Below are 72,089 nucleotides of genomic sequence, written 5' to 3'. Positions count from 1 at the left end.
ACTTCTTTGCTCTTAAGCCACTACCAAAAAGTAAAACCTATCCATTTTATATGGTTGGATATTAGACAATGGGTAGCTTGCAGAATATTGTAGGAGCTTGTCATGTTTACAGTGAGATTGGTCATTAGACATGAGAGTATGCCTAGATGTGATTTGGTTACTCAGAAAAAGTTAGCATGTGTTACCCTTTAGCCTAGAGCTTCTAAGATGTGTTATAATTGGAAAGAGAATGATTATTTAAGTAGGGAGTTCCCTCAATCAGTTGGCCAGCTAGTTAGGGTCATCTCATGTTTCTTGCCAAGTTAGGGCTTCAAGGGTTTGTTACAACTATTTATAGACTGATTACAGGTCTTTAGAGTCCCTAGTGTCAGATCATTAGTCATTCAGCCAATCCAAATTAATCTAATAGTGTTGTCGCACCTTTAGTTAGGGGTAGTGAACTTAGTACCTCAGTTGCTTATTCAGGCATTATGAGTTTGGACTGGTTTAGATTTTAGATTCATTTTTCTTCATGCATATTAATCATATGACCTTGGATTCCACCATGATAGGGGCACTTTTATTTCCTACCTTTACCCCTTTTATTTATGTGTATTAGGGTTTTTGTGCCCATCGATAATTGTATGCACGGGTAGGTTTATAGTTATTTTTGTATTCCTTGATATATAGTTCCTGATTATAGGACTACACTTCTAGTTTATTTGTTTTTATACTATATGGAGCAGATTGGTGTTAATATTTCCCTAGTTATATGGCATTTGTGTTCGAGTCCCATTTACCCTGGCATATTGGCCTTCTTGTGTCCCTATAGTGGTGCTTTTTGTTTCTTTTAATTTTGTACCATCTTCTTTTTATATTGATGTTTATACTACTATTATTATTATTTTCATCCTTGATGTTAATCTATCCTTTCTAGTTGATCGCTAGGCTAGTATTATCTAGCTAAAATTTCTTTCTCATGGTTCTTATTCATTGGCTTGGGCGACTAGATTTGTTGGATGATTTATTTTTCTTTACAACGTGAGGTTGGTCACTTTTCTTTTCTGTTGGTTATGCTAGATTGACTGTGGCTTAGATTATGGCAATGAAGGTATATTGACCTTTTATGTTTCTGATCTGGTTCTACAGATGGTGATTGGGTTGTGAAGCCCATTTCTAAGGTTGACAAGTATGGGTTTCATTTTTCTGATTTGGCTAGTTCATTACCTGATAATGGCCTTGATATTGATGTGGAGTGGTTTTGAGTTCTCCTTTCAAGTTATTTGGTTTATCACCTGGTGATAACTTTAATCTTAGTATTTATGTGGAGTTAGGAATTCTATTATTTCCACGATATAGTTCTTGTTCTAATAAAGTTAAGGAGGTTGGAAATAAGTGTTCTTTCCTGTGATTGCTTCTGGTGTTAGTGATTTTGGTAATAGTTTCCTAAATGGTGTATTAAATTGACTAGTTTCTTACTAAAGTTCCATTTCTTAGTGTTGAAAGAGTTTTGGCTATTAATTGTATTATTTGAAGCCTAGGAGAGTGCTTGAGCGTGCTTTATTGGTTCATTTCTTCATTAAGATATGGAGTTGATTACTTGTGTTTTCAGCCTGTGATTTGTCCACCGTGGTGATATATCCATCATCTATGTTTTGATTTAGGTCCTGACATGATTTAGTAAAGATATATTTGATTTAGAGACTCAGGTCTATTAGGTACTCTGCCATAGATCAAGCTCAGTAGCTCAGTTTTTGATTTGACACCTTAAATGGAGATTTGGAGTGTGGATGCTAACCCATCTTTAAGTTTTGTTTGGATAGTTGAGAATGAGTGTTTCATCCTTAGTGTCAAGGTTGTAGCTTGGAGTTTTAGAGCGTGGGGACAGCCTTCATTTTTAGACATGTCTTTATCAGGATCTCATCTGTAGGCAGGTCAATCCAACTCTTTTCCCACTTGCTCGTTTTTCTAGTTCAGATGGATTATGGTTGATAGGTGTTCAAATGATACTCCATTGACACGGTATTGGTTCCTTCAGCCTTGATCATAGTTTTCAGTTATTTCTGGTATTTTAGATGGTCTACTATGCATTAGTGGTATTCTTGAGTTAGATTTAAACATGGATTCATCCTTAGTTGATAGGACATCCTGGAGCAGAACATTCAGTGGTGAATTTTGTGATTTTGACTCCCAACTGTCAGTTTTGAGAGTCACTAAGAAAAGTTCTAGCTTTGGCACAGATTGCAGACTCTAGTCATATCCTTTTATGTGCATAGGTAGAGACTTATGAGCTTATTCTTATGTTTTCTATTATTGATTCTTAGTAAATCAACTTTAGTTCTTCAAGGTTAGTGTTATGGACGTGCATGGTTAGGGGTGACTTTCTTCTTGTTTTGGAGTAAAAAGAATGTTTTGAAATAGAAAACAAGGTTATATTTTATTTTGGAGTTGGTTGCATGGATCATGCCTTAGATCGCCTAGGGCTTGTATGACTTTGTGATTGGTGGTGCCAGTATTGATTTAGTATTAGCGAGTCCTGGCTCAATTTTGCATGCATCATCTTTCCTCGGTACTATTGGAGGCTAGTTGGTGGTTAAGGTTTAGTCTTGGATTTTTGTGAAGTAAAGTGCGGAAGTTGATCAAAAAGGGATACTGATGGCAAAATCCTTTGGAAGTGTTGTCTCCTCTTAGACGTTATTTGGAGAGTCATGCTCAAAGCATATTGGCCCAGTATCTCAACCCTTTATGTTTTTGTGCTTCTTTCATCCATTGACTTTTGTGGGCGAAAGTCCTTTTATTAGTGGATATTATAATGACTCTCCAGGTTGTTTCTTCAATTTACGTTCATTTTTTGTATTTCAAACCTTCCTTCGATGGATATAGATTATTTATGACTTTCCAATATTGTTTGTTCAATTATCAAAAAGTTTGTTTGGGTTTCCTTTTCGTATTTTGAAGCTTTCGCAATTTAGTATTTGTTCTTGGACAAAAACTCCTAGTAGATGATATCGGATGGGAATTCTTACAAAGTCATCAGCTCCAAAATGTTGATTTTAGGTTAAGGAGACCCTTGGTTTAGGTCCCGAGTCTTACAAACTCATTTTGGGCTATTGCACAAATTATGTAAAAAAAAAAAAAGAACTATAGGTGTGGTCTCCATATTTAGAGAAAAAAATGTCGGATGAAAGTTTCAATTGTTCCATTGTCTTTGAACATTGATTTTTATGTGGTGGCATAGTTTGTTTGCATTCATAGGGATTCATTCGGATCCCGAGCACCAACTCGGATACCATTTCTGTCATATAAAGTCTAATGCATCTGATTGCTGATGCAACCGCTTAAGCAATTATTTAACCTCTTGAGCAGTCTTTTCTTACTCAACAAAGGGTTTCTTAAGCAGCCTAGACGTGGCTTAAGCGATACATATTCCCACTGTACTAGATTGATTAAGCAATCGGGGAATGGCTTAAGGGACTGGGTAACTGCTTAAGCGACACCTGATGGCTTTTTATTCCAATTTTCTCCATCTTATTTCCACTATTTTCACACCAAGATTAAAGCTCAAATCGAGGAAAAAGTTGGAAATCCTCAACTGAAGCTAAGGTAAACTAGCCTACACTCCTCGATCATTTCCCATTAGTTTTTCCTTCAAGTCCCATTCTAATTCGTGAATTCTTATATTTACAGATCAGAATTCCTAAACTTTAAAGGTTTGTTTGAGATCCGATTTGTTCTCTATTTGTTCTCATCTTATGAGCACACATTCCTTCTCCTTTTGAGGGACCTCATGAATGATTCAATTTGAAATCCATTTGGCCCCTATACGCCTGTTTTGACCCAAATTTTGACTCCACCGTTATTGTAGAAATATGGTTCTCGTTTCACTATTGATGATGTGTAGATTACTATTTTGATAGCTTGGTGATGTATGAGATCTTGGAGCAAAGACAGATAATTTATAGGCAATTAAAGGATTTATAGATCAGCATCGAGAAAGGCTTCTGTCGATTTTTTTTGTGAGATAGTGTATTATATATGCTGCATGTTAGATTAGGATGTTAGGATGTGATACTAGTTTGAACTCCATTACTTAGCCTAAATTGCGAGTTGAGGGATTAGAAGGGGTAAATTGAACCTTAAGGTGAACTACATACTATGCTTCTACTATTCTATTACTCTAAGTTTCTAGCCTGTTTGATAGAGTTGAGACAAATTGATAACCTATAGCATAAGCTTTACTACTTTATATAGTGGATTATGATTGTTACTCGGATTAGGATATGATTATGCCGGTTACGTATTATTGGGCCTAAGGCAATGATTATGATATTAGTTGAATTTTAGGCAAGTGATTTACCCTTATAAAGGGTCGTGGCTGTAGTTTATTAACCTTTATATGTTTATAATTGTATTGTTTAGTTACTGGGGATGGTATACATAGATTCAATACATTCCTGCTCACTAAAACAATAAATGGGATGATTCAAACTAAAAGCATGGTTTAACTAATATTTTCCTCAAAAGGGATTTATTCCCACTTTTCTCTTTTGACATGGATTATTTCATAACCAGAATCAAATCGCCTTAATGTCACAACCTGATTTCTCAGGTCATGATGGCGTCTACTATTACTTAAACAACCCAGATTTTTACCTTTGAAAATTTCTTGAGCGTTGGACTCACTATCTTGGGTATGACCAGAATCCATCAGTCATAGGGAGTTTTGATAGTTCGGGTTACCCTAGTCATATGGTGTCCAGTGAATGGTGTTTGAGTATCTATCCTAAGGACGACTTAGGTACACGAGTGGTAAATACTCGTGATGAGTCATTATAAAGAGTCGTAACCAAATCATGTTAGTTTTTGGTATGATTCTGATCTTAATATAAGTGGCTCACTACGAGACGTAAGGACTTATTGTGAGTCGTGGGATGAAATCATAGAATTCTAGTGTTTAATCCATTTGAGTGTTGTGTTGACTACGACTAGACCCTATAAGTTGTAGGATATCATTACTAGTTGGTTGGTTGAGTCGTAAGGATAGCCATTTGTGTTCTTAGTGAGACTGTCGTAGTTACGACACATGATGATGAATCATAAGGAGTGGTTATGAGTCAATGGTTGACATATAATCAAAGTCGACCTTTTTCTAGTTTTTAAGCTAAGGGAATTTTGGACATTTCCCCTTTTTCCCAACTTGAAACCCGCATCTTATAAACTCCTTACGATGTCATTATCCCATAGAAACAAATCAAATAACTTCTTAAAATACTCTTAAATCCATATGGTCACGAACACTTAGGGTCTTCAAGAGGTTAAGTAATTTGGGCTTTGAAGAGTGATTTCTCTCCTTACATCTTTATATTTCAGGCATGTTTCTCTTCCCTTATTATCTATTTTGTAAAAACATGTGATTTAAAGTGTTATTCATGAACTATTCTTGGTGGGTTTTGAACTATAGGTTGAGGGTTTTTAATATGAATTGTTTAAATGTTTTTCCATGATATTTGGGACACTATTGTGCTTAAATTGATAATTGGTAAATGCATTGGGGTGCATGGGAATGGTGTATGGAAATAGGGGTATAATGGAATCTACAGATTGATTGTATTGGCATGGAAATTGGTAATAAACTCAACCCATTTGCATAATGATTTTGGTTTATGCATTATTACTTGTTTGAGGAGCCCACTTCTAATCCCCAAAATCCATTTTAGACAAGTTTCTATCCCGGGCTAAGCTAAGGTATTTAAATTCACTTCAAGATGTTGAATAATCCATAAATAGCCCAAAGATTGTAGTTCTTCCTAATAATAAGCAACTAAGGTAGTTTACCCTAACTTATGCAAATAAGACCAATTCCACCCAAAATAAGTGATTAAGGCAATTCACCTAGGCAAAGAAACTAAAGCATTTCCATTCCAAACATGAGGCACCAAGCCAAATTCATCTAAGACATGAGTAACTAAGCTAATTACTCCTAGTTTATGATTTCACGATAACCCAAATAGTATAAATAGGACCAATCATACTAGTAATGCTCCCAATACCTAGATCCCATCCCATATCTAGAATAATATCATAATCATACTATGAATTATCTCTATCTGTAAAGAAGGTAGTAGGTTTATAGAAGTAAAATAAGTATTTCAACTTAAGGGTAAATTACCCTTCTAGCTCCAACGCTTACAATTTATGCTAAGTCATGGTGTTCTACCCATAATCACATACTAACATCCGTATCTAACATGTAACATATCAAAACACCATCTCAAGAAGAAGAGTAGACAAAATCCTACCTTGAAGCCAAACTGTAACGATTGAACCATCCATATTTCTTCCATCTTCACTCCATAATCTTGAAATATTGCCACTCTATCAAAATAGTAATCTGCATATTGTTGGATTTAAAAGAGACTCACATTACTATAGAAAGGATTTGGTTAAATTTTTGGTGAAGAACAGGCTTGCGGGGCAAGCAAATGGAATCCAAAATTTAACCCATCAAAAAACGTCCCTTGAAGGATAAGGAGGTTGTGCTCAAAAGTTGAGCACAAACAGAGCACAATTCATGTCTCAAATCAACCCTTATAGTTTCGAAATCCAATCCCTAATATCTAACAATTTAACAAAGAATTGAGACAAAAATTGAAGGGCAACCAGGAAGAATAAGGTTAGCTTACCTTAACTTATGTTTATGGTTTCCCACTTTTTCCCCTCTTTGAGCTCCCAATTTGGTGTAAAAAATGGTGGAAGAAGTGATAGAAAATAGGTTGAAGAAAGAGGGTTAAATAATGCTAGGAGTTGCTTAAGCAAAAGTCGCTAAGACGACACTAATATTGCTTACATGATCTGTCTTTGGTGTCAGGTATCGTTTAAGTAATCTCTAAGCCGCTCAGGCGATACCCGCTTATGAGAGATCAGTGATCTCTTAAGTGGATATTGATCAAGGGGTCAGTGTCTTTTAAGAGACAAAATGTTTTGTACACGGAGTCCGCCAAAGCTACCCTATGTTCGCTTAAGAAGTTGCATCAGTAACCTAATGCACCAAATTTTGCTAAGTCCAGAATGGTCTTGACTGGGTGCTCGACATTCGTTCGGTATTCCATGTGTGCAAAAAAAATATGTTACCACTAAATTATATGTTCTAGACTATATGGAACCATTAGAACATTCATTCGAGGTTTTTTCAACTAAATGTGGACCCCACACATATAGTTTTTACTTTTCACATAATTTTCCCAATAGCCCATAATGAGTCAAGAAGCCTCGCGACCTAAACTAAGGGTTCCTAGCCTAAAATCAACATTACAAAGCTAAGGACACTGTCAAAATTGTCATCCAAGGTCATCTACTAGGAGTTTTGGTCTGAGACTAAATCCTAAACAATAAAACTTTAAAAATAAGGAAATAGGTATAAAATCAAATGGACTCTCAGATAACCAAATCAATAGTTTCGACAATTCATAAATGACCTATAACATCAGTGGGAAGGCTCAAAATGTGGAAAACACATGTAAATAAAGGGAATGGCCTAGAGAATTATCATAATATCCACTACTAAAAGGACTTTTGTTTGTTAAAGTCAATGGATAGAAAGATTACCAAAACTCGAAGACATGATGTACTGGCCCACAAGCTCCAAACACAACACCCAAGATAACCACCACAAAGAGACAACACTTCCTAGGGATTTTACCATAGGTATCCCTTTTTCAACCAACAGATGACTCCTCAAACTGCGCTGGCTACGCAGTTTTGGACTGCAGGGATTTTATTAATGACACTGCCTAAAATAATGGGGAAGCCTTCATCCCTGCCCTCACTCGGTGCTGAATCCTACTCCCAATTAAATAGACACTGAACTGATTCTTAGATCGTACTAGACTGAGTTGAATCTGTTACTAATTATCTTAGTTGACTGATCTGGCTGAGTTCACTTAGTTTCATTGACTGACCAAATACTACTAAGGTCTAAACTGAATACTGAACTTGATTAGACCGAATAATGAGATTGCTAAGTTTTCTTAACTTCTGTCACTAACTGAGATATACTGATCATAGCATGACTGAGATTATCTTGATAATAATTTGGCTGTAGACAAGCAGCTAAGTTTTCGTTTATTAAATACCCCCAAAACTCGATAGTATAAATAAATAAGACATGACAATAGACTATTATTCGCAACATAATCAATGAAGAATTATTTAAAGCACTTGGGAATCTTAAACATGTTATTGTAAAGGGAAGCATGCTATTGTCTCATAACTCATCCAACAAGGAATTCACATGAGTATGAATACATGCAACATATCAAAATTCATTCATTTAGGCCTTTTAATAAGCACTTAGCATGCACTATTTGACATAAGCTTGGGAATAACATACTTCATGTTACAATGACACTATTTTCTTCACATAAGCAATTTATCAAACATGTGGGAGACACCCTTTGGCCATACAACATTCAATATACCAAATTAACATAATTACACAATTCAACATGTTTCTTGAAGGGACTTTATCAAGAACATCAAATAACCATCATATACTAAGGTCAATACTTTCATTTTTATGATCACACCATGAATTAAAAGTTAATATTATCATCACCTTCAACTTCAAACCACATAAATCATGAAAAACTCATAAACAAAAAATCTTGAATTTTAAAAGGGATTCTTGGACTTTTTGGGTGGATGGAACCCAAGAATCAGCATCCAACATAACTTGTTATATGATTCTTGAAAGATTGACAGAGGAATTTCCTTGATTTTGAACCTTCAATAGAAACCCTTTTTATTGTTCTTGAGGAAAATTGAGAGAAAATCTTATATTTTGGGTGAAAATATGTTGAATCCCCTGTTAAGGAATCTTATATAGGGGTGGGATTTGACAAAATTTCCCTTCGAAACATGGAAGTGAAATGTTGAAAAATTGGGCACAAGGGCTATGGAAAGGTAACACCTTTCCCACAGCCTTTTGTAGGCTAGGCTGTGCCTTGCTACTGAGGGAGGGGGCCAAGGCTAGATGGGTGGTGCCCCTCTGTATCCTTTAACTACTATTTTGCCAACCCAAACACGACCTTAGGCTCATCTAATAATTCTGAAACCCACTCGATATGTACTCTTGACCTGCCCCATCGCAACGCAACAAGAAAATTAAGAATTGGAGGTCGAGAAGATCATGAAATAATTCATCAAAGTTTCAACGGCTTATGAAATGGAAAAGTTTCAACACTTAGTCAAATTTTCTAAGTGTTGAGCCTTTCTTGGCATGCTTTAGAAGATCTAAGGACTCAGGAATTTTATGGGGTGTTACACTATCTCCCCCTTGGGAACATTCATCCTCGAATGAGGCTGACTAAGCTGAGATTTCTAATGGACTAAACTCACTTTGGGAATGAGAACATCTTAAACATATCTATACAATTGAACTACTAATATATTGAATCTTCTACTGGATATGTATATCTGATGCATAGAGTACCCGGCTGAAACTATTGATAAGATGAATTCTCCTAATGAACATGCATATCTGATGCATGGGTTCGTGACTGAGGCTACTCATAAGCCTAATTCTCATGAATTCATGGCTGAATACACTAAAAAGCTGAAATTTTCTACTTAACATGCATATGTAATGCATGACTACTTGACTGAACTGACTTATGAATGTTTGACTGATTATGCAAGGATAACTGATGCTAACTTGTAATGAAAATCTAAGCGTGAAACTAAATGGGTTTAAGGACTTGAAAACGTTGGGGAGTCATAGGGTATCTCCCCCCTTGGGACACTATGTCCCTCTTAGAACTCTTACTTCACTGAAGAACTTGAGAAAACTGAGGCAATGCACAAAGCACCTATGAACTGGTTCATAACTAAATGTTTGGGATCCGAATCTAATGCATAATGCATAAACTGAGTTATACTTGCAACTACTAGAATACTATATCGTGGGATAGTTAAATGTCTAAGGTTTCTGATAGCATGCATAAATGATAAGATAAGAAAACAAACTATATGAATCTGACTATATGACTGCTAAACTGACTTGCTGGCTTTACTGACTAACTTATGCTGAAAACTTAAGATTAACTAAAGTTTTCTCTGACATTCTTTCTATAAGGTTCTAATCACCTTACGGAGTAAGGAACCTTGGTATTATCTGAATAGGAAACCATAACATGGCTAGAGTTCTATAGCATGGGCACTGGTAACTCTGCCGGTTGAGGTCTAAGCTGAAATAACTTATCCTTATAACTTCAAGCCTACTCAAATCTCCAAATATATCTAGCCACTTACACATCAACATAACACTAAAGCCTATCTTCGTGACTAAAGCCTTGTGTAAAACAAGTATGCTACAATCTTTCCTTAATAAGAAACACTTACTCTCTCTCATCTAAGCAACTGCCAACACTAAGGATGATTCACTTAAAGTTTAAAAGAAGCCTTGGGATCTAACTGAGCATAAACATAAAGATGAGAAACTCATACGTACCCGTAACTATATCCGGAGAACTTTTCTCATCATGGTCAGTCGCAAGTGTACAAACCCAGATTAGGTGCTTCACACAGGTGGTACTGGAGGTGGTGCCCTGCTGGTGCAAATCTTTTCCCCTCTGAGCTATTATTCTACACTCCCATAGTCTGTGGCCTGGCTTACTCTATCCAAAGCATAAATTGCTACCCTCTCTACACACCCTCTTATGGTTCTTACCATATTCTTCGCAAAGTGGATAGGTCAGAACACTCTTCTCACGACCTAGTAAATTAGAGCCTGGTGCTCCATCTCGACTGACATTCTTAAACTTAGACACTGGTGCTTGGACTGATAGTGAAGCTGGTGCTGAGAATCTTTAATGGACTGGGAGAGGTTACTACCCCTTGATCTTGGCGCAGAGGTATTTGTTCTAGCCCTTTGATTCATCATACGCTCACTTCCCTTATTATACTGAGTGCGAGTCAAAAACCTAGATAGGACAACATTTTGCAAATTTTTCTGAGCAATTACTGCATAAGCTAAGGTGGTGAAAGAAGCTTTTAACATCTGCATAAGAGACATGCCTATCCGAGGGATTTGATGGGCTGAGGGGCTGGCTAATTTTCATTACTTTTTTCGCTAGCTTCTTTGGAAGTCATATTTTATAAATGAAGGAAGGAATGGATTAGGCTGAGAATTATCTGGAGCTTATACTTACTCGCATGACATGAATACTGAAAGGAGGGAAACAGTTCCTAAACCATCTTATAGCCTCCTTTACATAAGTGTGGTGTCCAACACATCCATGTATAAGACTCTACTAGATGAGGATTTTCAGACTCCTAGGACACTATTGAACCTTAAGCTTTGATACCAAGTTTGTAATGCCCCGATTTTCTATAATCGGAATGCCACACGGTGATTATGATCCCGAAGGACCACAAGCTAACCTCTACTGATATTTGTACCTGAGCACTGCATAATATAATATAACAAATACAAAAAACTAGCAAAAATTTGCCATAATGCTCAAAACATCTAAAATACTCAAAACTGGAAACTGAATACTGATACATCTATCTGAAAAGCCTCTAACAGTCTGATCTATGGAATTGATGGGGCATGTTCCTTACAAATTCCGTCTACTAAAAATAAACTGAACCTAATATAAAACTAAAATAGGTGGCATCCTTGAATGAATAGGACTCACTACTACGTCTACTGCTGCTGACTGAGTCAGTACTGTTATGGGTGCTCTAGATCTCGCGCTTCAGAACCTATGGTATAAGACACCATAGCGAAAGAGAAAAGGTTATGTCAGTACTTTGAGTGTACTAGTATGCTAGATGAGGTAAGGCTGAATGCAATGGCTTATGCATGAACATTACTTAACTGAATAACATGAGAATACTAAATGAGGATGTATGCATGAATGCACAAACTAAAAACAGAGATCGCAGTAATGCTAATGCTAGATTCTGAAATACGGTTTCTGAATACTAACTTACTGATGACTGAATTTAGTAGTACTGATATCTGAGTTCACTATCTTAGGGATACTGAGTAACTAAGTCTACTGAGATTGATGTATAAGCTTACTGATACTGATACTGAGTTACCATATCTTAGATCAAGCCTATATAATAGGTGACCCCTAAGTTTACTACTAATAGTGTTTGATACTTGGTTAACTAAATTTGAGATCAAGCCAAAATAACGGGTTATCTCTGAATTTACCGATGATAATATCTGATGCTTGATTAACTAAATATGAGATCAAGCCTAAATAACGGGTGATCTATAAGTTTACTAATAATGATAATGATTGTCTAAATTTGACATCAAGCCCATATAACGGGTCACCTCTGAGAGGTAGTAAAGCCTAGTATAATGGGTGACTCCTCAACTGAGTTCTATTACTGAGACTGAAGCTGAAACCCAAATTGTGGGAGGTAGTCATCTGACTAATATACCCCTTCTATCCAGTTAGAGACAATCTGTAACCCTAGTTGGAAGGGTGTCAATACCGTACAACAGGTAAATAAACTTCTATCTGAACCCAAGATGCCAAGACTAATATAACAGGTGACACCTGGTTAGAGGCAAGCCTAATATAACGGGTGACTCCAAGGAGCCATCCAAGCCTAATATGAAGGGTGACTCCTCATCCTGTGCTAGCTATGCAGTTCTAGAGTGCAGGTAATGTTATTAGTGACTCTGCCTAAAATAACGGGGAAGTCATCATCCCTATCCTCGCTCGATGCTGAATCCTACTCCCAACTGTATAGACACTGAACTGATTCTTAGATCGTACTAGACTAAGCTAAATTTGTTACTGATTATCTTACTTGACTGATCTGACTGAGTTCACTTGGTTCCGTTGACTGACAGAATACTACTAGAGTTTTAAATGAATATTGAACTTCATTAGACTGAATACTGAGATTGCTGATTTTTCTTAACTTCTATCACTAACTAAGATATACTGATCATAGCATGACTGAGATTATATTGAGACTGACTCCATTCTAGAAAAGCAGCTAAGTTTTTGGGTATTAAATACCCCCAGGACTCGATAGCATAAATAAATAGGACATGACAATAGACTATCATTCATAACATAATCAATGAAGCATCATTTAGAGCACTTAGGAATCTTAAACATGTAATTTTAAAGGGAAGCATGCTATTGTCTCATAACTCATCCAACAAGAAATTCACATGAATAGGAATACATGCAACATATCAAAATTAATTCATTTAGGCCTTTTAACAAGCACTTAGCATGCAATAGTTGACATATGCTTTGGAATAACATAATTCATGTTGCAGCGATTCTATTTTATTCACATAAGCAATTTATCACACATGTGGGAGGTACTCTTTGGCAATACAACATTCAATACACCAAATTAACATAATTACATAATTCAACATGTTTCTTGAAGGGACTTTATCATGAACATCAGATAACCAACATATACAAAGGTCAATACCTGCATCTTTATGATCACAACATAAATCAAAACTTAATAATAACACGGGCTTCAACTTCAAACTACATAAATCATGAAAAACTCATAAATATAAAATCTTGAAATTAAAAAGGGATTCTTGGACTTCTTGGGTGGAAGGAATCCAAGAATCAACATCCAACATACCTTGCTATATGATTCTTGAAAGATTCACGGAGGAATTTCCTTGATTTTGAACCTTCAATAGAAACCCTTATTCTTGTTCTTGACAAAAATTGAGAGAAAACCATATATTTTCCATGAAAATATGTTGAATCACCCGTTAAGAAAGCTTATATAGGGGTGAGATTTGACCTAATTCCCCTTGGAAACACGAAAGTGAAACACTGAAAAATTGGGCACAAGGGCTATGGAAATGCGGTGCCTTTCCCTGATCCTTTTGTTGTCTGGGCGACGCCTTGCTACTGAGGGAGGGGAAGAAGGCTCTAAGTTGGGCGGCTCCCCTCTATAGCATTTAGCTACTGTTTTGCCAACCCAAAACAACCTTTGGCTCATCTAAAAATTCCAAAACTCACCCAGGAAGTACTTTTGACTTGCCCCACCGTAACACAACAATAAAATTAAGAATTGGAGGTCGGGAATGTCACGAAATAATTCATCAAAGTTTCAAAGGCTTATGGAATGGAAAAGTTTCAACACTTAGCTAAAATTTTTTAAGTGCTAATCCTTTCTTGGCATGCTTTAGAAGCTCTAAGGACTTAAGAATTTTATGGGGTGTTACAAAAATACAAGCATGACATGCTTGTTGAGGAGCAAGACATCTTGAGAAAGGCCTAGAAATGCAAGAAGAAGTATGCCGCCAAGCATAGACATGCAGTAGAGTTCAGTGTAGGAGACAAAGTGATTTTAAAACTCACTCCACAAATCTTGAAACAGATTAAGAGCAAGAAAAGGCATAGGGGATTAATCCTAAGGTATGATGGCCTATTCGAAGCTGTTGAAAAGATTGGCTAAGTTTTTTACAAGTTGAATTTCCTCGAAAGGTTGAAGATTCATCCTACTTTTCATATCAATTTTCTGAAAAAGTATCATGAGGATGCAGAAGACCCGAACAGGAACAAGTCTAAGAGGGCTCCTCTTTTGTTTCGAAAGTAGTATAAGACCGAGATGATGAAAATGCTTGATTATCGGATTATGGGGAACAACAACAAGAATACCAAGACAAAATTTCAGATACAATGGAAGGCAAGAGAAAAGAAGACGCGGTCTGGGAGATGGCTAAAAAATTATGGTCGTTCGACTAGCAGATTGAGGACTACCTCAAAATAACCTTGACGAGGGCGTCAAGTTCATCTGGAGGGGGTGCATTGTTAGACCCTCAGTCTAAGACATAATGGCTGGCAGGCAATGTCAATGTGCACATTAGCCTTGACATGTGCTTAGATAAATAATGTCTTGCTGTGGTGGCTATGAGTTAGCAGGAAGATGGTGATGAACAAGGTGCTAGAGTAATGGAAAGGCAGCCTTGGGCACAATAGGTTACTATAGGTGTATGGCATCTATGCGGGCAAGCATACAGACAGTGACTGAGACTTGGCAAGGCGCTGGTATAACTTCAGCTTAAGCAATGACATAGCACATATATTGGCATTTCAATGACATGGTCTAGGCAGTGGCGTGGTCAAGGATATGGAAAGATCAAGGTGATGGCATGGACAAGTCGGTGTCATGGCATAGGCATTGGTGTGGCCTAGGTAGTGACATGGCCGAGGAAACAGCATGGCGCATGCGTAAAAAGTGACATGACACAGGCAAGGCTTGGTTTTGTCAAGGAAATGATGTAGCTGGAAGACATGACAAGTCAAGGATGAAATATTCTAAGTATTGGAAGATGGAAATTGGCTAAGTGTGGAACATGGCAAAATAGGCTTAGGGGCAAGGCTGTCATGCGCTTGTAGCTTGGGGCAGTTGCAATTTTGAATTTTTAATGTTTTATACTTGTGGAAATTTTCAAAATGTAATTTGTACACTTAGATAAGTCTATTGAGTCATGTGATAGGCATGCAGGCCATGTCTAATGACATGCGGCCAGGTGTTACAGTTGTAACTGCCCATGTGCAAGCTATAATTTGTGATGCTGAAACTGTTCAAGGCAATGAGTGTTGTAATGCCTTAGACCAATTCGTATATCATTGTCCTTGATTATTTTTAGACAATAATAAAGGTTGGGAACATTTTTCCAATACATTGTTGAGTACTTTACGTTTCTGTAAGCATACTCTATTTTACTTAGACTATGCAGTGTGGGGGGGCTGAAGTTGTGCAGTGTGGTACGACTACCAAGCAGTGGCATTGTGAAAAAGAAATCGCCTCCACTTCACTATGCTACCTTATAAAACATGATATTTCAAACTCAATGACAACATCAGATTATCAAAAATAGGTTATTTTCAAAGAAATGACCCCTAGACCCAATTTCACAATCTTTCAAAAATCGAGGGTTGCAATAAGGTACAAAAGCCATAAAATTACACCAACCATGGTATTAATCTAAAATAGATGTTCCAAATCTTTTGGCACGGTCTGTTATGCAATCTAATGCACAAAATAATAAATATTGACCAAAGCCTAGTAGAAAGCCTTTTATAACCTCTAAAACCACAAATTTGCTCCACAATGCATTGGGAATTTTGCTGACATCCCTACACCCTAGAAATATCAAAAAGCAACAATGATGAAGGCGTAAAATGGCCAAAACACATGAAATTAAAGTTTCACAAAATCAATCCTTTACAATATCTACCACTAAGAATATAGTTCGTCCTTAAACTAAAGGCAAGGGAAAATACGTGAATCAACAAAAACATGGGGATAACTACCACACATATCAGGCTCGACCTCCCAAATAGCTTCCTCTATAGGTCGATTTCTCCACTAGACCTTAACAACTAGAATATATCTAGAATGCATCTGTCTAACATCTCTTTCTAGGATAGAGACTAGCTCTTCAACAAGAGGACAATCTCTTATCTAACTGCACTAAATCCCAATGAATGACATGAGACTCATCTAGAATATAACGTCAAAGCATGGAAGCATGAGAAAACTAGATTAACAACTGATAAATCTTGGGGAAATGATAAGTTATTAGACACATCCCCAATAGTCCAAAGATCCTCAAATGGTCTAATATACCCCGGGATAATCTTTCCACTTTTGCCAAAACCTCATCACCCCCTTCATGGGCATACTATAAAGGAAGACTCAATCACTAACACTAAATAACAAGGCACGAAGTCTACTCTCGGCATAGAATTTTGCCTACTCTTAGACGCTCGAAGTCTATTTTAAATAACCCAAACCCTATCCAAATACTCATAAAGAAAATTTGTACCTCGATATATAATCTCCAAAACCAAAAACTAACCAATTGGGAAGTGAAAATACCTACCATGCAAATCCTTAAAGAGAGCCATCTATATATAAGAATGGTAGCTATTACTATATACCAACTCTGCTAATGCTAGATTCTACTATCACTAACCTTGAAAGACCATAACATAATCATAATGAATATCCTCCCAAACCTGAATAGTTCGCTCTTACTAATCATTATTCTTTGGTGAAAAGTTGTGCTAAGGTCAACCCGGGCACCCAACACTCCTAAAATGCCTTCCGAAAATAAGATATGAATGCTAGACCTTTAAATGAGATGATAGATTCTGGCACACCATGAAGACAAACTATCTCATGAGTATTGATATGGGCCAACCTGTTAAAACTAAAAGAAACCTAAACATGAATTAAATGAGCAAATTAGGTCAATCGATCCATGATGACCCAAACATTGTTAGAACCACAAGAGGTATGAGGCAACCATTCACAAAGTCCATAGTGATTCATTCCTATTTCCACTGGAGAATGGGTAAAGTTTGAAGAAAATGATCATGCCTCAAATGATCGCCCTTCACTTGCTAGCAACATAGACATCAAGCTACAAAATCTTCTACATCCCTCCTCATAATATCCCACCAGTAGTGTTATTCAAATCATGATACATCTTGGTCACTACTGGACAAATAGATTACTTAGAACAATAGGCCTTTTAAAAAATCAATATCACATAATCACCCTCTCTCGGCACACAGGCTCAGCCTCCAATCCTCAAAATACCCTCTAAACCAAGGGAGGCCTCCTTAGAATCTCCCATCTATAACTTATCCTAAATCATTCTCAATCCAATGTCATCAAATTAATAAGCCCAAATCTGCTCCATCAAAGAAGATCTAACCTCCACATATGCCAATACACACCTAAGTGTCAAAATATCAAGCCTAACAATCTGGTTATCTAGTGATTAGACCTCTAGGACCAAAGGCCTTTACTAATTTAGAAGATATGCCAAGTTGCCCATACTAGTCAATTTTTAGCTCAAGACATCCACAATCACATTAATGTTGCCTGGATGAATGAGAATAAAAAGATCATAATCCTTATGAAACTTAAGCCAACGATGCAACCTTATGTTAAGATCTCACTAGGTGAAGAAATACTAAAGGATACAATGATCTAAGAAGATCTCACAATGCACTCCATACAAGTAGTGTCTCCATAACTTAAAAAAAAAAATACAACCATACAAACTCTAAATCATAGGTATGGTAATTCTTCTCATATGGCTTCAAGTAACGAGAAGCATACACAATTAGCTTACCTTCTTATGTGTAAGCAATACCTAACCCAACACCAGAAGAATCATAGAAGACGATAAAACCCATACCGTAGAAAATCAAGACAGTATCTAAGGTCAACAAATCCTTGAACTTTTTAAAGTTTTTCTCACAAGCATCAGGCCACTAAAATGAAATCTTTTTCTGAGTCAATTTAGTTAAAGGAGCAATAATAGATTAAAAACTCTCCAAAAAGTATCGATAGTAGTCTGTTAAATCAATAAAACTCCAAAATTTGATAGGAGAAGAAGGTCTAACCTAATTATGAACTGTTGTAATCTTGCACAGATTGACCATGATACCATCCTTGGTCACCTATGATCCAAAACAGAAATTAACTCCAATCAAAACTTATACTTAGAGAACATAGCATATAATTTATCATCCCTCAACCTCTAAATTACAAACCAAAAATGCTCCATATAGTCAACCTCACTCTTAGAGTAAACCAAGATATCATTTATAAATATAATGACACAAGAGTCGTGATATGATTGATACTCCTAGTTCATCAAATCCATGAAGACGGCTGGGGCATTATTCAATGGAAATCTCCTTACAAGACCACTTAAATCAAGGTAAACTATACCTTGAGAGCACGACCAAAGCGTAAATCTTTCCTTCTCACAATAGTACGGTTTTCTCCTATTTGTCTTTCTCTTCTTGAAGGAAATGACCAAGAACTAATAATGACTATATCGAGTTTCCAAAACTGTCTTTGGAATATTAAAGCTCAAATCCTAAACTAGTGATACTCAAACCTCAAATCACACTTTAAAAACACCAAAACACCTTGAAACTGAAGGAATAAATCATCTGTACAAGGAAAAGAATACTTATTCTTAATTGTTACCTTTTTTAAATATTGATAATCAATACACTTACATATAGATCCATCTTTTTTCTTTAAAAACAAGACAACCACACCCCAAGGTGATACACTATGTTGTGTAAATCCCTTATCTAGCAACTCCTGCAACTGCTTCTTTAATTTCTTCTACTTTGTTGGGGCCATCTTATAAAGTGGAATAGAGATGGGCATGGTGCCTAGCTCAATATCAATTGAAAAGTCAATATCATAATTTGAGGCATCCCAAAAAATTCTTAGGAAAGACATCCATGAAATCGCAGACAATATGAATTAAATCCAAAAATGCACTAAAGCAACCCTTATATCATAAATTTAGCACTAATACGATAAGCATCCCCTCTCAACCAAGTGATGAGCACGGAAAAAGGACATAACTCTCTTAGGACCAGAATTAAGCACCCCCTTCCAGTATATCCTTGACATACCTAGCAGAGCTATAGTCATGATATAAGCATAATAGTCTAGAATAGCATGATAAAGAGCTAACCAATCCATACCCAAAAAGACATCAACATCTACCATATCTAGGACAATCAAATTTAGCCAAGCCTCACGCCAAGCAAAGGTTACAACACATGATAGGTACACTTGTTCCACCACTATTGAGTTTTCAAAAAAGGTAGATAAATGGATAGGAACAACAAAAGTCTCACAAGTAGAATCTAAACCCAAGGAAAACTATGCAAACATATAGGAGAAAGTCGATTCTAGATCAAATAATATAGATACAGATCTGAAGCAAACGAGGGTGATACCCATGATAACATCGCTAAAGCCTCTCCCTCTGGTTTCGCAGGTATAACATAGCACTTTATTTGTCCACAACCTAACTGAGTAGCCCTATGACTACCACCACAGCCACCACTACCTCTATATTATGCACCTCTAGTAATGGCATAATATTTTTGAAGGTCACCTCATACTCTACAATAGTCATGGAGCCCTGCTATATATGATTAAACCCATTTCTCATCTAATCACTCAACCTATATAGAGCCTCAACAAACTGATCCCAAGTCATCTATAGGAAACTTAGAGGTCTGCAACTAAAACGTGACCTCCACAAATTGCTAGTTGAGTCTCTCAACTGGTAGGTAGCATAAGCAATGTCATGTCACTCAAGCATTCCAAGGTTATACAAATTCTCCTAATAATTAATTAAGAACCTATAGGTATCATATCCCATAACACCATTGAATCATAGTGGACCCAAGCAAGTAAATCTCTTAAACCTCTTCTAATACTCAAAAAACATAACTATATTCGTAATAATACAAAACATAGTGAATTTTGCTTATTGATATGTCACCTGAGGGGGTAAGATAAATAACGATTGAACTCCTGATCACGAAATACCATACTCAAATACCAATAAATAAGTAGGAATAACACTCAAAGATTGTACTGTATCATAAGTAGATATCAGTACCACTAGAGGAACCACACTCGGAGTCGGGGGAACACCATAGGAAGACTTTTGCACAAATAAAGGTATAATACTTAGAGCTAGAGGAAAACTAATTACACTTAGAGAAACACCCTCCAGATGATTTAGTAAACAAATTAACAACCCCACTAAGAATGTGGTAGATGAACTTTGTTGAACTTGAGTAGGTCCCATATCTCTACCATGCTCAATCTGAAGCTTTGGGGAGATTTCTTTAGTACAACCTCTGTAAGAGGGAAGATCCACATGCCTATCCCCTACCTCGGGCCCATCCATGACTCATAACTCACCCTCTAGACTTGTCTCTCTCCTCGAATGATGGCTTACTATCCTTAGTCTTACGGTATCTAATCCCCACCTTTTACATAGAAAAAAGTTAAAACACTTTAGAACACAAGGTATGAAAAATTTTCATGATAAGGAACAAAATAAGAAAGTTTCCTAAATATATGTTATAGCCTCTCGAAGATAGATATGGATTTCTATGTACCAATTCAAGAGACTCTTCCAGATACCCTATTCTTACACTAAGAGACCAATGAACTTATAGCTAATACAAATTTTTCACAGCCTAAGAACTAAGGGTCATGATGGAACTTATCACTACTAAGCCTTAACAATTAAGACAATCACAAAAGCTAAAATGAAATAAGAAAACAACACCAAAATCCCATCATGAGACTTCTAGAATGAAGACAACTCACATATATATAATAATAGAAGAAATATGCATAATTATGATACCATAAACCATTCAAAAACTATTATCATAGTGTATGAACAATCCACATGCAACTTAAAGTCTAAAAATACAATTGATAATCCAAAATGAACACGAGTATGTAACCAAATACAAAATAAGATATAAACTAGATAGGATGGGTAGGAGATTAACTCTAGAAGTGTAGAGTGTCTACTACCTTGAAAATATTAAATCACTGCACCAAATCAGCTACCACATGACATGCTTTTACCTAGATTCGTACCAAAAGGGCGTAGTAAGGAAGAATATAGTCTATGTGTACTGAGCATTTATCATAGGTCGACTAAGAAATGTAGAAAATAAGGTATAAAAATACACACTATGTACAAAGAACCTGCAGTCAAAAAATATCCCAAATGGTAGCCCATACCATCTCCGCTAACAGTTCTAAATATAATGTATACACTAGGTAAAAGTACAAAAAATCACAAATAGATATACATCAAATCAAATAGGAAAGTACAACACATAAGATGTATAATGTATGAAAGGTGAGAATGATAATGATGATGTGATATGTCTAAGGTTGTCACATAGCCTTCGTATATATATATTGAGCATTGCTCCTGAGGTAGAACCTATGTGGGGTTTCCCATATACAATCTTAATAACCAATCCAGTCCAACATCTATATCTCTTCTATGGCTTATAAACTTTGGTAGTGGGTTATTTTAAGGTTTCATATCTTTGTTAGAAAAAATAGTATTTCCACGATGATACCAATGTATTATAAATGTATATATCATATGAGAATATAATGATCACACTCAAACAAGAATGAGAATTTCCAATCCAACCTATATGTATGTATGTGAGCCAAAATATCCAGTTAATAGGGCAATCATCTATGATCCAAGATAAACCATGTAACGATACAGTGAAATAGGCAAGTAATACATCATTGATACAACTTAAACCCAACTTAAACATTTCTACTAAGAGGAAACCACAAAATGTATACACAAACTAAACAATACTGAATCATACCCCTACACTGGCCACACATAAAACAATTATTTTTTCAATCCACTAATAACAACACAAAAGTCCTTATGCGGGCACACAATAGTATTAACATATTTTCCATAATTTGTTGTTGTCCCTATAACATGCTTTTATATAAGATATAAACTACATAGCCAAGTTTAAAGAAATTTAATCCATAACCTGCCTCAAACAATGAAATCCCAATCAAAAAAACTTTCAACACCGGAGCCTTCCCTTCTTGAACAACTTTGAAACCAATCCCTCAACAAGGAGCCTTCCTTTCTTGAATAATATTGAAACCAAATAAAACATATAAACATAGAATCTATGTATTAAAATATAGCCAGAGATAATCTTATTGCCTATTTCCAAGTTGGGGTTAAAATGGACCTCCGAAAAGGGTTTTCAAAAAAGTAGGGTAAAAGTTAGAATTTTAGTTCATAAATACATTATCCATGGCTAAAGGAAAAAATAGAAGAAAACCAAGTGAAAATGGGTTTAAAATTATGTTTAAATTGAAGAAAAATCATTTTAGGCCTTTAAGGCCAAAATTCTAAAACTTCACTTTTGAAATCCCAAAATTAAGGGTTATAGATGAGTAGAATCAAAGTAAAATAATACAAATAGAGATTTAGAGATTACCCAAGAATGAAGATTTAAAAAATCACCCAAACTATCTAAAAATCGAAGGTCCAAGTCATAAAAATGGAATAAAATTGAGAAAGATTGATTATTATACCAGCGCTTACCGCTAAAGCGGTCAAATGGATGTTTTAGCAGTTATCGCTTAAGTGGTCCAGTGTTTTTTCTACAGTACCTATATGCATTCCGAGTCTTCCTTACAGAAAAAGGCTCTTCTTTAGAGACCCCTAACATGTGAGCCAGGACGCTAAAGCGATTGGCTTGCCACTTTAGCAGCCATTGCTAAAATGACCAAAGTGGTGCTTTAGCAGTTGCACCAGCTGAGATTTGGAAATTTCCAAGTCTTCACTGACCCTTTGAGATTTATCTGGAATCCTGAAAATGTAAATGAACTATGCTACCCTATTGATTTTGATGTTTCAGACTCAATGGAAATATAAATGTTTTTAAAAGAGGTTGTTTTCATAGAATTAACCCCAAGTGATCCAATTTCACAATCTTCCAAACCGAGGGTCAAAATGAGGTGCATAAACCATAAAATCTCACCAACCATGCTAATAAAACAAAATAGATGTTTTAGATTTGTTGGTACAGTTCATTGTGTAATCCGACACAAAATAATAAATGTTGATTGAAATCAATTACAAGGCCTTTTTAACGTCTAAAACCACAAATTTGAACTAAAATGCATTGGGAACTGTAGTGATCATCCCCAAACCCTATAAATATAATGAAGCATCCATGGGAAGGGTAAAATAGTCAAAAACATAAAATAATGTTTCACAAAATCAAGCCCTTACATTGTCTCCCTATATCTCTATGAAGGGTGTACAAAATTTTCTACAATATGATGACTTTTATCGATGCTTTATCATGGATTTCTAAGAAATCTCCCACCCAGTGTGTATTATCCTTAAAAATCCAAGTTTTAATTTGGTGGAGATTGTGTGATGTTTTTCTCTAAGAATATCTTGTAATGACCCTAATTATTGTGGCCCCAAATTAATCACTTCCTTTTAAGCTTATGTTTGATGGAAACAGATTGACATTGGGTGTAGTTCTAGGCCAAAGAAAAGACAAGATGTTTTATAGAAATATATTATGCTAACAAATCCTTCAATGATTCACAAAGAAAATACACAACTACTAAACAAGAATTACTATCCTTAGTTTATGATTTTGAAAATTTTTGTGCGTACTTGTTGGCACTAATGTTATTGTGCATACCGACCATTTTACTCTTAGTTATTTGACGGATAAGAAGTAGTCTAATCCCTAATTTATATGGTAGATATTATTACTTTAAGAATTAGACTTTGAGGTCAAGGATAGAAAGGGAGCGAGAAGCAAGTGGGGAATCATCTATTTCGACTTAATACTGATAATGAAAAGTTGGGCAAAATCATTGATGATGAAGCTTTTTTGAATGAGGTTGTCATGTCTCTTTCAAGAGGTGTGGAACTACGGTATTTAGATTATGCAAATATTTAATGTCTGGTTTACTCCCCAAGGATTTAAATCATTACCAAAAAAATTGTTTCCTCCATGTTATGAAGAAATATTATTAGGATAAAACCAATTTACTTAGGAAATGCACACATGGACTGATTTAAAGGCGTGTTATGGAAGAAAGAATATAGTCCGTTCTTGAGCATGCCATTCATATCAATTTGGTGGTCACCATTGGTGGTGTAAGGAAGACTACCAATGTTCATCCAAATAGTTATTATTGGACTACACTTTATGTCATATCTCAATTTCACAAGTCATGATGGCGCCTACTATAACCCACCAGTAGGTAATCCAAACTCGTCCGAAATGACTAGTGATGAACTACCTAAATAAATTAAGGAAATAATGCGGAATAATAAAAGTAAAAGATTAGTACTTAATATAATCCCAAAACTAGGTGGTGTTAGTACAAGAGTGTCTAACAAAAGAAAATACAATGAGGCACTTAAATAAATATACAGATACAACCATCTCTAAATACAACATAGAGAACAACCTAGTATATAAGAGGGAGGAAAGTGGCACTCTGAATGTCAGGATCTTATTCTATGACTCCAAACCATGGATGGTATGCACGACATACACAACATCAGCGATAACCCATACTATAATCTGCAGGCTGCAGAAGTGTAGTATAAGTACCAACTATATAGTACTCAGCAGGCAACTACTAACTAAGCTCCAAAGATAATGAAGATATCTATAACATATAAATAGAATGAAAATTATATCCAAATGTCCAACAATCAATTAAAGCTAGTGAGGTAATAAGGAGAGACTATCATATTCAAACCATAATTAAAGATCTCAACACTATATTGTATATCACCAGCCAATGTACAAAAGAAAGGAAAAAGAAGGATACATAATAGTATACAAGGTCAAAGAACTGAATCTATGATATGAATAAATAAAGGAATGGATAAACTATAATATTATCGCTACATATAACTAAATATACCTATATATATACAATATCAAGGTCAACTTAAAGTACAACCTAAATCATTATATCCTCACTATACGACATCATAATCCTAGCAGGATTTAGTACTAATATACTCTTAGTTTCTAATCCATCTATCTAATTATTAGATAATCATACATAAAGATGTGTTCATAAAGTGAAGGGGCCAGAATCATACCTCAAATCTCAATATCGGATCACTACCCAAGATGCCAAAAGTTAGCCATAACAATTATCATCACAATAATATGAGAAATATAAAAGACAACGAGAGTACAGCTAGCCCACAAAAATAATAACTAGTCAATTCTTACACGAACCCCCACCACTTAAGGCTCAGAATGTTCAATCAACATATAACATACCATAGTTATATTGATCACCCATATAGACAAATAGATATTGGCGCATACTAGTGATAGACAATGTGCTTGTAAGAATAAGAGTCCAAATATACAATTCATAAAACCATAGGTAACCCAGGCCATCGCACAACCTTCATAATGATGATGTGATTCACGAGGTGTTTGCATAACCTCCAAGCTGTTGCACAGCCTATATGAAAATATGATACTGAAGGTCATCACCATCAGGCCATCGCACAGCCTATACAATAATTATGTAATACACAAGGTTATCGTACAACCCCAGGCTGTTGCACAACCTATATAATAATTATGGGATACTCGAGGTCATCTCAAAAACCTAGGCCATTGCTTATCCTATATAATAATAATGTGATACATTAAGTCATTGCATATTCCTAGGCCTTCACACAACCTAAATAATAAAAATAATCAAAAGCCCATTACCCGGGATAAACTTTGGGACTAAATCAATTTAAAAGTGCAGAAAGGGCCAAAATCTTTCACGATTAGAGTAATCAGTAGTATCATAATCATAGACCAGAACCCATCTCAACCAAATCTTTGAAACACCATTTTCAATATTAATGCACATAAATTACCATTAGGGGGTATGATTCATGTTATATGAAAATATGTTTAAAAATGGAAAAATGAGATTTAATCCCTTTTTAGGACAAACAGTAGTAAAATAATAATTTAGTTAGAATCATACCATTTTCCATTTAAAAACACATGAATGTACAAAATCTATGCATACAAAATGAAAACATAAACATCAACATCTATGTAAACTATGTCCACATCCTTCACAAGGTAATCACTTCCCGAAATCCAACTATAATCAAAACACAGGCTTAGACCCAATAATATGTCCAAAATAATGAATACATCACAATCATAACCTTAGGCTCACATAAACTTCTGGAGCTTATCTCGATAATTATATCCCTAAACTATAGCATATCCATAAGGAATAAAATATCTCTAGGCCAACGTCATAACCCATGGGAAAAACGTCAACATTCATCAAGTTGAGAGGTAAACTAATACTAATGGTTGATTAGTCACAACCATTCTTAACATCTGTAAGTAAGTCCTCAAAGGCAAACACAACTTTGTACTAAGTGGCCAAAAGAACCCTTTTCTAATCCTCTAAACATCAATAATCAAGACTAAGTCATGGTATTATACCCATAATTTAATGCCCCGTATCTGGTACCCAAAATGCTGCACGGTGCTCATGACCCTGAAGGACCACAAGCTAACCCATGATTGATATTTGTACCTGTATACTGCATAATATACTGTATGATTATGGAAATATAAACTGAAAGGCCATAAGGTTTAAGACTATCTCATAAATAATAAAGATATAATATTTGAATGGGGTATAAAATACCCAAAACAAAACTAAAATAACATAAAAGTATGAACATAATACTCTGGAAAGCATCTAACTGACTGAACTGTCTAAATAAGGAGTTGATGGGACATGTCCCAACTAACTCCAATAATAAATTACTTAATAAGATAATAAATAAATGATCAGGTCCTTGAGAGATGAGGACTCACTGCTAACTCTGACTACTGAGACTGGAATGCTACTGAACCTATGGTATAAGACACTATAGCGAAAATGCGTCAATACTTTAAATGCACTAGTATGAATGTGAGGTAAGATAAATGCATGGGGTTTATATGTATGAATAATACTAGCTAACTGACTAGTATGAATGTGAGAATACTTGCATGAATACATAGTAACTATATCTGAGATCGTGATAACATGAATTTACTGATAACTAACATTACTGATAAATGAGTTCTGATAGCTAAAATAACTAATAACATGAGTGACTGTATCTGACAGTCCTAAATCTGATAGAACTAACTGAGTTCCATACTGTTCTGAGTTGACTGTATCTGACGCTCCTGAATTCTGTAGAACTATCTGAGTTCTATTACTAAGACTAAATGACTGTATCTGATAGTCCTAATTCTGTAACTAAAACTATGGGAAATAGTCATCTAATCGATATGCCCCTAATATGCCATTATGGCTGAGTTGGGGTCCAATCTATAACCCCAATTAAAAGGGTGTCAATACCGCGCCACTGGTAAGGACAACCAGTGAGTAACCCTCATATAATAGGTAACTCCAGTGAGAATGGTGGGAACCCTCATATAACAGGTTAAGCCACCTCATCTACCCTCATATAAAAGGCTATGATGTCTCAACCTATACTAGTTACATATTTTTGGAATGAAAAGATTTCTAGTAAGAATCACACCCTCATATAGCAAGGGAGTTCCTATCCTTGGATTTATTCAGTGCTAATTCCTACTCCCATTTGAATAGACACTGATCATGGATTTCTGAACTAAACTTGATTAAATTAACTGAGTTCCATTGACTGACGGAATAGTACTAAGATTACTGTATTACGGAGCTTTCCTTAGTCACATAACTGACTGAGTTCCATGGATCATGGCTTAAATGAGGATGTCGTGAAAACATGACACGAACTCTAGGCATACAACTATATTTTTTGGGTACAAGTACCCCTAGGACTCAATGGAAGGAAACTGAAAAGGCATGATATTCTTGAGTACATAACTAATATCAACAATCCATAATATAATAATCAAAGATATTTCGTGGGCATTTGATTATCATAGCTTGGTACGTGAATAATATAGCATGTATAATAGCATAATTTCATATGGCTGACTCATGAGCAATCCAAAAAACAATTTCAATACATAAGAATAGCATAGAAGTCATTTTGGATCACAATTAAGCTATAGTGCATAATTTTTATCCTCCTACGCATTTTATCAAACACATTGCATGCACCCTTAGAGCATAGGCCTATTCATCAAATTGACACATTATAAATAATTCAATTTATGAATTTCACTCACTTGATAATATAGTTTCATGAAAAACACATAAATATTCAAACTTCAGAATCATATAACCAACCAATACACAACTTAAATATCATGATTCATAATTTAAAATAGGGTTCTTGAGCAATTAAGAAAAACTAGTCTATTTTGGGTTCCAAATAGCTGAATCTCGTGTTAAAGGGTTTTAATAGTGGCGGGAAATTTACCCTTTTAACCCTGGATGCATATTTTAATTTCATTGAAATTTTACCGAATTGGACTCCTAGAGCGAAGCGGCGCTGTCGCGCCTTGTCACTAGAAATTGAGGGATGGTGTGATGCAGAGCCATCGCGTTGCCACTTCATTTACTACTGAGAAGTTTGGAGAGATGTGCCACTATCGTGAACCCCTACTAGAATTTGACTATTTCCATTTTCTCCTATGGCGGAGCACACCACTTACTAATATGGCACTGTTTTAGACGGGAACATGAAATAGTCATAACTTCTTACCCGGTCATTGGATTTAGGCGAATTTTATATCGATGGAAAGCTTATTAAATTTCCCACATGAAAATAAGTCAAAATCTTGAAAATTACCTATGTAATAAGTATCATTCAATTTAGAAGCTAATACTTGACATGTTTGAGAACAAATTAGTTAGGAAATTTTGGGGTATTACAATATCTCCCCCTTTGGAACATTCGTCCTCAAATGAGACAGACTAAGAGGGGAGAAACGATAAGCCAAAGTACATACTGACCATGAACACTGAAACATGACTACATAACTAACATTTATGAGATTCATATAGAGCATGTTTATCTGATGCATGATTTCATTATTGAGCTCATACATGAATGCATGACTGGGAGAACCCTAAATATGGCGCACAACACACCTATGCACAAAACTTTATTAGATGTGGCTTTCAGACTTCTTAGGACTTTATTGAACCTTAGGCTCTAATACTAAGTTTGTAACACCCCGGATCTGGTACCCAGAATGCTACGTGGTGCTCATGACCCCAAAAGACAACAAGCTAACCTATGACCGATATCTGTACCTATATAATGCATACTATACTATTTGATTGTGGAAACATAAACTGAAAGGCCATAAGGTTCAAGACTGTAATATAACTAATAAAGATATAACATCTGAATGGGGTATGAAATACCCAAAACAAAACTTAAATAACATAATAGTCTGAACATGATAGTTTGGAAAGCCTCTAACTAACTGAAGTAAATAAATAAGGAGTTGATGGGACATGTCCCCAACTAACTCCAAATAATAAATTACTTAATGATATAATAAATAAATGATCATGTCCTCGAGAGATAAGGACTCACTACTAAATTTTACTTCTGAGACTTGAATTCTACTGATGCTCTAGAGCTCGTTCTTCTGAACCTATGGTATAAGACACCATAGTGCAAATGCGTTACTACTTTGAATTTACTGGCATGCATGGGAGGTAGGTTGAATGCATGGGGTTCATATGCATGAACAATACTAGCTAACTGACTAATATGAATGTGAGAATACAAACACGAATACATAGAAATTATATCTGAGATCGTGAAAACATGAATTTACTGATAACTAACATGACTGATAACTAAGTTTTGATGGTTGATATAACTCATAACTTCAGTGACTATATCTAACAGTCCTAAATCTAATGGAACTAGCTGAATTTTGTACTATTTTGAGTTGACTGTATCTAACAATCCTAAATTTTGTAGAACTATCTGAGTTCTATTACTAAGACTGAAAGACTATATCTAATAGTCCTGATTCTGTAACTAAAACTGTGGGAAGTATTCATCTAACTGACATACCCCTAAAACGTCATTATGGCTGAGTTGGGGTCAAATCAGTAACCCCAATTAGAAGGGTGTTAATACTGAGCCACTTGTAAGGACAATTTGTGAGTAACCCTCATATAACAGGTAACTCTAGTAAGAACGGTGGGAACCCTCATATAACAGGTTAAGCCACCTCATCTACCCTCATATAACAGGCTATAATGTCTCAACCTATGCTGTCTACATAGTTTTGGAATGCAAGGATTGCTTCTAAATATCACACTCTCACATAACAGGTGAGTTCCCATCCTTGGGTTCACTTAGTGCTAATTCCTACTCCCATCTGAATAGACACTGATCATGGATTACTGAACTAAACTGGACTGAATTAACTGAGTTCCGTTGACTGAAGAAATAGCATTGAGATTATTGTATTATTGAGCTTTCCTAATTCACATAACTGACTAAGTTCTATGGATCATGGCTCGACTGAGGATGTTGTGAAAACATGACACGGACTCTAGGAACATAACTATCTATTTCGGGTAAAAGTACCCCCAGGACTCAATGGAAGGAAACTGACAAGGCATGACATTCTTGAATACACGACTAACATCAACAATCCATAATACAATAAGTGAAGATATTTCCTGGGCATTTGATTATCATAGCTTGGTACGTGAATAAGATAGCATGTATACATAGCATAATTTCATATGGCTAACTCATAAGCAATCTAGCAAATAATTTCAATACATAAGAATAGCATGGAATTCATTTTGGATCACAATTAAGCTATAGTACGAAATTTCTATCCTCCTAGGCATTTTATCAAACACCTTCCATTGACCCTTAGGGAATAGGCCTAATCATCAAATTGACACATTATATATAATTCAATTTATGAATTTTACTCACTTGCTAAAGTAGTTTCATGAAAAACATATAAATATTCCAACTTGGGAATTATATAACAAGATAAATATGGTTACAACCAACCCACAACATAAATATCATGATTCATAATTTAAAATAGGGTTCTTGAGCTTTATGGATGAAAGGAACCCATAAATAAACATAACACATACCTTAGTTCTTGATTTAGTGAAGATTGATGCAGAGAATTTCTTGAAATTGAATCCTAAATTGAACCCCTAGCTAGTTCATGAGAGAAAATTGTGAGAAACTTGTATATTTCGGGTTTCAAATAGCTGAATCTCATGTTAAAAGGCTTAAATAGGGGTGGGAAATTGATCCTTTTAACCTTGGATGCATATTTTAATTTCAGTGAAATTTTCCCAAATTGGATCCCTGGCGAGACGCAATGCTATCGCGCCATGTCACTAGAATTTTACAACAGGGAAATTGAGGGATAGCGCAATGCGGAGCTATCGCGTTGCCACTTAATTTATGACCTAGAAGTTTGGGGAAATGCACCACTATCGCGGACCCCTACTGGAATTTGACAATTGTCATTTTCTGCTATGGTGTGGTGCGCCACTGACTAATATGGTGCTATTTTATTATGGGAACTTGAAATAGTCATAATTTCTTACCCAGTCATCGGATTTAGGCTAATTTTATATCGATGGAAAGGTTATTGAATTTATCATATGAAAATAAGTGAAAATCTTAAAAAATCCACATGGAATAAGTAGCATTCAATTTAAAATCTAATACTTGATATTCTTGAGAAAAAAATTAGATAGGAAACTACGGGGTATTACAATATCTCCCCCTTGGGAGTATTCATCCTTGAATGAGACTGACTGAGAGGGGAGAAACGATAAGCCAAAGTACATAATGAACATGAACACTAAAATATGACTACATAACTAACATTTTTTAGATTCATACAAAGCATGCATATCTAATATATGATTTCATGATTGAGCTGATATATGAACGCATGACTAAGAGTACCAATAAACTGATCATACATATCTGATGTGTTAATACATGATGGAACTAATTACTTAACTGAGATTTCTAATAACTGAATCTTCTCACAAGGAGAATTATGTCTGATGTATAAACACATGACTAATCTGATGAATGAATGTATAAATAGATATACATTTGTACTTATTACCAAGTTTAAAAATATGGAATCTTGAACATGAGGTAGATACCAAGTCATAACTTAAATCTAGATATGAAAACTGAAAAGCTTAAGGAGAACTATTACCTTGAGCTTGATTTGAGCCAGTGGAGAAGAGGTGAGGGTACTTGGTATGTATGTCTATTTCTGCTTCCCAAGTAGCTTCCTTAATGAACTGATTCCGCCAAAGAACTTTGACTATATGGACTTCTTTGTTCCTCAGTCTACGAGCCTAGTAGTCTAGAATTTCAACTGGAAACCACTTATAAGAGAGGTCGTTCTGAACATCTATGCTCTAAATAGGGACTACAACTGTTGGGTCACCTATACACTTCTTGAGCAAAGAGACATGGAAGACTGGATGAACGGAGGTATATCTAAAGGTAATTTGAGCTCATAAGCTACCTTTTCGAAGCGATTGAGAATTTTGAAGGGAACAAAATATCAGGGATTGAGCTTTCCCTTCTTGTCGAACCTATTTACCTTGTTCATGGGAGAGATCTTAAGATAGATATAGTCACCAACCACAAACTCAAGATCCTTTCTACGGATATCTACATAACACTTCTGTTGGCTTTTAGCAGCCCAGAGTCTTTCTCTAATAAACTGAACTTTCTCTAAGGCATCGAATACCAAGTTAGTCCCTATAACTAAAACCTTACTAACTTTGAACCAATCAATTGGAGATCTACACCTCCTACAATAGAGAGCTTTGAATATAGCTATCTGTATAATGGAATGATATCTATTATTGTATACAAACTCAATCAAAGGAATATGGTCATCCCAACTACCCTCAAAATTAATTGCACACGCCCTTAGCATATATTTTAGGGTCTGAATCGTCCTTTCTTCTTGACCATCTGTCTGAGGATAAAAGGTTGTACTAACATGAATTTGGGTACCAAGACCCTTTTGGAATGCTTTCCAAAAATGAGAGGTGAACTGGGTACCTCTATCAGATATAATAGATATCGAAACACCGTGTAATCTAACCAACTCTCTGATGTAGAGTTTGGCATAATCTTTAGTTGAATAAGAGGTATGAACTGGGAGTAAATGAGCTGACTTGGTCATCCTTTCTATAACAGCCCAAACTAAATCATGTTGACGACGAGTTTGAGGCAAACCCATCATGAAGTCCATGTTCACTTCTTCCAACATCCAAGTAGGAATAATGAACTCCTGTATAGGTCCACTAGGCTTCTAATGCTCTATCTTAACCTGCTGATATGTAGAGCTTTTAGACTCAAACTCTGCCACATTCATCTTTATGCCACTCCACTAATAGACCTCCCACAAGTTATGGTACATCTTTGTGTCCCCAGGATGAATAGAGTAGTGCACACCATGCACTTTTGTAATAATTTGATGCCTTAAGTCATCTACAGTTGGAACACACAGATGACCCTAATAATACAGAACACTATCTCCCCTTAGGAGAAAACCTCCCCTTTTTGATCCTTAACTAACTCTTTTAACTTGACTAAACTCGGATCTCTATCTTTCTTTTCTTTCACCTCAAAAACTAGAGATGATTTCGTACTACTCTAAACCCATATATATCTCTCCTCTGTATCGACTAAGTGAATACCTATTCTAGAAAAATAATGGACTTCCTGAGCTACCTTCTTCTTACTTTTCTCAAAATAAGCAACACTGCCCATAGACAATTTACTGAGAGCGTCGGCCACTACATTGGCCTTGCCTGGATAATAAAGGGTACTCATATCATAATTCTTCAAGAGCTCTAACCACCTTCTCTGATGAAGATTGAGATCTTTCAGATAAAATACATAGTGAAGGCTCTTATGATTTGTGAACACATCAATAGGAACTCCGTATAGATAATTCCTCCAAATTATTAAGGAAAAAACCATGACTGTTAACTTAAGATCATGAGTAGGATAATTCTTCTCATGGGGTTTAAGTTGTCTGCAGGCATAGGCTATTGCCTTACCATGCTGTATGACGACACAACCCAAACATACTCTGGATGAATCACAATACACTATGAAACTATCTGAACCATCTGGAAGAGCTAGGACTGGATCTAAGGTGAGTTGAGTCTTCAACTCATGAAAACTCTTCTCACAAGGATCTTACCACTGAAACTTGACTTTCTTCTGAGACAATCTGGACATAAGGGATGCAATAGAAGAAAATCCCTTAACAAATCACTTGTAATTGTTAGCCAGACCTAAAAAACTCTTGATATCTGATGGAGAGATAGGTTTGGGCCAATTTTTTACTGCTTTTGTCTTTTGAGGATCTACTCTAATCCCATCACCTAAAATTATATGGCTAAGGAATGCTATTAACCTTAGAAAAAATTTGCACTTATAGAATCTGGCAAACAACTAATGATCTCTGAGATTCTAAAGTACGATTCTGAGACTGTCTGCATAAGCATGCTCACTGCGGGAATAGACCAAAATATCATCTATAAAGACTATGATGAACATGTCTAAGTACTGCTTGAACAAACGGTTCATCAAGTCCATGAAAGATGTTGGGGCATTGGTAAGACCAAATAAAGGCTATTTTTTGAATGTCATATTCTCTGACTTTGAGCTGATGATAGCCGGATCTGAGGTCTATCTAAGAGAAATAATTGGCATCCTGAAGTTAGTCAAATAAGTCGTCAATTCTGAAAAGTGGATACTTGTTCTTGATCATTATTTTAGTGAGTTGATGGTAGTTTATGCACTTTCTGAGAGAACTATCTTTCTTTTGCATGAATAAGACTGGTGCACCACATGAGGACATACTGGGTCTAATGAATCCCTTATCTAAGAGATTCTTTAACTTTTCTTTTAGTTCTCTATGTTTTGCTGGTGCCATTTTGTATGGAGAAATAGTTATAGGCTGAGTATATGGAAGAAGGTTAATGTTGAAGTCTATTTCCCTTTTGGGAGGAATCCCTAAAAGATCTTTGGGAAAGAAATCTAAATATCCACTCACGATTGGGATTGATTAAAGGATGAGAGTTTCATAAATAGTGTCCTTAACTTGAACAAGATGATAGACACATCCTTTAGATATTATTTTTCGTGCCCGAAGGTAGGAAATAAGCTGACCACTGAAAGCGGATACACTACCCTTCTACTTTAGGATGGGTTCATTTGGAAACTAAAATTGGACTCTTATATTTCTCTATTCAACTGTGACATAGAAGGAATGAACCCAATCTATGCTGATAATGACATCAAAATTATTCATCTCTAATTCGACTAAGTCTGCTGAAGTAACTTTCTGAAATATCATAATCGGGCAGTTCCTGTATACCCATCGGGATATGATGGTTTTACTCACTAGGGTAGAGACTAAGAAGGGTTCCACTAGAATTTCTAGACTAACTTCAAAATCAACTTCTATATAAGGAGTAACAAAAGACAAAGAAGCTACTTGATCTAACAAAGCGTGAACATACATATGAAAGATCTGTAATGTACTAGTAACCACATCAGGAGAATTTTCATGATCTTGCCAGGATTGACGAGCATAGAGTCTATTTGGGTATTGCCCACTAGTAGCACTGGAAGTGGTACCCTACTAATTTGGGTGACCAAACTAAGTTGAGGAACGGTTATGCTAACCCTGAGGACCTAGCTAAGGATAGTCTCTGACTCTGTGGCCTATCTTGCTACATCTGAAACAAATACCACTATAATCTCTGCAAATATCCTGATGGTGCTTGCCACAAGTCTGGCAAAGAGGATAGGTGCAAACACTACTAATACTTCCCTGAGAGTTTGAGCCTGACGCTTTATCCTTATTAACCTTCTTAAACTTAGGAGATGGAAAAGTAGCAGAAGAATGAGCTCAAACTGATGGCTTAGGACAAAACTGAGAACGGTTTTCTTCTTCTGATTTAGATTGAGCAAAGTTGAAACTACCTGTCTTTTCTCTCTTATTCTGCTTGTACCTCATCTTAATCTTTTGATCTTCTATCTGCTGAGCATGAGTCATAATCGTGGCTAAAGTCATGCCACTATTCAACATTGTAGACCTACACTCATTGACCACACTATCATTCACCCCAGAAACAAACTTACTCATCTTGGCCTTGCCATCTGCAACCACATGAGGAGCATATCTAGCTAATTGAGTAAACTTAAGAGGATGCTCTTTCATTATAATGTTTCCCTGCCTGATGTTAATGAATTCTAACACCTTAGCCTCTCTCATCTCTAGGGGAAAGAACCTTTCTAAGAATATGGTGAAAAACTCCTCCTACTCTATAGTTCCTACATCATCTGGCCTTTCTGACTTCTACTATTTGTACCAAGTGTTAGCAACATCCTACAACTAACATGCAACTAGCTCAGCACTCTCAATAGCTGACACCATCATAATGCCAGTAACCTTCTAAACATGATCAATGAATTCCTGAGGGTCCTCATCGGACTTAGACCCTAGAAAGGATGGAGGATTCATTCGGGTGAAGTCCTAAATCTTGGCTGCAGCTAAATTGCCTACTAGGTTGGCTGAAATAATAGTTGGTCATTCATTTTATGTAGTAACTGGCTGAGCAAGTGTAGTGAATACAGCTCTAAAATCTGCATAATCGCCCAAAGGTTCTTCAGGCTGAGGGCCTGACTGATTCCTGTTTCCTCTTTTAGAAGGCATGTTCTGTAGAAGAAAGGAAGAAACGGATTATCCTAAGAGATTGACTTAAGATTTTTCTCACTGGCACGACATGAATACTGAAAGAAGAAAACTGTTCCTAAGACATCTTATAGCCTTCTGTACATATATGTGGTGCACAACACACCCATGCACAAGACTCTACTCGATGCGGTTTTATGACTTCCTAGGACTCTATTGAACCTTAGGATCTGATACCAAGTTTGTAACGCCCCTAATTTGGTACACGGAATGCTACACGGTGATCATGACCACAAAGGACCACAACTAACCCATGACTGATATCTGTACCTGTATACTGCATAATATACTGTATCATTATGGAAACATGAACTAAAAAGCTATAAGGTTCAATACTGTAACATAACTAACAAAGATATAACCTTAGAATGGGGTATGAAATACCAAAAACAAAACTGAAATAACATAATAGTCTGAACACAATAGTTTGGAAAGCCTCTAACTAACTGAATTATCTGAATAAGGAGTTGATGGGACATGTCCCCAACTAACTCCAACTAATAAATTACTTAATAAGATAGTAAATAAATGATCCTGTCCTTGAGAGAGAGGAATCACAGCTAAATTTGACTTCTGATACTGGAATTCTACTGATGCTCTCGAGATTGTGCTTCTGAACCTATGGTATAAGATACCATAATGCAAATGCTTCAGTACTTTTAATGTACTGGTATATGTGTAAGGTAGGATGAATACATGGTGTTCATATGCATGAACAATACTAGCCAACTGACTAATATGAATGTGAGAATACAGGCATGAAAACATAGTAACTATATCTGAGATCGTGATAACATGAATTTATTGATAACTAACATGACTGATAACTGAGTTTTGATGGCTGATATAACTGATAACATGAATGACTATATCTAACAGTCCTGAATCTGATGGAACTAGCTGAGTTCCATACTATTCTGTGATAATTGTATCTGACAGTCCTAAATTTTGTAGAACTACCAAGGTTCTATTACTGAGACTGAATTACAGTATCTGGCAATCCTGATTCTATTACTAAAACCGTGGGAAGTAGTCATCTAACCGACATGCCCCTAATACGCAATTATGGATGAGTTGGGGTACAATCTGTAACCCCAATTGAAAGGGTGTCAATACTGCACCATTGGTAAGGACAATATGTGAGTAACCCTTATATAACATGTAACTCTAGTGAGAATGGTGGGAACCCTCATATAACAGGTTAAGACACCTTATCTACCCTTATATAGCTGGCTATGATGTCTCAACCTATGCTATCTATATAGTTCTGGAATGCAAGGATTGCTTCAAAGAATCACACCCTCATATGACAGGTGAGTTTCCATCCTTAGGTTCACTCGATGCTAATTTCTACTCCCATCTGAATAGACACTGATCATGGATTACTGAACTAGATTGGACTGGACTAAATTAACTGAGTTCCGTAGACTGATGAAATAGTACTGGGATTACTGTATTACTGAGTTTGCCTGAGTCACATAACTAACTGAGTTTTATGGATCATGGATTGACTGAGGATGCCATGCAAACATGACAAAGACTCTAGGCACACAACTATATTTGCAGATACAAGTATCCCCAAGACTCGATGGAAGGAAAATGAGAAGGCATGACATTCTTGAATACATGATTAACATCAACAATCCATAATACAATAATTAAAGATATTTCACGGGCATTTGATTGTCATAGCTTCGTACGTGAATAAGACATCATGTATACATAGTATAATTTCATATGGCTAACTCACGAGCAATCCAACAAACAATTTCAATACATAAAATATCATGGAAGTCGGATCACAATTAAGCTATAGTGCACAATTTCTATCCTCCTAGGCATTTTATCAGATGCCTTGCATGAACCCTTAGGGTATAGGCCTAATATCAAATGGACACATTATAAATAATTCAATTAATGAATTTCACTCACGTGTTAATGTAATTTCATGAAAAACACATAAATATTAGAACTTGGGAATTATTTAACAAGATAAACACGGTTACAACCAACCCACAACATAAATATCATGACTCATAATTTAAAATAGGGGTCTTGAGCTTTATGGATGAAAGGAATCCATAAATCAACACAATGCATACCTTAGTTCTTGATTTAGCAAAGATTGATGAAGAGACTTTCTTGACCTTGAATCCCCAATTGAAACCCTAGCTTGTTCTTGAGAGAAAATTGAGGGAAACTTGTATATTTTGGGTTCCACATAGATGAATCTCGTGTTAAAGAGATTAAATAGGGGTGGAAAGTTGAAACTTTTAACCCTGAACACAACTATTAATTATAGTGAAATTTTTAAGAATTGGACCCCTGGCGCGATGCGGTGCTATTACGCTGTATCAATTGAATTTGACAACAGGGAAATTGAGGGATGGCGCAAGCGGAGACATCACGTTACCACTTCATCTACAACCTGGAAGTTTGGCGCAACGCACCACTATTGGGGACCCCCACTGGAATTTGACAATTGTTATTTTCTCCTGTGGCGCTGCGTGCCATTGACTAATATGGCGCTGTTTTACGACGAGAACTTGAAATAGTCATAACTTCTTACCCGGTCATCGGATTTAGAAAAATCTTATATCAATGAAAATCTTGTTGAATTTCCCACTTGACAAAGTGTGAAAATCTTGAAAATTCCCCATGGAATAAACATCATTCAATTTAGAATCTAATTGTTGACATTTTTGAGATAACATTAGTTAGGAAACTTTTGGGTATTACACATAATCAACCTTAACATTCACATCACAATCACATGCAACAAATTAAATATTTTATCTTATGAAGAAGAGTAGATAAAAGTCTCCATCAAAGCCGAGCCACAAATCCTTAAATCATTCACCAAACATCAATTTTCACTACATAACTACAAAAATGCCATAATGCTATAAAAATCATAATCTATTCATCAATACAAAAATATGATACCCATTTTAAACCATTGTGCTTTGGGTTAAGAAATGACAGCAAAAACTCTAATTGGATCTCATTTACAAAAATCACATTACCGAGGTCACCCCAACATTCATATATTATCAAGGAATCATAACCCTTAAGAATGGATGAAAACAAAGATCATTTGTTGCTAAAATCAAGACCCTAAGATATTTGGGATTTCGGTCAAGAACCAAGAAATTCACTAAGAAAGGGATGAAACAGTACCTAAAATCTAAATATATTCTTGATAATAGATGTTAATCAATAGCTGAAGTCACCCTCGATACTAAATTTTAAGTTATCATACTCCTTAGGCATTTTCCTCTAAAGAGAATGGGTGGAAATGGGATATTTTGCAATCTAGGAGCCCGATTGATAGCCCCACCAGGTATCCAAGTGTTGCTATCGCACACCTAGGGGTTGTAATTGCACTATCTTACCCTAGGAATAGATATTACAATTAAAATAACTGTTTATGCATCACACTATCTTTCCCAGCACTAGATATTAGATACAACTTTAGAAAATTTCTAAGTTTTAGCTAAGGCCTCGAAATTATTTCAAACTCCAATTTACGTAAATCACTTATGTAATCACACTAAATTTGACATTCTAGATGTAATGGAAAAGTTAAATTTTCCATCCAAGGTCGTTTTGACCAAATATGGGTTACACACCCAAATATCCAATTTTTCATCTTTCTAACCAAAAGGTTGTAATGAGCTTTGGTACATTGGGTCCCAAACCTAAGGTCTACCTATCATAAAATTGATATTTCAGAGCTTCTGGCATAGTAAAAATTTGCATCCAAGATCATTTCACCAAAGTTTTTTTGAATGGCCACTTGGAACCAGCAAAGACTTTAAAATAGGGAATTTGCTCTAAAAAACAAATGAAATTTCCGGTAACCAACTGTCAATCCCATAAAGTCATAAATGACTTGGGGTGGCTATGAAGAAGATCTAATTGGAAAAATAATAAGTTTTTTAAAATGATCTTGATGGTCACTACACTTCATTGGGATGGTGATGATGGAAAATTCAAGGAGAAAGTTGATAAGTCGTTAATTTGAAAACTTGCTAGCAACTTTTAAGCTTAAATATTCATCCTTTCCCATTGACTTAATGTTAATCACATACTTAATGCTTGTTTTTTCAAGTAAATATGACAATGGAACAATGATCAAGTCATTCAAATTAACGAGAGGTCAAATATGTAAAAATAGAGCACTAAAGACCACGTGGGTGGTTTGGGAAGCCCCCCCACAAGCGAGTGACCAAACCAACCAAAATAACCTATAATACCCCAGATTTTTTCCTCTAAAAATTTCTTGACTTCTGTGATCACTGCCCATGTAACGACTGCTTAAGGAGTTTTAAAGTTTATTATAAGTCGTAGGGCCCCAATCATAGTCTGGCCAGTTTTGGTACCCAAGTTACTATCCTAATTATGACCACTATATTATGAGTCATAACATGAGGTCACATATCATATGGAGGGATTCGTTACCAAACTAGTTGATTGGCCAATGTTTCTATCCTAAGAACAACTAGGACTCTACGATTTGTAATGTCAGATTTTAAGGCAAATGGTATGACTCGTAAGGTAAACAGTCAAGATGCCCTGAGTCAATGCCTAGAATATAAGTCCAGGAAATGACTCGTACCTAGATTTCACAAGTTGTGATATAACCCGTTGAGACTGAGGATAGTTTTTCCTACACATTCTTATTAAGGGAAAATTAGTCTTTTCACCCTTTCAACTTATATCCCGTGACTTAAAATACTCTTGTAGACCTATTATCATATAAATAATAATAACATAAGCACTATTATTCTCTCTTAAATCGCCAAGGCAAGAAAACCTAGGGTTTCTTAGGATTTGGCTTCTAAAGCTCCAAGTAGTGATTTCCCTCCATAGTTATCAATACTTTTAGGAAGGTATCCCTTCCTTAAAAACTTTTGTTTTATTCAGGGCATGCACTGTTGATATTAATGTGGTTTTAAATGTTGATTTTTGAACTTGAATTGAAGGTTTTGGATGAATGTTGCTTGAATAGTGTTCCCATGATTTTATACGCATCATTTATTCTTTATTAATAGTTTTTTAACTGATTAGGTGCACATTCATGGTAATATGGAATGGGGATTGTGGCATTCCCCCAAATCGATGACTTTTGTTATTGTAATTGGGTTGGGAATTGTGTAACCTCAACCCACTTGAATAATTGACTTTGAAACATAGTTAATCACATTGTATTGCTTTCTATACTAAAGTATTGCATTTCATAAAAGGCAAAATAAAATACGAATGATCTCTTGAAGGCCTTGATGACCATGTGTTGACTTAATTATAAACTATAGGGGTAAAGGCATACCCCCATGTTAATTTTTTTAAACTACTAGGACCGAGGAATTCCCTAAAAAATCTTATTTAATAAATCATGGGGGTTAGGGAATTCCTCCAAGGTGATGAGTAATTGGAATGACATAATGGTATTAGCTTACAAGTGTAATTGATATGATGATACCAATGGTATATATCATAATGGATAATTATTGGTTAATAAATGGGAATGTATAAACTATTTTAATCATGATTAATGAGGGGTTGTGTTGCTTATCATGAAGGTGTAAGTCCAAGGGACGAAGAACACTGGAAACCATATTTCCCAATATGGGGGTCTTAAAGACTGTAGGCATAGTTCATACTTATATATTCATATATCCTGGAATGACATGGGGTCAAGTCATTCCCTGGTCTTCCTTACATATCTCTTGTTCTTTCGTCTAACACATACTGGGGCCCTTTCAGTAGGGAAATCTAAAGCCATATAGCCTATGGGTGCCTAGATAATGGGATAGCTACATAGTCTAGGTTAATGTTTTAAATCTCATGCTAAACCTTATATTGTATCCCCGCATGTTTTATATATATATATGATTCTGTGCATATTACTTCGAATGATTTTGAATTGACTTGATCTTGGCATTATTTTGTCCTTTCTCTGAGTTACTTGTTAGTGCTCACCCTTTATCCATTCTCAAATATTGTATTGCCACACGATGTAGGGGTTGGAGACTCTTCTGCTTTTATTGCAGAGTAATATGTGATTTTTGGATTTTCCAAGAGTGAGCTTTGAAGTGGTAAACTTCAATTTTGTAAAAGGCCCTCATTTCATGGTCTAGTTGTTATTTATGTCTTAAACTATTTCAATGGGTATTTATCTATGGTCATGAGAATATCCCTACTTTTTTGATGTTTGGTTTCATAGAGGCTTTTATGGAAAAAGTGTGGGTGTATTGTTTAGTGGATTCTTCGATCCTTCTTGATATAGATTTCTATATTTTGTTATATGATTGAAACTCAATTTTATCTTGTCATATGTTAATAACTCCACTCTATCTTGTTATTTGTTCTAAATTCATCCGCTGCTAGTTATTGTGTTCTTATTGGATAGGCTAATGGTGGTATTCTCCGATCCTTGATGGACTTGAGATACTTGTCTCAACTAAGCCTTGGATTGGGTTGTGAAAATCTTGATATCAAATCCTAGGTAAAGTATCATTGGGTGTCCACTAATCTATGTCAAGTAGTGTTTTTTTAATGAGTATCTAGCGTGGCACACTTATAAAGGAGAGGCTACAAGGCATTTAAGAATGTTCCCCTTTCTTGTGTTCTATTTTTGTGATATAGAGTCTAAGGCATTGAAAAATTCTCTAATACCATTTGTTCGTATTTTAGATCATGCCTCCTCTAAGATCTAATTATCATGGAAAATCCTCTATCACATTTAAGGACTAGATGGATTGAACTTATTTTGCGTATGGTGTCAAGACCCGATCTAGGGTCATTGCTCCAGACTGCCCATGTGAAGTTCCACTAGTCCCTATCACTCCTTATCTGGCTCCTTGGGCTGATAATTTTCATGCCTCACCACCCTAAGGAGATATTTCTAAATCTTAATTCCATCTATCTATTAATAAGCTAAATCATTTGGTGACTTCTTAAACTTATCAGTTTGACTGTGTTGGTTCTATTTCTCCATCTTCTGAGGTCACTAGAGTTGGTCAGTTTATGAGATTAAATCCTCCGACCATTACTTGCTCTAAGGTTAATGAGGACCCTCGCGGTTTATCAATGTAATGGAGAAGATATTCAGTGTTATGTATGCTACTGATGTCGAGGATGTGGAATTTATCGCATATCAGTTGAAGGATCTGTCATTAGTTCTATAAGGAGTGGGAGTAGTTGAGGGATTATGAAGCTGAGCAGGTTGTGTGGAAGGATTTCTCTAGTTCTTTCATTGATCATTTCTTTCTTCAAGATTTTAGGGAGGCTAAGGTCGAAGAGTTTGTAAACCTGAAGAAAGAAAGGATGATTGCAAAGGAGTATGCTTTGAAATTCCACGTGTTGTCTCATTATGCCCCAAAGATTGTGTCTAGTATGAGGGCGAGAATGAGGAAGTTTGCTTCAGTTTTGTCTCAAGACTTGGTACTAGAGTGTAAGGATGCAATGTCGAATAGTAACATGGATATCTCTAGGTTTGTGGTTTATATTCAGCAAGTTAAAGATGAAAAAAAGAAATCAGAAGAAATGGGAGTGAAGAAGAATAAGAAGTTTAGATATTCAGAGCAGGGAGGAGGCCAACACAATAGTGGTAGAAATAGTAAGCAGTGGGGCAAGAAGAGGACTTGGGGAAACTCGGTTCATATTATACAACTAGTGCTCCATATCTTAAACCATCTAGTGGTCGTGACTTTTAGACTAACAGTGGGTTTAAAGCCCAAGGTGCTTAGTATCAAGCTAGTGGAGCTTAGTCAACCCCACCTTAACCTTCTTACAGATTTTGTGGACAGTTGCATCATGGTTATTATGATGATAGGGGGAATCTGTATTTCAAATTTGGCCAGCCTGGTCATATTTAGAGAAACTGTCCAACAACAAATATTGCTACTAGAACTAAAACATTTTTGATTGCTAATTGGTACCGGCACTAGCGAAAATCATCTTTTTGCCCTTGCCACCCATCTGGAATCTGAGGCATCTCCTGATATTTTCACTAGTATGTTACAACTTTTCTATCATGATGTATATTGTCTGCTAGATCCAGGGACCACCCTTTCTTATGTGACCCTTTAAATGGTTGTTAACCCAGTAGGTGATTCTAGTGTGACTAGAAAGGGCTATATGGGTGTGGTGTCTATTTGTGGTAGGGAGACCTTGGTGGATCTGATAGATTTAGATACGGTAGCCTTTGATGTAATCGTGGGGGTGGATTAGATTCACTTGTGCTATACGTCTCTTGATAGTAGGACATAAAAGGTCAGTTTCTATTTCCCTAATAAATCAGTAATAGAGTAGGAGGCGTTCCCTAGTTCGTGTCACGAGCCAATTCTCAGGTCACGATAGTACCTATGATAACACCTGGTAGGCAATCCAACCCATAGCCCAAAATGGCTAGCAATAGACTACTCAATAATATAAGGAAACGAATGCGGAATAAATGAAATAAAGATCGATATATAATAAAATTCAAAAATCTGGTAGTATCAGTACAAGAGCTTCTAATATAATAAGAGTACAAAAGTGAAATATCAAGAGAACTACACTAATACGACTTATCTTTGAATCAATCATAGAGAATAGTCTAACACGTATGAGAGAGATAATACTCCGAATGTCAGGAGCTCACTTCAAGTCTCCGAACCATGGCTGCTCTGCACGATGCACACATTAACAACAATAACCCATACTATGATCTGTAGGCTGCAGAAGTATAGTATGAGTACGAAATGAATGGTACTAGTAGGAAAATGCTAACTGAGATCCAAAGTTAAATCAGACATATAAAAACATATAAATAGAATTAAAACTATACCAAAGAGTCCATAAATCATATAACAACCAATGAAATAATAATGAATAACTATCCTATTCATGTCCAATGAACCCAAATAATAAGGCTAAGGAAGTAATAAGGGTTCACTATCTTATTCCATCCATAGTTACGAATCTAAACAATATACCGTATATCCATGGCCAATTTAAGAATAAAGAGAAAAAGAAGAATATATAATAAAATACAAGGCTGAGGAGTGAATATACCATATGAACAAATGAAGGAAGCGACATATAGTGGTAACATAGCTACATATAGGTAAATATATATATATATATATATATATATATATATTGAAGTCTCCACAAAGAATAACCTAGATCATCATATCCTCATTCCAAGTCATCATTATAATCCTACAAGGATTCAATTATATCATACTCAGGGCTTCTAATTCACATGGCTAGACATGAAATAATTGTGCATAACAATGCAACCATAAGATAGAAGAACCCAAAAACATACCTCAAATCTCGATACCGGGTAAATTACCAATCAATAATAAGCTATCCATAATAATGATCATAACAATGATAATAACAATATCAATAACAGTTTGAATAACCGACAACTCCCAAAAACTAAATACCTAGCCGAGCCTATGCATACCCTTATCGCCCCAAACTCAGAATGTTCAATCAACATACAACAACACAAGACTTATTCATCACACATATTTATGAAACTATCCCATATCGACTGATAGACATAGGCGCATACTAGTGATAGGCAATGCGTATACAAGAATGAATTAAAGGTACAAAATCATTATCACTATCATCCTCTAGACTCAAATCAGGTATATATATTTCATCATCACAACATCTTATGTCCATGTCGGGTATTAATATCATCATCACAGTATCCTATGGCCTTGGCAGCTATCAATAACATCATAACAGTATCCTCCGTCCTTACTGAGTAACAATATATCATCACAATAGTATCCTCCATCCTTGGCGGGTATCAATATATCATCACAACCATCAATATATATATATATATATATAGAAAGATAGATGTAATAGGTGCACGGACTCAAGTCATGGATAAAAGGAGTGTAAATCCATAAGTTTATTACCCGGAGTGATCTTTTAGACTAAATAATTGTGAAAATATAGAAAGGGATAGAATATCTCACGATCGAAGTAAATAATAGTGTCAAGTCATGGACTAGAATCTGTCTCGACCAAATCTTTATAACATCATTATTAACCTCTTTCATATAATTAAGTTATCCATTAATTTAGGAAATTATTATTGAGAATAAATCCATTTTTAAAGGTGAAAAGTGGATTTCAAACCTTATTTACGAAGAACAGTCATAAAATTGTATTTCAGCCAGAATCACATCAATTACCACTATAATAATACGAATTTACTAAATCTATGCATGTCATCACCAGTATCCAAATTAATAAAGTCGTAAGCAATATACCTCATCTTTCTCTGTACCATACCGGAGAGATATGTATATAAACATGTATATGTATATTCTTAAACTACAATCGTATCCTTTAAAAGGATAATTATTTCCCAGATGTTATTCGATAACATAACATGGCCCTTGGCCCAATAATATGTACAAAAAAATTAAAACCTCAATATCACAACCTTAGGCCCATATACATATCTGAATCCCATATCGATAATTATATTTATAAATGGTATAATATCTATTATCATCTCATATATACGTGGCATCTCACATCTAGGAGGCGTAATATCGATAAGCATATCACATCTATAAGACATCTCATACTTATAGGTCATACATTATGACTATGAAGAATATCACCTCTCTAGACAAATTATCATGTCTAAGAGGAATATCATCTCTATAGGACAAGTAATCATAACTAAGAGGAAAATCATCTGTATAGGCCCAACAATCATAACTAATAGGGAAATAATCTCTATTGGCCCAATAATCATAACTAAGAGGAAAATCATCTCTATAGGCCCAATAATTATAACTAAAAGGAAAATCATCTTTATAGGCCAAATAAACATAACTAAGAGGAAAATCATCTCTAAGGGCCAAATAATTATAACGAAGAGGAAAGACATCTCTATTGGTCAAATAATCATAACTAAGAGGAAAATGATATTTATAGGCCCAATAATCATAACTAAGTGGAAATTATCTCTATAGGCCAAATAATCTTAACTAAGAGAAAAATCATCTATAAGGGCCCGAAGTCATGTCTAAGATAAAACAGCACCTCTTTGGGCCGAGTATCATGTCTAGGAGGAAATAGCATCTCTATGGGCCAAATACAAAGTCTAAGAGGAAACAGCGTCTCTAAAGGTCCAATATAATGTCTAAGAGGGAATATTATCTCTAAAGGCCCATTATTATTTCTACAAGGAATAATATAGCCATAACTCATAAGTCATAATCCAGGGAGCATCATTACAATTTACCAAGTCATGAAGTAACCTTATACTAAGGTTTACTATTCTCAACTATGCCTAACATTTGCAAATAGGTCCACAAGTCTTAGACTATGTGGGCCGGACAATTCCACTTCTAATTCGTAATTGCCATATTTAGGCAAACTATGACCCAAACTATGCTAAGCTATCTAGTTCAACTTCTAGATGTCAAGTAAGCCATAACCAACCGTAAGGTAGGAACTTAGTCTAGAAAAAGGGGCATTTAAGTCAACTCTACCAAAATTAAGGTAAGGTCACCACACTAGACCAACAAGATTTAAATATACCAACCATTCTTCAAATGTTCAAACCATATCCAAAAAATAGCATTATATCATAACCACACAAAAATTTACCTCAAACTAGGGAGAAGGCTAAAATATGATTCTAAAAGGGTTATTCCACATTCAATTTATAGGTCAAAACCTCCATCAAATTACCAAACTTCAACATTCAATACTAAGTCATTTTATGCATTAATCAAATGTAACATTCACATTCACACATAATATATAACATACATCATCTACAGAGAAGAGTAGACAGAAGCCTATCTCAGAGTTGAACCGAAGAACCTCCCACCATTCACTCAAAACATGTTTTTATTCCACAAACCCAAAATGCCAATACACTATAAAAAGAGTAATCTACTAATCAATACGAGTCTAACGATACCTATATCGTACCATTGTGCTTCAGGTCAAAAAACGACACCAAAAACACCAAGCAGGGTCCCACATACAAATAATGCATTTCAAAGGTTAACCCAACATGATATCAACCTCATACATCATTAAGGAATCATAAACCTCAAGAAATGGGTGATAACAAAGCTAATTTTTGCTAAAATCAAGCGCTAGGTTAATTTGGGGTTTTGGGTCCAAAACCAAGAAATACATAAATAAAATGATGAAATCTTACCATAATTTGAGTAAAAATCATTATAATAGATGTTTAGAAAGCTCCCAAGTCACCCACAATGATCATTTTTTAGTTATTACACTCATTTAAGGATTCTAGGTCTCAAAGATGGGTAAAAATGGCCAAAATACGGCCTATATGGTCCTTATATACCTATGCCTGGTAAAGAAATATCGATATCGCAGTCCTAGGGGCCGCTATTGCGCTAGCACCAAAGCTATACAATAATTTGTGATTGAGGTTGCTCCCCTAGGCGCTAGATGACAACAAATTCAAAATCTTATTTTGACCCTCGAAACTCATTATAAATCCAACGAACATGATCCAATAATGAATTTTGAGTGTAAACCACATTTAAATTCCATTGGAATCATCAAAACTTTCTTCCATGGTGGTTTAGGAAAAAAGTATGGCCCATACTTAAAGTTTCATTATTTTAATAAAATCTGCTCAATAGCAAAAAAAAAAAATGTCTACGAGCCTTGGAACCTAAACCAAGTGTCCCCTAGACTAAAATCAACGTTCAAGACATGATGGTGAAGTTGGATTTTTAATTTGAAGTCGTGTCAACTATATATGGGTCCCACACTAGTATTTTGATTTTCTAACTTTTTGATCAATAGGTCAAAATGAACTTGGGTGCATTAGGACCTAAACCTATCTTGGACATTTTGAAAACTGAGTTATCTTCGACACTAAATCATTTTGAAAATATAGAAACAGATAGAATATCTCACGACTAAAGTAAATAATAGTGTCAAGTCATGGACTGAAATCTATCTTGGCCAAATCTTTAAAACATCATTATTAACCTTTTTCATAAAACTGAGTTATCTATTAAGTTAGGAAATTATAATTGTGAATAAATCCATTTTTAAAGGTGAACAGTGGGTTTCAAACCTTTTTAAGGAAAAATAGTCATAAGATCCTATTTCATCTAGACTCAAATCAATTACTGATATAATAATTATGAATGTATCAAATCTATGCATTCCATCACCAATATCAAAATCAATAAAGTCGTAAGCAAAATACTACATCTTTCACCATTTCATACTGAAGACATATGTATATAAACATATATATGTATATTTATAAACTACAAATGTTTCCCTTACAGGGATAATTACTTCTCGGATGTCCATTCAACAACATAAGACCGCCCTTAGGACAATAATATGTCTAGAATAGTCAAAACCTTATAATCACTACTTTAGGCCCACATGTATATATAAAACCAATGTAGGACAATCATATGTATAAGTTGTAGCTTATCTATAACCATCCCACATATAGAAGACATCTCACATCTAGGAGGCATAATATCAATAAGCATATCACATCTATAACACATCGTATATCTATAGGTCATACATCTTGACTATGAATAATATCACCTCTTTAGGCCAATTATCATATCTAAGAGAAATACCATCTCTATAGTCCCTATAAACATAACTTTGAGGAAAATAATCTCTATAGGCCCAATAATCATAACTAAGACGAAAAGCATCTATATAGGCCCAATAATCATAGCAAAAAGGAAAATTATCTTAATAGGCCAAATAGTCATAACTAAGATGAAAACTATCTGTAAGGGCCAAATAACAATAACTAAGAGAAAAATCATCTCTAAGGGCAAATAATCATAACTAAGAGGAAAATTATCTCTATAGGCCCAATAATCGTAACTAAGAGGAAAATTATTTCTATAGGCCCAATAATCATAACTAAGAGGAAAACAATATCTATAGGCCAAATAATCATAACTAATAGAAAAATCATCTATAAGGTCGCAACGTTATGTCAAAAGGTAATAGTATCTCTATAGACCAAGTATCAAGTCTAAGAGGAAATAGCATCTCTATAAGCCAAATATCAAGTCTAAGAGGAAATAACATATCTAAAGGTCCAATATAACATCTAAGAGGGAATAGTATCTATGAAGGCCCATAATCATTTCTATAAGGAACAACATGAAATTCAGGAGGGGGTGAATGGAAATTTTTCTATGAGTTGACTACTAACTCCTCACAATCAACTCACCTGTATATCAGTGCATTTTGCAAAATAGATTAGATTTAAAATAATTAAGCAAATAAATAACTGAAAGTAAAGTAATAAAACAAAGATTTATCTTGGTTATGAACACCAATATGGTGCTTACTTCTAGTCTCCTAGGGTTTCAAAGTTTCCATAGATCATTCAAAGTGGGGCTCAAGTACAATTATAGTAAACAAGTTCTAAACACTTATTTTGCTATTTAGATATTGTGACACAACTTCAGTTGATGTTAAAAAGTTGACTTGATCCTACTCTATATATAAAAATGTAACACCTCGATTTTCTAATCCGGAATCCTGCACGGTGCTCATGACCCCAAAGGACCACAAGCTAACCCATAACTAATATCTGTACCTGTATACTGTATAATATATCATAAAATATGGAAACATGAATATAAAAGGCCATAAGGTTCAAACTGAATAAACGTTTGATAACAAAATGTCTGAAAAAGGTATAACAATAACAAAATGAGTCATAAATACTGAAAATAATGAGATCTGAATATCTAATCTGACATCTAGTCTGAAAGCCTCTAACTGAAGTGAATAAGGAGTTGAAGAAATATGTCTTTAACTAACTCTATCTAGAAATTAAATAGTAAATATAGCAACAATCATATCATCCTTGAATCAGAAGGACTCACTGTAAACTTTGAACACTGAAATGCTACTGTTGATCTGAAGCTCGTGCCTCTAAACCTATAGTGTAACATAAGAGAAGGAACCATAGTGGAAATGTGTCAGTACATCTGAATGTATTGAGCATACGAGTGAGGTAGGCTAAATGCAAAGGGTTATATGCATGAACAATGCTAACTAATATGAATATGAGAATACATACATGCATAAATAACTATAACTGAACTCGTGATGATGCTAACTATTGAGTCTGAATGCTGACAACATAAATTTACTATTACTGAGGTACTAAATAAATTATTGACTATTTATGACAGTTCAAATTATAAAGAACTAGTTTGAATGACTGTGTATAACAGTCCTAAAACTGAATACTGGTAACGTTAGCTATGACAATTAATATAGCTGATATAAATGTAATGATCAGACTAATCGATATAACCGATACTAAGCGACTGTATCTAACATCCTACATTTTGATGGAACTATCTGAGTTCCATTCTACTTAGAGTAACTAAATCAAAGATCAATCCTATCTAGCGAGTGATCATGAGTATACTGATAATAAGGATGATTTAACTTAGTCTGAGATCAGTCCTATATAGTGGTTGATCTTTATATCTAATGATTTTGATACTGATTAATCATAGCTGAGATCAGTCCTAGCTAACAGGTGATCTTGAAATCTATCTAAGTTCTGATAGAACTATTTGAGTTCTATTTTATATGAGGTAACCAAATTTGAGATCAATCCTATCTAGTGGGTGATCTTTAAATCTGATGATTCTGATACTATTTAACTATAGTTAAGATCAGTCCTTTCTAATGGCTGATCTTGAAGTCTATTTATAATGATAGGGATTGTTTGTCTCTAACAGTATTGAATTTGTACTACTAAACTAAGTTAACTGTATCTGACAGTCCTAAATCTGTTATTGAAACTTTGAGATGTATTCATCTAACCAACATGTCCTAAGCTAAGCTTACTGGGGTCTACTCTACCTTGACTGGAAGGGTGTCACTACCGCACCACCAGTAAAGACATCTACTGTGGAGTTATTCCTAATCTAGTAGGTGACTCCTAGGATCAGTCCTATACATATAAATGTGCTAACGGGTGAACCCTGAGTATGTCAGTCCTATCTAATTGGTGACATCTCGTACCTATGCTAGCTACGTAGTTCTGGAACTTAGAGATTGCTTCTAGGAATCTCAATCCTAATCTGGCGAGTAAGTCCCCATCCCTTGGCTAACTCGGTGCTGAATCCTACTCCCATCTGAAAGACACTGAACTAAATAACTATGATGAACTGGATAACTGAACTGAACTGATTAACTAGACTGATACTAGTGGTATTGTTTAGAGGAGCTAAACTAAGTTTACTAGATTCCGATGACTAACGGAATGTACTAAATTTTGAGGATTGGTTGAGAGTACTGAAGTTACTGAGATTGACTTTGAATACTGAGGTTAAGGATATTACTGAGTACTGAGATCACTGAGATTACTGAACTACTGAGATTACTAAGGTTACTGGATTTTCCTAAGTCACATGACTGACTGAATTCTATAGATCATGGCTTGACTGAGAGTATCGTGAAAACATGATGTGGCTCTAGGTACACAGCTATATTTTCGGGTACGAGTACCCCTAGGACTTGATAGAAGGAAACTAACATACATGACTGACTTGATCATAAGAGTAGAGTCCATAATCCACAATATCATAAATAAGGGATTTCATACTAAGCATGGTTCTCAACAATCTATTTCATGGAAGGGAATTTCATACAACATATATATGCTTGCATAGCTTTCAATAACATGCTCATTACATATTACAACCACAATCCATAATATCATAACTTGGGGAATTTCATGAAGTACATGGGTATTCTACATCTTGTACATGAGTGGGTTTTGCAAGTAAGCATCGCATAGTTCCGTCATACTAGTTCATGAGTAATCCAACAGTGTTCACAAGACACATTATCAACATGGATGACATTGAATCATAGAGGCCTATCATGAATCCTTCCCATAGTCAAAATTTAGCTATAATTCATGATTTCTTGTCTCTTAGGTATTTTATCAAACACCTTACATGCACAACTCAGGCATAGGTGTAAATCATACAATTACTATCATAAATAATAAAACCTACATGTTTTCAACTCATATGATGTCATAGATTCATAATAACATATAAATATTCTATCTTGGCATCATTCAATACACAAACATGATCAACAATCCATTCATAACATGAAAACCATAATATATAGTTTTAGAAAAGGGTTCCTAAAATTCATGGACGAAAGAAGTCCATGAATGAACACACGCATACCTTAGATTAAGAATTCATGAAGATTGACGGCGAAATTTCCTTGAACTACACTCTTCTATGAGAACCCTAGGGCTTGTTCTTGAGAGTTTTGATCTTGAGAGGAAACCCTAATCTTGTGGTTGAGAGTGTATGAGAGATCTTTCTGAGATGTTTAACTAAAGAGAATGGAAGATAATACGCTCGTTGAGGATTATAAGTCGTGGGAAGTGAAGGTAAAATATCAAAATACCCTTACTAAAATGTCCCTCAATTGCTGGAAAAATATACTTGAAGCCATCCGTGACAGGCCATCAGGTTCGTGATAGGCCGTCACGAATGGTCATCACAAAATGGGTCCAAATTCTTGATTTTCTGCCCAAGGCTGACGACATTGTCAGAATTATCATTAGAATGTGACAACATCATCAAAAAGGTCATCAAAAATATGATAGCCCTTCAGAAACGTCGTCACCATTTTCCAGCTTGACATGCTGGAATAAAATGGGGATAACTCTTTTCTTGAATATCAAATTTAGAAGAAATTGGTATCTTTGGAAAGATAATTCAAAGGGATTTCATTTGATATACAGTAAACCACCCAGTTTATCATATACAATGAGTTATGGTTGATTGAAGTTGACCCAAGTTTTGACACTCACTAAAACTTGAAAGATAGGAAAGCTTCCAACTTGTACTTGAGTTAGGGGACCTATATGATCTAAATTCATGCTCAAATAGAGTACCACACTAAAAAAATTGATTAACACATCAAAATTTAAATAGGATTCGAGGCTTTTGAAACGTCTACGCATAGGAATGACAGATTTTCATCCTAGTCCAAAACTTAGGGTATTACAATTCTCCCCCATGTAAACATTCATCCTCGAATGATACTGGTTGAGATGAGAGAAAATACAAATTACACGAATATATAGCATGAATGACTAATCATGATTTCATGGATGACATGACTAAAAACTGAGCATATCATACTGTACATGCATATCTGATACATGGGTAGCTGATTTATAAATATAGAACTGAGTGTTCCGTTAAATTGAGTTTCTCAAACTAAGAATGCATATCTGATGCTTAATTGATAATTTGAATCCATGCATATCTGGGGCATAATTAGATAATTGACATGATACATGAATGCGTGACTAAAAGTACTGATAAGCTGGCCACACATATCTGATGCATGTATACATGACTGAACTGACTCACGATCATGCGATTGAACATGCAATGGTAAAGGCACTAAGATTGAACTAAAACATAAGCAAATGACTAATTCTTCTACGTGATATATGGAATGAACATCTTGAATTGAACTGAACCTCTGAATAATTGACTTACAGCTGAGGTCTAACTTGAAGGTCAACTTATGAGTACCCTCTATTCTAGACTGAATTAGTTATGCAAGGAAAAATTAAAGGATCTAAGGCATGAGAGCGTTAAGAGAAAGTAGGGTATCTCCCCCTTGTGATGCTATGTCCCTATAAGAACGCTTACCTTACGGAGATACTGGGTGATGAATAGGGCATCTACGAACTAGATTATAACTAAACTTTAGGAGTCTAAAACTAATGCATGATGCATGAGATGAACTAAACTTGCAACTAATAGGAGGTTCTAACTTGAAATAGTTACATTCTCTGAGATTTTGGATAGCAGGAATAGATACAAGGATGAGAAAATAAGCTATACAAATCTGACTGCTCACTGGCATGAAATAAATACTAAAAAAAGGAAAACTATTCCTAAAACATCTCATAGCCTCCTACACATAAGTGTGGTGTACAACACACGCATGTACAAGACTCTACTAGATACGGCTTTTAGACTTCCTAGGACTCTATGTAACCTTAGGCTCTGATACCAAATTTGTAACACTGCAATTTTCAGAACCGAAATGATACACGGTGCTCATGACCCCAAAGGACCACAAGTTAACCCATGACTGATATTTGTACCTGTATACAACATAATATATCATAAAATGTAGAAACATGAACATGAAAGGCCATAAGGTTCGAACTGAGTAAACGTCTAATAAGAAAATGTCTAAAAAAAGGTATAACAATACCAAAAAAGTCATAAATACTAAAAATAATGAGATCTGAATATCTAATCTGACATCTAGTCTGAAAGCCTCTAACTGAAATAAATAAGGAGTTGAAGGAACATGTCTCCAACGAAATGCATCCAGCAACTGAATAGTAAATATAGCAATAATCATACCATCCTCAAATGAGAAAGACTCACTCCTAACTCTGAATGATAGATTTTCATCCTAGTCCAAAATTTGGGGTATTACAATATATCTCCCATGGAAACATTCGTCCTCGAATGATACTGGCTAAGATGAGAGAACAGACAACTTACACAAATATATAACATGACTGACTGATCATGATTTCATGGATAACATGACTGAAAACTAAGCATATCATAATGTACATACATATTTGATGCATGGGTAGCTGATTTATGAATGTTGGACTGAGTGTTCCGATAAAATGAGTTTCTCTAACTGAGCATGCATATCTGATGCTTAACTGATAAGTTGAATCCATGCATATCTGATATATGATTATATGAATGACATGATATGTGAATGCATGACTTACAGTACTAATAAGCTGACCACACATATCTGATGCGTGAGTACATGACTGAATTGACTCACGAATATGCGAATGAACATGCAATGGTAAAGGCCCTAAGATTGAACTGAAACATGAGAATATGACAGATTCTGCTATGTCACATATGGACTGAACATCATGAACTGAAATGAACATCTGAATACTTGACTTACAGCTGAGATCTAACTTTAAGGTCAACTTATGAGTACCCTCTATTCTAGACTGAATTTGTTATGCAAGGAGAAATTAAAGAATCTAAGGCATGAGAGTGTTAAGAGAAAGTGGGTTGTCTCCCCCTTGGGACGCTATGTCCCTCTTAGAACTCTTACCTTACGGAGACACTGGGTGATGTATAGGGCATCTACAAACTAAATTATAACTAAAATCTAGGAGTTTGAAACTAATGCATAAGATGAAATAAACTTTCAACTACTAGGAGGTTCTACCTAGAAATAGTTATATTCTCTGAGATATTGGATAGCATGAATAGATGCAAGGATGAGAAAATAAGCTATACAAATCTAACTGCTCACTGGCATGACATGAATACTGAAAGAAGGGACACTATTCCTAAAACATCTCATAGCCTCCTGCACATAAGTGTGGTGCACAACGCATGCATATACAAAACTCTACTAGATGTGGCCTTCATACTTCCTAGGACTCTATTTAACCTTAGGCTCTAATACCAAGTTTGTAACACCTCGATTTTCTAAACCAAAATACTATGCGGTGCTCATGACCACGAAGGATCATAAGCTAACCCATGACTAATATCTGTACCTGTATACTACATAATATATCATAAAATGTGGAAACATGAACATAAAAGGCCATAAGGTTCGAACTGAATAAACATTTGATAACAAAATGTCTAAAAAAGGTATAACAATACCAAAAAGTCATAAATACTGAAAATAATAAGATCTAAATATCTAATCTGACATCTAGTCTGAAATCCTCTAACTCAACTGAATAAGGAGTTAAAGGAACATGTCTCTAACTAATTCCATCTAGAAATTGAATAGTAAATATAGCAATAATTATATCGTCCTCAACTGAGAAGGACTCACTGCAAACTCTGAACACTGGAATGCTACTGTTGATCTAGAGCTCGTGCCTTTGAACCTATGGTGTAACATAAGAGAAAGCACCATAGCACAAATGCGTCAGTACGTCTGAATGTACAGAGTATACGAGTGAGGTAGGCTAAATAAAAAGGGTTATATGCATGAACAATGCTAACTAATATGAATGTGAGCATACATACATGCATAACCAACTATAACTAAACTCTTGATGATGCTGACTACTAACTCTAAATGATGATGACATGACTTTACTGTTACTGAGGTACTGAATAGATTTTTGACTATTTCTGACCGTTCAAATTATTAATAACTGGTTTGAATGACTGTGTCTAACAGTCCTGAAAAGGAATACTGGTAATGTTAGCTATGACAACTAGTATAGCTGATATAAATATAACAATCAAACTAATCGATATAATCGATACTGAGCAATTATATGTGACAATCTAAGTTCTGATGGAACTATCTGAGTTCCATTCTACTTGGAGTAACTAAATTTGTGATTTGTCCTATCGAGCGAGTGATCATGAGTATACTGATAATAAGGATGATTTGACTTAGTCTGAGATCAGTCCTATCTAGCGGGTGATCTTTAAATCTAATTATTCTGATACTTATTAATTATAGTTGAGATCAGTCCTAGATAATGAGTGATCTTGAAGTCTATCTAAGTTTTGATAGAAATATTTGAGTTCTGTTTTTATGGAGTGACTGAATTTGAGATCAGTCCTATCTAGTGGGTGATCTTTAAATCTGATAATTCTGATACTGTTTAACTATAGTTGAGATAAGTCCTCTCTAATGGGTGATCTTTAAGTCTATTTATAATGATAAGGATTGGTTATCTCTAACAGTAATGAATTTGTACTACTAAACTGAGTTGACTGTATCTGAAAGTCCTGAATCTGTAACTGAAACTGTGGGATGTGTTTATCTAACTGACATACCCCAAGCTAAGCTGACTGGGGACCAATCTACTCTGACTGGAAGGGTGTCAGTATCACACCACCAGCAAAGACATCTCTTGTTGAGTCAGTCCTAATCTAGTGGGTGACTCCTGGGTTCAATCCTATATATATAAATGTACTAATGGGTGACCCCTGAGTATGTCAGTCCTATCTAACGGGTGACATCTCGTACCTACACTAGCTACGTATTTTTGGAACTTAGGGATTGCTTCAAAGAATCTCAGTCCTAATCTAGAGGATGAGTCCCCATCCCTAGGCTCACTCGGTGTTAAATCCTACTCCCATCTGAAAGATGATGAACTCAATAACTAAACTGAACTAATTAGCTGAACTAATACTGATTAACTAGATTGATACTAGTGGTATTATTTAGCGGAGCTAAACTAAGTTTACTAAATTTCGATGACTGACAAAATTTACTGAGTTCTGAGGATTGGTTAAGAGTACTGAAATTACAGAGGTTAACTTTGAATACTGAGGTTACAAATATTACTGAGTACTGAGATCACAGAGATTACTGAACTACTGAGATTACTGAGGTTACAGGATTTTCCTGAGTCACATGACTGACTGAATTCTATAGATCATGGCTTAAATGAAAGTATCGTGATAACATGACATGGCTTTAGGCATACAGCTATATTTTCGGGTATGAGTACCCCCAGGACTCGATAGAAGGAAACTGACACGCATGACTGACTTGGTCATAAGAGTAGAGTCCATAATCCAAAATATCATAAATAAGGGATTTCATACTAAGCATAGTTCTCAACAATCTATTTCATGGAATGAAATTTCATACAAAATGTATATACTTGCATAGCTTTCAATATCATGCTCATTACATATTACAACCACAAACCATAATATCATAACTTAGGGAATTTCGTGAAGTACATGGGTATTCTACATCTTGTACATGCGTGGGTTTTGCAAGTAACCATAGCATAATTCCATAAGACTAGTTCATGAGTAATCCAACAGTGTTCACAAGACACATTATTAACATGGATGACATTTAATCGTAGAGGCCTATCATGAATCCTTCCCTTAGTCATAATTTAGCTATAATGCATGATTTCCAGTTTCTCAGGTACTTTATCAAACACCTTACATGAACAACTTAGGCATAGGTTTAAATCATATAATTACTCATCATAAATAATCAAACTTACATGTTTTTAACTCATAGGATGTCATAGATTCATAATAACACATAAAGATTCTATCTTGGCATCACTCAACACATAAACATGATCAACAACCCATTCATAACATGAAAACCATAATATATAGTTTTAGAAAAGGTTTCTTGAGCTTCATGGACAAAAGGAGTCCATGAATGAACACACTCATACCTTAGATTAAGAATTCGTGAAGATTGACGGTGAAATCCTTGAAATAGACTATTCTATGAAATCCCTAGAGCTTGTTCTTGAGAGTTTTGATCTTAAGAGGAAACCCTAATCGTGTGGTTAAGAGTGTATGAGAGAGCTTTTGGAGATGTTTAACTAAAGAGAATGGAAGATAATATGCTCCTTGAGGGTTATAAGTTGTGGGAAGTGAAGGAAAAAGACCAAAATACCCTTACCAAAATGTCCCTCAATTGCTGGAAAAATATACTTGACACCATTCGTGACAAGCCGGCGGGTCCGTGATAGGCCTTCACAAATGGTTGTCACATAAGGGGTCTAAATTGTTAATTTTCTGCCCAGGGATGATGATGTCATCAGAAATGTCGTCAGAATGTGACAACGTCATCAAAAAGGTCGTCAAAAATATGATAGCCCATCAGAAACATCGTCACCATTTTCCAGCTTGACATGCTAGAATAAAATGGGGATAACTCTTTTCTCCGATATTGAATTTAGGCAAAATTTGTATCGTTGGAAAACTAATTTAAAGATCTTTTATTTGACATATAGTAAACCACTCAGTTCGTCATATACAACGAGTTATGGTTGATTGAATTTTACCCAAATTTTGACACTCACTAAAATTTGAATGATAGGAAAGCTTACAACTTGTACTTGAGTTAGGTGACCTATACGATCTAAATTCATGATCAAATAGATTTCCACACTACAAAATTGATTAATACACTACATTTACATAGGATTTGAGGTTTTTGAAATGTCTACGCATAGAAATGACTGATTTTCATCCTAGTCCAAAATGTGGGGTATTACAATATCTCCCCCATGGGAACATTCGTCCTCGAATGATACTGGCTGAGATGAGAGAAAATACAACTTACACTAATATATAGCATGAATGATTGTTCATGATTTCATGGCTGACATGGCTGAAAATTGAGTATATCATATTGTACATGCATATCTGATGCATGGGTAGCTGATTTATGAATTAAAGACTGAGTGTTCCGATAAACTAAGTTTCTCAAACTGAGAATGCATATCTGATGCTTAATTGATAAGTTAAATCCATGCATATCTGATGCATAATTAGATGATTTACACGATACATGATGCATGACTAAAAGTACTGATAAGCTGACCACACATATCTGATGCATGTATACATGACTAAATTGACTCACGAACATGCGACTGAACATGCAATGGTAAAGGCACTAAGATTGAACGAAAACATAAGGACATGACAGATTCTGCTGCGTGACATATGGATTGAACATCATGAATTGAACTGTACCTCTGAATACTTGACTTACAGCTGAGATCTAACATGAAGATCAACTTATGAGTACCCTCTATTCAAGACTGAATTTGTTATACAGGGAAAAATTAAATGATCTAAGGCATAAGAGCGTTAAGAGAAAGTGGGGTATCTTCCCCTTGGGACGCTATGTCCTTATAAGAACGCTTACCTTACGGAGATACTAGGTGATGCATAGGGCATCTATGACCTAGATTATAACTAAACTTTAGGAGTCTAAAACTAATGCATGATGCATGAGATGAACTAAATTTACAACTACTAGGAGGTTCTAACTTGAAATAGTTACATTCTCTTAGATTTTGGATAGCATGAATAGATGCAAGGATTAGAAAACAAGCTATACAAATCTGACTGCTCACTGGCATGACATAAATACTAAAAGAAGGGATACTATTCCTAAAACATCTCATAGCCTCCTACACATAAGTGTGGTGCACAACACACGCATGTACAAGACTCTACTAGATGCGGTTTTCAGACTTCCTAGGACTCTATTGAACCTTAGGCTCTAATACTAAGTTTGTAACACCCCAATTTTCGGAATTGAAATGTTGCCTGGTGCTCATGACCCGAAGGACCACAAGTTAACCAATGACTGATATTTGTACCTGTATACTACATAATATATCATAAAATGTGGAAACATGAACATGAAAGGTCATATGGTTTGAACTGAATAAACGTCTGATAACAAAATGTTTGAAAAAAGGTATAACAATACAGAAAAAAAGTTATAAATACTAAAAATAATGAGATCTAAATATCTAATCTAATATATAGTCTGAAAGCCTCTAACTGAACTGAATAAGGAGTTGAAGAAACATGTCTCCAACTAAATCCATCTAGTAAATAAATAGTAAATATAGCAATAATCATATTATCCTCGAATGAGAAGGACTCACTCCTAACTCTGAACACTGAAATGCTATTGCTTATCTAGAGCTCGTGCCTCTGAACCTATGGTGTAACATTAGAGAAAGAACCATAGCACAAATACGTCTGTACGTCTAAATGTACCGAGCATACGAGTGAAATAGGCTAAATGTAAAGGGTTATATGCATAAACAATGCTAACTAATATTAATGTCAGAATACATATATGCATAAACAACTATAACTGAACTCATGATGATGTTGACTACTGAGGCTGAATGCTAATGACATGACTTTACTCTTACTAGGGTACTAAATAGATTATTGACTATTTGTGATAGTTCAAATTATGAAAAACTCATTTGAATGACTGTGTCTAATAGTCCTGAAACTGAATATTAGTAACGTTAGCTATGACAACTGATATAGCTAATATAAATGTAATGATCGAACTAATCGATATAAGTGATACTGAGTGACTGTATCTGACAGACTAAGTTCTGATGGAACTATCTGAGTTCCATTCTACTTGGAGTAACTAAATTTGAGATACGTCCTATCTAGAGGGTGATCATGAGTATACTGATAATAATGATGATTTGACTTAGTCTGAGATCAGTCCTATCTAGAGGGTGATCTTTAAAATTATTCTGATACTGATTAATCATAGTTGAGATCAGTCCTAGTTAATGGGTTATCTTGAAGTCTATCTAAGTTCTGATGGAACTATCTGAGTTTTTTTTATATAGGATAACTAAATTTTAGATCAGTCCTATCTAGTAGGTGATCTTTAAATTTGATAATTTTGATATTGTTTAACTATAGTTGAGATCAGTCCTATTTGATGGGTGGTCTTGAAGTCTATTTATAATGATAAGGATTGATTGTCTCTAACAGTACTAAATCTGTACTACTGAACTGAGTTGACTGTATCTGACAGTCCTAAATCTATAACTGAAACTGTGGGATGTGTTCATCTAACCGACATGCCCTAAGCTAAGCTAACTGGGGTCTAATCAAAACCCTGACTAGTAGGGTGCCAGTACTGTATCACCAGTAAGGACATCAGTTGTGGATTCAGCCCTAATCTAGCAGGTAACTCTTGGGTTCAGTCCTATACATATAAATATGCTAACGGGTGACCCCTAATTATGTCAGTCCTATCAACGGGTGATATCTCGTACCTTTGCTGGCTACGTATTCCTGGAACTTAGGGATTGCTTCTAAGGATCTCAGTCCTAATCTAGTGGGTGATTCCCCATCCCTAGGCTCACTCGGTGCTGAATCCTACTCCTATCTGAAAGATACTGAACTAAATAACTGGGCTGAACTGAATAACTAAACTGAACTGATTAGCTAAATTTATACTAATTGACTAGACTGATACTAGTGGTATTGGTTAGGGGAGCTAAACTAAGTTTACTGGATTCCAATGACTGACGAAATGTACTCAGTTCTAAGGATTGGTTGAGAGTACTGAAGTTGCTGAGATAGACTTTGAATACTGAGGTTATAGATATTACTGAGTACTAAGATCACTGAGATTACTGAACTACTGAGATTACAGAGGTTACTGGATTTTCCTGAGTCACATGACTGAATGAATTCTATAGATCATGGCTTAACTGAGAGTATCGTGATAACATGACATGGCTCTAGGCGCACAGCTATATTTTCAAGTAAGAGTACCCCTAGGACTCGATAGAAGGAAACTGACATACAGGACTGACTTGATCATAAGACTAGAGTCCATAATCCACAATATCATGAATAAAGGATTTCATACTAAGCATGGTTCTCAACAATGTATTTCATGGAAGGGAATTTCATACAACATGTATATACTAGCATAGCTTTCAATATCATGCTCATTACATATTACAACCACAATCCATAATATCATAACTTGGGGAATTTCATGAAGTACATGGGTATTCTACATCTTGTACATTAGTGGGTTTTGCAAGTAACCATAGCATAATTCCATAAGACTATTTCATGAGTAATCCAACAGAGTTCACAAGACACATTATCAACATGGATGACATTAAAACATAGAGGCCTATCATGAATCCTTCCCTTAGTCACAATTTAGCTATAATGCATGATTTCTAGTCTCTTACGTATTTTATCAAAAACCTTACATGAACAACTTAGGCATAGGTGTAAATCATACAATTACTCATCATAAATAATCAAACTTACATGTTTTCAATTCCTATGATGTCATAGATTCATAATCACACATAAGGATTTTATCTTGGCATCATTCAACACATAAACATGATCAACAATCCATTCATAACATGAAAACCATAATATATAGTTTTAGAAAAGGGTTCTTGAACTTCATGGATGAAATGAGTCCATGAATGAACACACACATGCCTTATAATAAGAATTCATGAAGATTAACAGCGAAATTTCCTTTAAATAGACTCTTCTATGAAAACCCTAGGGCTTGTTCTTGAGAGTTTTGATCTTGAGAGGAAACCCTAATCTTGTGGTTGAGAGTGTATGTGAGAGATTTTTGAGATGTTAAACTAAAGAGAATGGAATATAATACGCTCCTTGAGGGTTATAAGTCGTGGGAATTGAAGTAAAAAGACCAAAATACCCTTACTAAAACGTCCCTTAATTTTTGGAAAAATATGCTTGACGCCATCCGTGACAGGCTGTTAGGTCCATGATAGGCCATCAAGAATGGTCGTCACAAAAGGGGTTCAAATTCTTGATTTTCTTTCCAAGGCTGATGACATTGTCAAAAATATTGTCAGAATGTGATGACATCAAAAAGGTCATCAGAAACGTGATAGCCCGTTAGAAACGTCGTCACCGTTTTCCAGCTTGACATACTGGAATAAAATGGGGATAATTCTTTGCTCCGATATCATATTTAGGAGAAATTAGTATCGTTGGAAAGCTAATTAAAAGATCTTTGATTTCATATATAATAAAACACCCAGTTCTTTATATACAATGAGTAATGGTCGATTGAAGTTGACCCAAGTTTTGACGCTCACTAAAACTTGAACGATAGGAAAACTTCCAACTTGTACTTGAGTTAGGGGACCTATATGATCTAAATTCATGATCAAATATACTCCCACACTAAAAAATTGATTAACACACTAAATTTACATAGGATTCAAGGCCTTTGAAATGTCTACGCATAGGAATGATGGATTTTCATCCTAGTCCAAAATGTGGGGTATTACCAAAAACTATAAACTAATAGTTGTAAAGCCTTGTGAGTCTAAGATTGAGACACTTTGACTTTTCTCCTTGAAGTTTCGTGACCTATATCCATATTCAGTCTTCTTTTTTTATATTATTTATCAATAGAGTAAAGCCTATGGTTAAAGAACTATGAACACTCATACGACGCTATTGAACTTCATTCATTAAATTGATAATCTTGGTTGTTGATTCATAGGGTTTATCGCATGATCATGGTATCCTGAGCTCTAATCATCTACGTAACTTGAATATGACAACTACATCATTGAGCGTGATGTAATAATCCAATTAAGTGCTTATAGCTATCATCCTAAATGTGAACTAAGCAAGGCTTCTAGGTACATCCTTATCCTAGATACTAATTCGAATTCCTTATTTCATAAATGAATAAGAACCTTACTTTATTTATCCCCATGTTCTATTTTGTGATTCCCCCTTCCGAGATCACAAGGTTGACAATATATGTATTTTAAGGTTAGATAATCCTTAAAATATTTCAAACAAGGATAAAAAATAATCAAATATGATAAAAAAAATCAAATAAAATCATTAAAAATAATAGAAGTAATGTTCTTGGCTTTAACCCCAAAAAGAGGGCGTTTAGCCACTAATTGACATAATCATGATCCAACTAATTGAATGCATAATTAAATTTAATAAAAAGCTAAAGTTAAAGAATAAAACCCTAAGTAAAGTGCTTAGCAGCCCCTCACAATGCTTCCAAGATGTCCAAAGACGCTTAACAAAGTGTTTAAAGAGGTGTATTATAGTTGAGGGTATTTTGACGACATGTAAATAGAGGAGGCATCACTGGCTTTTGAGCACCGGACAATAGGAGATGTCACGATAACATATTATTGGCTCTTGGCTCATTTCAATTAAACTTTACACACTATAAACAAGTTGTTCCTCTCATAAATCCACAATAATGACTTTGTTAACTCATTTGACAACTTAGAATCCATTACGATATACTGGATCAATACATAGCTTACTCTAGTAAAACTAGTTTTCTCGTCTAGACTCTTAATGATATATTGCAATTCAAACTTGTTTGAAAACAATTTTAAACACTGTAATCACATCCTTGAATGCTTAAATTCTTATTTATATCATCATCAACACATAAATCACTCGAATTGTCCTCAAAATAAGGCTAAATAAGCTAGGAACAACATTAGAGTGCCTAACTACACCCTACATTATCACCCCGTACTTAAAGCCTGTTCGTCCTCGAACATCTCATTACTCCAAGCATCATATGCTGAGGAGACACTACCCTTACACTACATGAAAGACACTTAAGCTAGTATTACAATAACTACACAAAATGCTAGTTTCTACACTAAGCATGTTTTGTACACAATTGAAAGTTCAAGAAAACTACGTAAAAGCATCATAGCCTCAAGAATTGACTCACTAAGTTGGAATACTCATGCATATTGCTCAACCTAAGAAATTATATAAATCACCCAACATTAATCAAACATGTGCCCTCACAATAAGAGAGTTACCTATAATCACACATATAGATGCAGTTTATCACAAAATGGGTATAAAAATCAAATTACGCTCACTCTCAAAAAGAATTCATGAGTTACACATAATGAACCATAAGTTTTCCATTAGTGTCATACTTAACTAATATCAGAATAATGAAACTTAGAAAAAAATAGGTCTTTATCGGTTACACTATAATCCAAGGTACAAGTAGGAACTATTTTGGCTTAATATTGACTATCTCCCCTAAGAGCTTTAATACATCACATTTTTACAATTAACTCACCTCTAACAACCATATTACATCACTTTTGTTTACCCCATTCCTTTTGTTTTTCACCCTATATCGTTAAAATCATTCTCATACCATATGGTGGGAGTATACTATGTACGTATCATTTAACTTTTCCTTTTTTCACACCCATTTTACGCTATGCACCTCTATGATAGCCACCCTCAACTTAAGAGATTTGCTTTAATTGAGGTGAACAATGTCCAAGGAGGACTAAGGCCAAAATAGATTCATTGTAACATAAGTGTGCTAAAAATGGGAACTTTTCAAGAACAAATTTCTCTAACTCCCAACCACAACATCACAATTTTTACACACCAATAACTATCACTTTGGGGCTTTAATTTCACCTTTCTCCTACTTGAATTTTCAACTTCTTAACTTAATTAAGTTTATACTAAAGCGCTTAGGTGCTTGGATCAAATTAAAGTTAATCAAATAAGGGGACTAGGCTACATATGTGGCTACCAAAGAAAAATCTGAACGCTCAATGGGGCTAACTAGTATTTTGCACAAGGGTCAGTCAAAACAAGGTATAAAACAAGAATATCAAGGAATGTCGATATTACCTCCTAAACCCACACTCTTTATTTTATTTTACACACACACCAGGCAAGTTCTAGACATCTCATGCAACATGGAATATACAAACACCTCACACACACATGGCATATGTTCAACTCAAGTAGGATTATCATAGACTCTTAACTAAACAATTGCATGAATTCAACTTTAAGCTAACAAGTACACGAGTCATAAACATGAGCCTAGAAGTCTAAAAAGTAGTAATTCATAGAATCAACATGCTTTTTCAATTAAAACACTTGCATTATGTCGTCACATATAGCACCAACAAGAACATCTTACTTATTTCTAACAAAAAAAAATTAAAATTACCCAAAAAATGAGAATTTCCCCACCCCACACCTAAAAATTTACTTTGCCCCAAAGTATACTTTAAAGTAGAGACAGAAATACTCCCTGAGGACTCTAGGCCTAGCTAGTAGCATTTTTTATAATTAAAAGGGCCTGGGGACCCCACACTTAGTCTATACCATACTTCTTACTTTTGTTTTTCGGTACTCAGACATTCCATCAAGCTACGATGCAATAGAGAAAAAAATGGTGAAGTAAAAACTAAAATACTAAAAATAAAACATACCTACTTAACTTGGGTTTCCTCCCAAGTAGTGCCTGAATTAGTATAGCGGCACAACCCAATCTCTGACTCAAACATATTCCTTCATCCTCTTTCTCAAACTAGGATGTCATCTTCTTATTTATTTGTGACCTCTTAAGTGTGAACTCACAAGGTCAACAGCTTTTTCAAAAATATCCTTTTCATCCTCACCAATCTATATCATGTTGGGCTTAGGTAGTTCTGGCTTAGGATGCTCAATGAGAAAGTCCAAAGAGGTCTGGTGGAACCATCTCCACCACCCCACACTTATCCCCTTTAATCATAGTAATCATGCATAAGTCTTTGTAATGGGATAGTGTGTTAAGCGGTTTTTACACTTTAAAAACTGTCTTTTCATCCTCCAACCTTATTGTGAGAGTTCCCGCTCTCACATAAATCAAAGACCCTCCCATCGCTAAGAATGGACATCCCAAGATGATCGATACCTGTTCATCTTCTTGAAAATCTAAAACAATAAATTTAGTAGGAATAATAAATTTACCAACATTTATGAAAACATCCTCTATGACTCCTTCAAAATGGGCTATGGTGCCATTTTCTTTCTTGGTAGCACAAAGCTCGGTCTAGGCTTTTCCAACCCCAATATGGTGGACAAAAATAAGGGCATCATGTTTATGTTTTCTCCTAAGTCACTGAGTGCATGGACCAGCTCACTATTACTAATTTGAATGGGAAGAGTGAACTTCCAAGGGTCCTTAAGCTTTTTGAGCATCTTTTGAGTCACCATAAAGCTACAATCATCGGTGAGTGCTACTATCTTGGCATACTGTAGCTTAACTTTATTAGCAACCACGTCCCTCAAGTACTTAGCGTACTTAGGCATTCTTTGCAAAATATCTAAAAGAGGTAAATTAATGTAAAGCACTCTGAATGTATCAAAGAACTTCTTGAAGTATCCATCCCCGTTTGTTTTTCTCAGCACTTGCGGGAAAGGTAGTGATAGACTCTCTTTTACCGGTTCTATAACTTTTTTTAGTGCTCAGACTCTCTCAAATTTTGATTGACTTTATCTGTAACTAGTTGGGTAGTCAAATATATATCTACCTCCTTAATTTTCTTTAGAGGTTCTTCACTCAACTCTTTTTCACTCCTCAAAGTGATTGCCATGACTTGTTTAGGCTTTTCAATATCACTTGGCAACCCACCTTGAGTCTTGGTATTTTGTGTTGCTGCTATTTGACTACTTACAACTCTAGGCTGCTTGTAGCAGCTTGCTGGATTTTTATATCTGCTACCAATTGTACTTGAGTAGCTAAATATTATTTCATCATCTCTACTAAATTGCTATTTGTAGCCTAATTTTCTTGATGTTATGGTTGCTGAAATTATTGTTGCTAGGCATTCCATTGTTGATTTAGTGGTTGAGTCTCTCATTCATGTTGTAGGCATTTCCATATTTAGACCTCTGAACATTGCCAACAAACATCATAGACTCAGGATTTGCTGCACACATATCAGCAGAATGACTACTATTTCTACACACCAAATACCAAGTGCTTATCTGTAGAATTGTATTCACTATATGTAGGTGGTGTAGCACCTAAATTTATGTTGCTGAGTTGTGTAGTCAACTAATTTTGTAATACAAAAATCTGAGTAGATATTGTGGTAAACTGATCCACCTCCAAACCACCTGCAACCTTTTTAGTAGCACTCATTGAGTTTGAATGCCACTCTGGATTTCCTTGTGCAATCTGGTTAAATAAGTATATAGCTCATCACACGTCATCTCCAGAGCTTGACCATATGCAGCTGAATCTAGAAAAATCTTTGTGTTATGATTGAGTTCCTTCACAAAAGAATGAGATAATATCTTATTGGACTGTTAATGGTGTTGACATTCCCGTAGAAGAGCTTTGAACCGCTCCCAAGCATGATATAAATTTTTGTCTGGCTTCTGTTTGAAGCACACAATCTCATTGCAAAGTCTCATAGTTTTGATCAAAGAAAAGAATTGGATGAGGAATATCCTAGCTAAGTCATCTCAGGTTGTGATTGAATTTACCATCTTAGCATTCAACCACTTCTTCGCTTCCCCCAATAGTGAAAAAGGGAATAGTGTCAGCCTCACATAGTCTATTGACACACCTGTAGGGATGAATAGGTCATTGATCTCCAAAAAGTTCTGTAGGTGGACTTGTGGATCTTCATGTGAAAGCCCAATAAACTATCCACTGCTGATCAGAAGCTACACCATATTTTATTTGAGCTCAAAATTACCTCCAGCAGTAGGTTTCTAAAAAAGGGAGGTCAAATTTGTCAGAAGTGGAACTGCCACTTTTCTAACTATCTTGTGAGCTGCTTGTTCTTTAGTCATAAGAGCAGGATTATATTTATATTCTTATATTTATGGAATACAGGGGAGAACGATTGCTTCTCTCATTCGCTGATTGAACTGTTGCTCGGGTTCAAGACCTTATTCAACCAATTCCCTATCCCTTGCCAGCTTATTAGCCTGAAAACCTATGTGCTGCAATTACAAAACCAAGACCAAGCATAAAGCACCAAATAAATCTAAAAACCCAAAACTAAAAATAAAAATTGAGCACACGAATTGTCCTCAAAAAAGGCTAAATAGGCTAGAGTAACAAAACTAGAGTGCATTAATACACCCCACATCAACAATCACGAACAAATCTAGAAACTAATCGAAGACCCTATTCATCAAGTCCATGAATGTTGCAGGGTCATTAGCCAAGACAACCTATATCACCAAGAATTCAAAATTCCTATATCGGGTGCAAAAAGTTGTCTTATGGATATCCATCTCCCTAATCTTTAACTGATGAAACCTGGATTAAAGATTGATCTTCAAAAAGAATTTGGCACCCTGAATCTTATCAAGGAGATCATCAATTCTCAGAAGTGGATACTTATTCTTAACAGTCACCTTGTTCAGTTGCCAATAATCAATACACATCCAAAGGAAATCATCCTTCTTACGCACAAATAAGACAGGTGCACCCTACGAGGACATGCTGGAATGGATGAAACCATTGTCTAAGAGATACTTTAATTTCTCTTTGAGTACCTTCAAATCAGGCGAAGCCACTCTATATGGTGGAATAGAGATAGGATGACTGTCTGAAACAAGGTCAACACAAAAATCAATCTCC

The sequence above is a fragment of the Capsicum annuum genome, chromosome 5 (genome assembly GCF_002878395.1).
Source record: "Capsicum annuum cultivar UCD-10X-F1 chromosome 5, UCD10Xv1.1, whole genome shotgun sequence".
NCBI lineage: Eukaryota > Viridiplantae > Streptophyta > Magnoliopsida > Solanales > Solanaceae > Capsicum > Capsicum annuum.
This window is presented reverse-complemented; position numbering follows the sequence as displayed.